This window comes from Sarcophilus harrisii, chromosome 2 (genome assembly GCF_902635505.1).
Source record: "Sarcophilus harrisii chromosome 2, mSarHar1.11, whole genome shotgun sequence".
Classification (NCBI taxonomy): domain Eukaryota; kingdom Metazoa; phylum Chordata; class Mammalia; order Dasyuromorphia; family Dasyuridae; genus Sarcophilus; species Sarcophilus harrisii.
In genome coordinates this window covers 296503113-296575201 of record NC_045427.1, presented here as the reverse complement: position 1 = coordinate 296575201, position 72089 = coordinate 296503113, and the positions used below count along the sequence as shown (strand labels likewise).

The 72089-nt window shown below is 34.1% G+C and overlaps 1 pseudogene; it reads right to left on the bottom strand.

Moving 5' to 3' along the window:
• Positions 1-21530: 21530 nt before the first annotated feature.
• LOC105750283 lies at positions 21531-31040 on the bottom strand (annotated as a pseudogene).
• Between the last annotated feature and the right edge of the window lie 41049 nt (positions 31041-72089).

Sequence of the window (72089 nt, the reverse complement as noted above, 5' to 3'; positions counted from 1 at the left end):
GTAGAGTCTGAATGCAAATTAAAGTATACTATTTTTCACTTTATTTATTTTTTGGTCTGTATCTTCTTTCACAACGTGACTAATATGGAAATATATTTTACATGACTCTACATGTATAATCTATATAAAACTGCTTTCCTTTTCAATTAAGAGGGGAAGGGGAGACAAAAAGGGAGAGAATTTGGAAGTCAAAATTTAAAAAAAAGCTATTTAAAATTGTCTTTACATGTAATTGGGGAAAAAAATAAAAATACTATTTTAAAAATACCTATACTTTCAGTGATGCTATATCAGCTCCAAAGTATGGAAATATGACAGTCTCTGAACAATTAAAGAAATCACAGCTTGCTTAAAGGGTATAGTAGAGACTGATTAACAGATCATAACATGTTCCTAACATGGATAAGTTGTACATGTTTACAAGAGGTAGATAAATTGCTACCTATACTATTAGAAAAAAATTTACATTGATACAACAATCATAAATCTATCAAAATATTCTAGCACATTGGAGAATCCATCATTTACAAGATACAAGCCTTTCCCCAGTCATTAGATAATACAATCACAGATTTAGCTTTCTTAAAGAGTGATCTACAGTTATGTATGTAATATACATTTTGGCTACAACTTTGTGCCTTGTAGGTGACTACTACTAAAACTCCTAAAACAGCCCCATTTGGTTTATTTCCTATTAATATTCAGCCAGTAGACATAATTAGTTCTTAGCAAAATAATTTGTTAAAGTCACACAATAAAAACAGTAATTACAAAATATTTCTCCCATAAATCTGAGCATTGTATCTCATAAATACTGCCTCTGCAGGAAGGAAGACTAGCCACAAATTTTGAGCAAAATGGTAATAAAGCACATATAAGGAGCACATTTAGCCAAAGCTGTTCATTCCTCTGTAACAATCCTTTCTTCCCTCTTGCATTTTGTTGTATATCCTAACTCTCAATGGTCAGGACTATCTCTATTGTGAGTCCATATTAGTTCTTTTTCTCTGATTTTAGGGGGATTCCTGGAGGCTGTGTCCAAACACATGACCTTTTTTTTTTTTTTTTTTTTTTTTATGTTTGTCTTGAGAGAATGTGTTTCTGCTCCTCAATTATGCTCAGATTCTTTTGGACTGATTCGACAATTTTTGGATAAGGTTTCTACTTCTTGCCCAATGTCTCTGCTGCTTGCCACTGCTGGTGTGTGTGTGTGTGTGTGTGTGTGTGTGTGTGGTGAACAGCCCAAGGTATGTTCAATCATAATTCATTCAGTGATTTTGTTCTTCTGACTCAATTATGGAAATGTGTTCATACTTTGTAAGGGATAATAAGATGCTAGCATTTTGTTAACACATTGTTATTCCATTTACAATCAATTAATAGATATTCATATGGTACAGTAAGAACACCCAAAATAAAACAATTCCCCCATAGTCAAAGCAAGACCCAATATCAAACAACTATTGGCTCTAGAAGCACATAACATATGTTTTAGTTAGTCTGGCAAAGAAAACATTGATGTATGTGTATGTTTATGTCAAAAAGATAGAGACAGAGACAAAGATTGGAAATCCACTAAAGACTATTCTATAGGGCAGTTAGATGCTGCCTGGAGTCAGAAAGACTTGAATTCAAATGAGATATTTAGTAGCTGGGTTCCCCTCAGCAAGGAATAATTTTCAGCCTTAGTTTCTACATATGTAAAATGAGGATAAGTACCTGTCTCACAAGGTTGTTTTGAGTATCAAATGGGGATAAATTATATAATTTTTTTTCAAACTTTAAAATGCCTTATATTGCTAACTATTATTCCTGTTTTTGGTAATTCAATTTAAATACTCATTATAAGAAAAACACTATGCTACATGCTAGGAATATAGAGACCCCTAAGCCCCCAAAAATTAAAGGAAGAAAGTAAAGAAAAACCTGCTCTCCAAGCAGATTGTGCTCTGAAAGATCTTATATTCCATTAGGTTTAAAAATAAAGATACCAGTTAATGATAAGATACCTTAAGGCAGAACATAGCACTGACAAGTAGGAGGATCAGGAAAGTGTTCAAAGAGGTTGCAGGACATGAATTGAGTCTTAAAGGAACCTCAAGATTTTATGAGGTATAGGAGAGGTGAAAATGTATCATAAGCATAAAGGTTCCAACTAAATTTAGTTTTTTAAAACCTGTTTACTTCATATCTTTCTCCCTTTAATATCTTGAAGTAAAGATTGACTATTTGAAAAAATTGAACATTTAATGATCTGCTTATGTAATCTAATTTTCTAAGACTTAGGCTCCTCCCATCCTTTCTGTTTTTCAGAAACCAAACATCATTGATTACCTTCTGCTTTGCAACTTTCATGCCAGTGGCTTGTGGGTATCATGCTGTGAGTTGTGCTGTGTTCTCAGACTAGAAGACTCAGAAAACATAATGTTAGGAATAAAGGTCAAAGAGATTCAGAAACTTTCCAAGTGTAACTAGGTCTCTCTCAGATACAGTGCTCAATAAGTGACTTGTTTTGTGAATTTCTCGAAGTATGTTTATTTTTAGGCCAAAACCCTCAGGAGGTCTGATTAACTCTGTCAAATACTCTATCCAAACTACCAAACCATTTACACTTGACCAAGTTCCCAGAACATACAGAAGTTCCTGTTCCCTTGTTAGACCTCACAAGTGTAAGCAGTTAGAGCCAAGTCTGATGTACTTCTTTTGACTATAGCTCTTTCCTGCAATAACTTACACTGACTGATTAAAAAGAATCTTATTGATAATAGAATAAAATAACAATGTTTTAATGCCTTTTCCACTCAATCAATACAATCCAATAAACTTTAAGTATCTACCATGTTTCACTATGCTTAGTGCTGAAGAGCTAACATATATTTCTTATTTTGGATCAGGCACTATGCTAAGAGTTTTTCAATTATTATCTCATTTGATCCTCAAAATAACCTGGGATATAGGTGCTATTGTTATCCCCATTTTAAAGGAAACTCCACCAGAAAAAGATGATTAGTTCAAGATCACACAGCTAATAAGTGTCCTAGGACAGATTTGAACTGGGGTCTTTCTGACTACAGAATTAGCAATCTACTGTACCACATAGCTGCCCTTAAGTTGCTTAACCTGTCACTGCTTTAGTATCCAAAATTAAGTTTTAGAGAAGTTACTGATTTACAAGGAAGGAGTTCCCTATACCAATGAAACTCATACCTTATTATATGTCTAAGATTATACTGGGAAGAATGCAAAGGAAGTGAAAAAAGGAAGGAAGGAAGGAAGAATAAAAGTGTTTAAGTCATTAAGCATCTCCTGCCCTTCAGGGTTTCAGTTTCTGGGAACAAGATACCCCAATTCAGATCAGGCTCATCATATCTAATCTCATTACAATGCTACTAATTGAAGCCTTGCTTGAGTCCACCTCTCTCAGCTTCCTTTCCCCTCTTCTTGAATGGCTGGGAGATAGAGTAACAAATTCCCCCTGATCTCTTCCTTTATAAAGGCCTGAAACTGGACTTCTTAGCCTGGTATTTGCTATCTTACCTACTTTCAACTCCACAGAACAAGATGACCCCATGGTGGGTATGCCCTAGTCTACGCTCCCACCTCTGCTTTTCTGCCTCCTTTTGTTTGTTGTCTCCCCCCACACCCCATTAGATTGTGGTCGTTAATGGTTTATCTTTTTAAAAACATTTGTTGGATTGAATTAAAAGTGCCTAATGTGTGCTAGGCACTATACAAAGCACCTTACAAATATCTCATTTGATTTTCTTCAACCCTGGGAGGTAGATACTTTTGTGAGCCCCATTTTACAGTTGAGAAAAGTGAGGAAGACAGAAAGAATGTGCACTCCTTGAGAGTAGAGAGTATTAATTTTTATTTGTGCCCCTAGGGCTTAGCATAGTTTTCAACACAAAGAAGCTATTTAATACATGTTCAGTTGGATTGAATCAAATCTTTGTGCAGCATAGTCTCCAAGTCTCTCATTATTTTGATTGCTGAACAATTAGTCAATACCCTTTTCAGAATTCCAATTTGTCAATATCCTTAATAAAATGGTGCTCAGAATTATATCTAAAACTCAAAAAGTTATCTTGCTAGAGTAGATAATGGAATTGTCTAGAGGTTCAGACAGATAGATAGATGGATGGAGAGAAGATAAGCAAAAAGATCATATATAGATGCTAGAATATTTATTAAATTTCTTTACATGTCAGACACTGTATTCAGCATTAGAAATACAAGTACAAGCAAAAAGATACTTCTTGACCTCAAAGAGCTGACATTCTAATGGTGGAAGATAACACATAAAGAGAGATAAAAAGGAGAAGTTGAATAGGAAAACAACAGCAAAAACAACTACTCAGTAAGAGAAAAGAGTAGAAATCTGGAAAGTCAGGAGCATAATTAAGGGATGAGCTATGCTGTCTTTGGCACTTATATGGGGATTCTGAAGGGAAAGACTAATCAGAGTGGGGGCCAGAGATGAGAAAGTGTAGGGTGAGAAGATTACATGGTAGAGAAGCTTAGATAGTCAAGAGCGGAGGTTGGAGAAGCATGGAGGACATGCTGAGTCAGCAGAGATCTTGTCCCTGAAACTCTTAGGAAAAGCATTTAACCTTGCTGAATTTCAGTTTGCTTATTTGAACAACGAGGTTACTATGCATACTATGTGTGCCACTCTTTCTATGAGGATCAAATTAGATAATGTATATAGAGCATGTTGTAAGTCTTAAAACGTTATATAAATATCAGCTGTTAGTAATCATTTTATCCTCTTTAGCTAGACAAAAGGTCCACTCCCTCTTCTGCATGCTCAAATGACTAAGCTGTAATGGGTAAGAACATGCAATGATTCATCTCTTTTTAGACCAGCTTTTAAAGAGTACTTAGTACTCAGCACAACATTTTGTGTAGGTGTTACCTTATTTGATTGACTGAAATTTGTATTGAAGGACACATTGAAACCCAGAAAGGAGGAATTATTAGTGTGACCTACTATTTATTCATTTGAAATACATTCTGCCTTTTAAACACATTTTAATAGCAGTGAACATGGGTGTTCTATTATATCTTGTTTATTGACTAAGAAATTCAATCTTGGAGAATGTCACATGCTTATATACAATATGAATCTATTCACTCAGTGTAAAAATGGATCGTAAGAAGAATAAGCTCCCAGGCTTGTCCTGAATCTGTAGATCTGCATTATAATCAAAAGTACTGCTTATAAAACATGTGATCAATTGAAAAAAATCTGACTTCACTAAGTGACTATTTGTTATACCCACCCACATTAATTTCTTCAGCTTTCTCATTCAAGATGCATATCCTTCTTTTCCAGAATGTAGGGATCTTAGTGTCAAGATGTCTACCAATATTTCTATGTATATAGATGCAATCCCCCAATCTATTGTTAGCTATCTTCCCTTCCTTGTTATTGTTATGTTTGAAGAGCAGAGTTGAGATTTCTAGCTTTTTTCAGAAGCTTGCAAATCTCTATCTATGGCAGGACCAGGAGATCATTATATACTTCAACAACAATACTATATGATGACCAGTTCTGATGGACCTGGCCATCCTCAGCAACGAGATCAACCAAATCATTTCCAATGGAGCAGTAATGAACTGAACCATCTATGCCCAGAGAAAGAACTCTGGGAGATGACTAAAAACCATTACATTGAATTCCCAATCCCTATATTTATGCACACCTGCATTTTTTATTTCCTTCACAAGCTAATTGTACAATATTTCAGAGTCTGATTCTTTTTGTACAGCAAAATAACGTTTTGGTCATGTATACTTATTGTGTATCTAATTTATATTTTAATGTACTTAACATCTACTGGTCATCCTGCCATCTGGGGGAGGGGGTGGGGGGGTAAGAGGTGAAAAATTGGAACAAGAGGTTTGGCAATTGTTAATGCTCTAAAGTTACCCATGCATATATCCTGTAAATAAAAGGTTATTAAAAAAAAAATCTCTATCTATGTTCTGAAAGAAAGGTTTTGCCTTTCTGCAAAACTACTGCAAACCATGATTCCTACTAATCACAACAATAAGTCCTAATCAGTGATTTTTTCAAGTTGGCAAAATGACAAAAAACAAAAACAGTGGGGTTGTATCAGATTTTGGAGGAGCTAAAGAGTCAGTAAATTACTTGTTTCTTACTGGCATTGCTTTTTGGCTCATCATACCCATATTAAAATGCATTCACCAAACCTTCTCCAATATGTTATTGTGGCATAAAGATGACTTGGCATTCTCAAAGGTCATTCCAAGGAGGCTCAATACTTAAGAATCATATTAAACTAAATGGGCTTTGTGATGGCCCAGTGATGAATTATACTTTTGATTTAAGGTTCAACTGAGCTTAATTTGCAGAAGTTTATTATTGGAAAGTTGACCATGGATAATAGTTTTCTTTTTTCTGGCCATATGCAGATAATGAAGATAACTGTTAAAGTGAAGAGAGATTGAGACTTTTACTTGAGGAATTATCCATACTCCTTAAAGCATTCATCCTTAAAATAGTGAAATCATTAGCAAAGAAAAAGGGCAACATGTTAAGTTTATTGGATAAGCTTTACATGTTCATATAGGATTTGGGGACTTCTCCCCAGAAGCTGACCCTTAGGAATTTACACCAATAAAACTGAGGCTTGATGGTTCTTGGATAAATAAGAAAAATCTGATAGGATGCTGAAAAACAGGTTGGTCTTTTCTTCACTTTTATCATATACCAGTAGATGGCAGCAAAAGTCCACTTAGAACCTCAAAAATGCCTGCTTAGAGACTGGAGGAAGTGAGACTGGGGGAGGCTGCTTTTTAAATATAATCACATTTTGCACATTCGTTACCTGACACATCCAAGGAACTGATTTTCCAGGTCACACATGTCTTATTACTTCCTAAAATAATCACACAGAGGGGCTTTTCATTTTGTATGCTGCCACATTTCTACACAGTGGAGACTGTCAAAGGAAAAGAAAAACCAGGGAGGGCTGAGAGGAGGATCTGAAGAAAAAGGCAAGCGAATTCAGGAAAGAAGTATGTTCTGTGTTTATTGTTCCATAAGTTCTCACTGCTCCTCCCTCTCAGTGAAGACCCCCTTGTTCATCAGTTATTTATTTGCCCCCTTTGTCTTCAAGAGACATACAGAGAATGGAGGATTGTAGGCTGTGGGGAGAGAGATGAACTACAAACTTAAAGAAATTTCTGTTTAAAAATATAAAGTCTGAAAAAATATACAGAAAAAAACACATTTCTTTAAATGTCTAAGATGTAGCAAGCTTCAATTCTGATGATTATATAACAAAGCTTTTTTTTTTTTTTTCCTCCTCCAATCAGCGTTTTTTTCCCAAAGGAATAACTAATCCTTGGATTTAGGCATTCTGCCCTTGGTGTAATTTGTTTCCCAGCAGTTTCTTTGCTATCTCATTATTCTGTCCAGGCAGTTTATTTGTTGATGGCTCTAATTGGAAGCAGGATTGGTATTGTGGTAAAATGACCCAGCCTGAGAATCAGGACACCCAAGGTTCTGGTCCATGCTCTGTCATTAATTAGCTCTGTGATCTTGGTCAAGTAATTGAACCATCCTAAATTTCAGATTCCTTATTTCTAAACTGAAGTAATTAGATTAGATTATGTAATTCTTAGATTGCTTCTGATTTTAAGGTGTATCAGTGATTCTGGCCTCTAGGGCTTGAAAATCAAGTGTATTACATTTCCCCTCTTCCCCCACCAGGGTTCCCCTTCAAGGGGGGGATATGTTGGCCTGCTGTTTAGTCTCTGCTACTGACTTAAATCTCCACTAATTATCTACCCCCAATTTTAGGGAGTCCTGAGCAACAGTTCCATATAACCACTTAATTTACAGATTAGCATTTACAAAGAAATTTTTTTTTCAAAGTTATAATAAGAACAAGTAAACAAACATTTCTCCTCAACACTTGGTACAGCATAAAATCCCTTTATACTACCTCATTCTTTGAGAATGAAAAAGGGATTAGGTTCTTTGCTTAATTCAGTTATATAAGAGGGATTCACCAAACTCCAAGTTAAGAGGCCTCCAGGCTAGAATATCAACACTTGACTTCTCAGGGGGTCACTTGCTGGGCTGACAGAAATACCTGGCCTGGAAAACTGACTCCAAGATCATGGGTCCAGGCTTTTGCATCCTATGACTTGAATTGAAGAGTATAACTGAAACAGACCAAAATCCCAACTCCATTTCTTGGGATAATAAAGCCTAAAAGAGAAGGGAAAAGTAGATCTTCCTCACCTAGATTCCTGAATGATACTTATTCTATGGATTAACAGACCTTCATCCCCCCTTTCCCTCCCCCCCCCCCAACATCAATGAAAAGACAGAGAGAGACAAAGAGAGAGAGAGAAACTCTCAGTCTAGTTATAAAGATATTGTATATTGTAATTCTTACCTTATCATCAGTTATAGGTAACCATGCTGGAGGTGGGAAAGGAGTACATGTCATGTGTACACATACCTATATCCACATTAGTTTACATATTGATATATTTTGAAGTTTTATGAATATTTTTTAATTTTTTAATAGCATAGTCAGTTCCTAATATTCCTCCCAACTCTCCCTTATAGCAATACAAAACAACTAAGGATAATTGGTCAATTTTACTATTTCACAGTGTATGCAGCCTTTTGCATCTGTAGTTCTTCAAATTTTTGCTGAGAACATGGACATTTGCTTTATCATCCGAGAGAAGAGATCCTTGAATGACTCCAAAACATGGAAATATGTCAGAGAATGCAAGACTAATTCACCAAAAAACGAGAGAGAAGTTTTTGTTTATATTTATAAAAATTGTCCATTTTCAATAAGTGAACTATTTTCAATGCTATGTATTAATAAGAAAAAGGAAAATTAGACATTGAATTATGCCTAATACATTGCACGCGTTACACAATGGAAATAACCACTTGATATGGAATGAAGTCAGGAGATTTCAAAGTAAATCTTAGCTCTTTTACTTATTAATTGTGTGATCTTGGAAAAGTCCTTTAACTTATCTGTTTTTCAGTTTCTTATACATCAGATAAGGTTATTGGACATTATTATCTATATAAAAGATACTTTCCAACTCTTAAGGATATGCTTCTATTTTTTAAAAAATCTGAAGAGACTAAAAATGAAGCCATCCTTATTAGCACTGTTCAATCAAGAAGAAAATCTTTTAGGATGTGGAAAGAAAAGGAAATGGTGATAGTAGTAAAATTTTGATCAAGAACTGGATGTATTGGGACTGCAGCCAGTTCTTGTTTAACCTTGCATATTATAGGATCTTTCACTTTCATCATTTTAATTTGTCCTTCATTTGGAATCAACTTTGGGTAAAAAGCAAAATGAAGTCTTTGCTATGGAAATTTGGATATTTGTATTGAAGGGTTGGTGGCTTACATCTTTGTCATAACAAAATCATTCCTACTGAAAAAGTAATTTGGAGAATAACCCCTATTGCAGATTTGTATAAAAGTCTGAGTGGGTCACTGTGGTTCAACCTTTTTCATTCATAGGGAAATAAAAGGAAGAATTTTAAAAAATGAAAGCTACAGTTGGTTTATAATGGAAATTACAATGTATGTGACTCAAGCTTGTCTTAACATCTTAATCACAGTCCTGAGATATGAATTATTTGCTTTAAAAACAATGATCAGGATTACCTTTTGGAGGCAGGGCAAAATCAATTGATATGCAACAGAAGGTGGGGAATAGAAAACCTGTGATGCAATCTCTAATCTAATAAAAAAAAAATTCTCATTATTGAGTAATAATAAAGAGAAGCAACATTTCTAACACTTTATATATTATATTGTATATCTAAAATGCTTTTCAATGAAGTAAACATGACTATAGAATCTATATTTTTAGGTTACTGAAAAAATATTTAGCAAAAGTCTTTAAAATAAAAGTAATGACCTCTTGAATCTTCACCAATATCAATAACTAACTTTGCAATGCATCCTCTTATTTGTGCCTCATAATAATTCCATTAGATACTATAGGTAATAACATTTAAATGACACTTTTTATTTTATCAGCTTAGAAAGTTCACAATAAAGAACTTTTTTTTTTAACCAATGAAGATTCTCAAATTCTCTGTATCTTCTAATCTTAAAGGGTTGCCTAGATTTATACAGGGTCATGTAGTCATTTTGGGTTAGAAGTGGGATTTAGACCAGTTCTACCCGACACTGAAACCTCTTCAGCTATATTACTGATGCAGGTATGGTCCCTTTAAGATTCCTTTCTTTCTGATTCCCAACCCCTCCTAGTTGATGTAATTATCAATTAAGGACCTTTTGATTCACAAGTCCTGGTCCCTTTGAATTCCAGTAGAAGATCTGGGCCTGTCCCAGCCCCACCCGAATCTGAGCCAATTTGGGATTACACCCATAGGCCCTTCTAGCTAAATTTCCCATTATAAAAGAGCAAGCTGGGACGCCCTCTTTGCAGAGGTTCCAAACATTCCAGCCTTACACCTGGCATGCCAGGACACGCTGTCCACTGAAACCCTGTTTCCGGTGCCCTTCTTATCTCTTCTTTCACCTATTTCCTTAACTATACTTTAACCTTACTTCCAAACCCCATAATAAACCTCTTTTATCAATCTAGCTTTTTGGGCCTATAATTTCTTTTATAGGAAACTCTCACACTGCCACTAGATCTCATTTAACTTGGTATCCTTGCCCCGAAACCAAGGGGGTTGCAGGGGACTCTATCTGAATCCCTGTTCCCCGAACCTGCCACTAGACCTCAATTAAACCCTAATTTTATTTAGGTACCCCATATCTAAACCTCATCATTACCTTATTGCTATGCACATAATTATTCTGATGTTACTGTGGAAAAATTGAAACTGAAAAATTAAATGATTTTCCCAAGGTCACTTGGCTACTAAGTATTAGGAGTAGGAATTTCCCCCAGATCTCCTTGAATCCAGAGACTGCCAACATTCTAGCCACATCATAAAGCCTCTTAAGGGCCTTGTAAAAAGATTGACCTTGTAATATAAATATTACATGAAAAAATCAGAGATCATAAAAACCTTGTATGGAAGGGATTCTTGCCCTAAAGAATTTGTATTAAGTTTTTCTACCTGTTTTTATCTCTGATTTATTTACTTAGATCATTGTATACAATGACTAGGATCTTTGAAATGAAAAAGAGCTTTGTGGACTTGGAAAATATCTTTATGGTATTGATACTACTGGTGAATTTTTTTTAAATATGAGGATGTGCATAGTGTATAGATCCAGATAGGGAGAAAAAACACAAAAATTTTCAGTTTTGCTTAATTTATCCTAATTATTTCCCAAACCCAGTCTAGTGTCTTTTGGATTTATAAGGTACACAAAAAATTACAATATTAGTTCAGGAAAGAAGATGTATCTCTCCCTTCAAAATATGTGTAATTTAAATATTTTAGCAAATTCCTCATTGTATAAATCTACATGACAAGGAGATACTGAAGACAGTTTGACTGCAATGGCTTTTGAGATCTCTGCTATCTCTAGATTTAGGATTCTATGAATTAGCTGATAGATTTACTGTAATGATAATTTACAAGTCTTCACATGACTTTAAAACTCATCTCTACACTCTCTCCCCCTTTGTACTTAGTATTATAATTAGAGATTGTCTCATTATTTCTAAGGTGGCTCCATATTAAGAATAGACTATGATTAAGCCTGTTATTCATGGTGTGTTCCAATGAACAATATTTGTTTAGGTTGGCAAATTTTTATGCTAGTGTGAAATGTTTTTATTTTCCTCCCACTAATTAAGTTATGATTAAGTTCAATAACTACACTCCAGTGGATGTATTGCATTTTATTTTTAATTCATGTGTCTCTAGAAATATGCAACCTGAGCATGGTTGACTAAAGATTTAGTAAAGCCTCTCAGTAAAAAACAAACAAAAAAAAAGTTTCTCTTAGATCCAGAGCCAAGTTAGACAGTGGAGACAAGGTCACCTTCCATTCTTTGCATGTATACTTTAGATTGCCAAAGTCTTATTTAGAAAGAATTTAAAGACTGAAGTTAAGATCCTTTGTGATCTTTTGATAAGTAAGGAACCTAAATATCAATGGAGACCCAAGGAGAGATTCCTACAGTAATATTCACTTCAGTCACTGCTTATCAAAGTCTGCTGAGTACCTGGCCAATTCTATAGTAAATTCTCAAATCAAGAGGAAGAATTTTTTTTTTTTTTAACAATTTAAATTGTTTTTAAGTAGAATATGTCTCACTTCAAAAACCTGTCCTCTTTGAGATTTAACTCTATTCAAAATTTTTGATAGTCCAGGTCAATTAAGCTACCAGGTTAGCCTTGAAAAGCCAGTATAATGGGAATGTGAATCAGAGGGGAGTTTTGAAGTTAGGAGTGGTTTGTTGTAGGAATCCAGCTAAGCTATGAACCTAAACACTTTGGCCCCAGAGATTGAGGTGTAGGGGGAGTGGAAGGGAAGTATATTATGTTTCTCACATGATTGCACATTTGTGATAATCTTTAGAAGTAAATCTATGTTTAAAAATCTATGTAAAAAACAATATTATTTGCTAAATGGAATTGGAATGAAAGATCTCCCTTGACACTTTGGAAAACATCATTGATGGGGACTGGAGCCATTTGCAGAGAGCCTAGACACCCACTAAATCCCTTACAGATCATGGAGAACTTTGGGAAAAGACTAAATATATGATCTACCTGAACTTCAGGCAGTCAGGACCACCAGAGTAGAATGTGCAACATAGATGACTAGGTTCCCTCAGATATTTAAGTTTCTAACTTCTTCAATCTATTCCTGCTTTTTTACATTTCAATTACATTTAGGCATAGACATAGCTTTGATCTTGCCATTACTTACAAGGGTTCTCATTTCATGTTCAAAAACTACAAAATTATTTTGTTTTATAATAATTTTTATCATTTTGTCTTTAGCTATTACTAAAGATTTTCTTCCTCCTTACTATGAGTTCTGATCCCCTTTCTTATCAGCATTTTCCTAGGGCTCTGCTCTAGCTATACTATTTTGCCTTTCCAACCTTGATCTCTTCATGAACTGGTTCAAATCCATATTATTCCATATTCTTGAATCCCCTTCTCTCATACTATTTATTGCCACTTATGTTTTGCCAAAGCCCAGTCTTAGATTGCTCCCGTTCAGGGAAATGCTGGAACCAACTTGAACCTGTTTATGGGAATTGATTGTAGTGAACACATATACCTTGGGAATTGCAAACACTGTAATCAGGGTCTGATTCATTACTTATATCTTCTAGACTTATGGTGATGAAGAAAATATTAATGATGCAAATTAAAATTAAAAGTATGCTGTGCATATACCCTCACCCCAATAATCAGTTGTTAAACATTTATCAGTTCACTCTTGCTCTCATCCCAAGCCCACATCTTTTTGAATTACAACTGGAGGAAGTACTAAGTCAACTGAATATTTATATTATATAACCTTAACAAGACAATCATTCCTTATATTTTATCTCAAGTCTCTTATGGAATTCCCTCCTCTAATGATCTTTTCTAATTATTTCTTCTTCTCCTTTTTCATTGTGGTTAAGTCATTTGCTCAGATCCATACAGATGGTAAATGCTAAGTGTCTGAGAGGGTGGATTTGAATTCAGGTCCCAGGGTCAATCTTCTATCTACTGTACCATCTATCCGTCCCTGATCTTTTCTAATTTCAAAAGTCTATGACTATGATTGAATGGAAGTGATTCAGGTGGGAGATAGCATAATATTTATGATTGAGGAAATTAGAATTTTTTTCTTTTCTATATTATTATTTGTTCTATTTAACTTCTCTGTATTTTAGGTTCTATATCTGTCAAATGAAGGGATTGGCCCAGATGATTACTTACAGCTCTAGATTGCTTTCATTTTAATAATATTTTTCTCATCCTATGAGATTTTTTAATAATCATCTTTAGGAGAATAAAATTCTACTTTAGTACAATCATCTTGGAGGTGAATGAGTATATGTATCCCTAGTGAATTGCAGTAGAATTCCCAAATGCAATGAATCTTTACTAGCATATTCTCATTCTTGTTATTTTGGACCAACAAATGGATCTTGTAATACCTTAATGACAATATACTTGGATGAAAAATGTTTCATCATTATAAAGCACAAAAAGGTAAAAGAGTTTCTGATTCCTCCATATCACCTTTAATTTTTTGTTTTGTTTTTGTTTTTAAGAAAAACAGAATCTAAAAACAAATAAACCAGAAGGGATTTCAAAGATCATCTAATTTATTTCTATAGAATCCTCTTTATCTCTTGTCCTTTCCTACTGGGAGAAATAAATTTACAGATAGAAACCGACCTGGATTTCTCCGGTCTGAACTCAGATCACGTAGGACTTTAATCGTTGAACAAACGAACCTTTAATAGCGGTTGTATCGTTTGGGTGTCCTGATCCAACATCGAGGTAGTAAACCCTAATTTTTGATATGGGCTTTCAAATAGGATTGCGCTGTTATCCCTGGTAACTTGTTCCGTTGATCAAGAGATGGGTCAAATACTGGTATTGTTACACTTAGATTGGTTAATCTAGGTTATATTCATTCAGAGGTTGTTTTATGCTTTGAGGTCACCCCAACCAAAGACTATAACTCAGTAGCCTATACAGTTTGTTCTGATAGGTTGAATGTTAGTATGTGTTGAGTTATGCGACTTAAGCTCCACAAGGTCTTGAGAAACATCCATTCAACCATTACTTGAAGAGTAGGTATTTCTCTCAGGGAAGTTCATTCTGTTTGTGGATATATCCAATTGTTTGGTATTTTTCTAATATCTTGAATTTAAATATGCTTTTGTAACTTTCACTTAGCTCTTCTAGTTCTGTCATCTACAGACAAGCACAGCAAATCAAATTTCTCTTTTTCATGACAGCTATTGAAATATTTGAATTGAGATTTAATTACCCCTCTCTTCCACCAACATCTTTTCTCCATGCTAAATATCCTCAGTTCTCTCACCTGATTCTCATATGACATATTTTCTAGTCACCACACCATTCAGTTCTTTTTCCCTCTTCTTCTCCTTACCTGTTGCTCAGCAAAATTGTCTAACTCATTCTGCTAGTTTTTGTCACTTTTGAGTAATGGCCAAAAAAATATGGAAAATGCTCGTTAAGTTCTTCTGACTAAATTTAGTATACTGAGATACATTTTGAGATGAGATGATGAGGTTAATGAATTAATTCCTTCATGTCACTTTAGGAATATAAATTTATAAACTATTTTATTCTACATCTAATAATGATATATTTAGCTCAAAAGGAGTATAAGACTCAAAGTTAGAAATGTAATCTGAAAGCCTACAGTACCTACAAGACCAGAAAAGAACTCTGGTAAGCAAAGTTAGGACATTTACATTTTAAAAAATATTATTTTTTGAATAATTTTCCCCAGGCTTAGGTTATTCAAATTTTAATTATGCAAGAAATGATAAATGATCTCCCCTATATTTATAAGAATAAAACAGAGAAATGAACCCTAAATTATTATGGACAATTCAGGTTTTTCTCACCAGACATTTATAAGTAATTATTACATACAAGGCTTTGTTCTGCATTAGTATACAATCATAGACAATGTTTCTCTTCAACAAAAGAGTATTTAGCTCCATCTAACCCCCATAATCCACACTGATAATGGCTTATCTTGGTATATCTTGTCACAAGCAATGTGATGTAGTAGAAAGAGTACTGAATTAGGTGTTAAAATAGACATGGGCTTGAATTTCACTTGACATTTAATTGTGTGAATATGAGCAAATCAAATAAATGATTTATTTCCTTTGATACACCATTTCTTCACCTATATAATACCCACAGTGCTTTCCTTACATAGTTGTTGGGAGGATTAAATGAGATAATATGGGTAAAATGCTTTATAAAGCTTTAAGTCCTATATAAAGTCAGCTAATATCTTTCTCCAAAATATATAGTCAAAACTATAATCAGTAAGGAAAGAGATAATTATCTAAATACTCTTTAAAAGACAATTGTATGTCTTATACCCAAACTAGGGAGGGATAAATCAGGGGAAGAAATCAATAACCAAACTCACTAAATAAATATTGGTACAAACATTGTAAATAAAATGTTAGCAAAGAGACCCAGTTTTTCAGTTAAAATTAAAATATTGTTTGTAGCTCTAGCTGTTGAGTGAATATGATCAATCTGTGTCCTTGATCTTTGTGTAATTTTTGATGTTTGAAAGTGCATTGAGATCTTGGATTCATGGATTTTTTCCTTTTCTTCTTCCTTTAGGAGAATGAAAAGTTTCCAATATTTAACGACAAGTTCTAAAATCCATTGGATGCTTTCAAAATTAACTTCATTATCAACTTTTTAAAGGCTATAAGTAGGAAATGACATTTTTGGGGAAACATCCCTTTTTTGTGATTGTCTTAAGCTCTTTAAACTATAACAAAGGAATACTTAGATGATTATGATGGCTTCCTTCAGTATAATCTAAACCTAGATGAAAATTATTCAGAAGAACATAGGGTCACTATTCTATCTGGGAACATGAATCCCAGTTTGAAAATTGAGATGGCTTGTCTATCATAGATCTAAATCTAGAAAGGAGCTTAGTTGTCCCTTTTCTAATGATAAAACTGGAGCCTATACACTAAGAGATTCACCCAAGGTCACAATAAGAAATAAGTGACAGAAGTCGTATTCAAACCCAGAAATTCTGATTCCTAACCTAGTTCTTTTCTTACTATCACCAATATGTTATTAGGGAGTTCTATAAATGGTGGTGGCAAAAAATTCAAGGAAAAGCTCTTTATAAATTAATGCTAGCAATCTCTGTCTCTTTCTGAACACTCTCTCTTCCAGTGAGTTTAAATCAAAAGACATTTATTTAAAATTCCATCTTGACAGAATATCATCATTTTTACATTGGGAAATACAAAAAAAAAAAAAAATGCTTTAAACTGGGTTTACCACAAGCTGAAATTTCTTGTTATAATTGCAAAGGACAAAGCTGGAATAGTGTTTGATAAATGACAAAGTCATCTTGGTTTTTTTTTGGGGGGGGGGGTATTTGAGAGATCAAAAGCTCTTAATATATTTGAGCTTAGCAACACCTATATTTTCCTCTCCTTCAAGAAATGGTGGATTTCTTTTTAACGAAGGTTAATCTTTCAGCCACCTATCCCTTTAATCTGTCAGCTTTCTTTCTTTTCTAGAAAATTTGTTTATTTTGAATACAAATTAATTTATGAATCATGTTGGGAGAGAAAAATCAGAACAAAAGGGGAAAAAAGCATAAGAAAGATTTTTTAAAAACACAGAAAAAAGAAATGAACATAGCATGTGTTAATTTGCATTCAGTCTCCTTAGATCTGTTTCTAGATGGAGATGTCACTTTCTGTCCAGTCTATTGGGATTGCTTTGGATCACTAACCCACTGAGAAGAACCAAGTATTTCATAGTTGATCATCTCACATTTTTGTTGTTATTGTGTACAATGTATTGCTAGTTCTGCTTGTTTTGCTCAGCATCAGTTCATGTAAAACTTCCCAGGTTTTCCTAAAATCAGCTTGTTTATAATTTTTATAGAATAATAATATTCCATTATTTTCATATACCATAGTTTGTTGAGCCATTCCCCAATGGATGGGTCTCTACTCATTTTTCAGTTCTTTGCTTCCACAAAAAAAGAACTACTACAAGCATTTTTGCACATGTGGGCTCTTTTCCCTCTTTTATGATTTCCTTGGAACACAGAGCCAGTAAAGGCACTACTGGGTCAAAGGGCATATACAGCTTTATATGCCTTTAGGTATAGTTCCAAATTGTTCTCTAGAATGGTTGGATTATTTCAAATTCCATCAACAGTGCATTAGTGTCCCAGTTTTCCTACATCCCTTCTAACATTTATTATTACCTTTTCTTGTCATCTTAGTACATTTGATGCAAAAATCTTCAACAAAATCTTAACCAAGAGATTACAGATAATCATTGCCAGGATAGTACACCACAACCCAGTGGTATAAATATACCAGGAATTCAGGGCTGATTCAATATTAGGAAAACTATTAGCATAATTAATTATATCAATAACCAAATTAACAAAAACCATATGGTTATCTCAATAGATGCAGAAAAAGCATTTCATAAAATCCGACACCCATTCCTATTAAAAATACTAGAGAGTATAGGAATAAATGGACTTTTCCTTAAACTAGTGGTATCTATTTAAAACTATCAGCAAATATCATGAAGAAATTGAAAGTATTTGGAGCCACATGAAAAGGTGCTCCAAATCACTATTGATCAGAGAAATGCAAATTAAGACAACTCTGAGATTCCTGTATCCACCTGTCAGTTTGGCTAAGATGACAGGAAAAGTTAATGACAAATGTTGGAGGGGATGTGGGAAAACTGGGACAATGATACACTGTTGGTGGAAATGTGAACAAATCCAACCATTCTGGAGAACAATTTGGAACTATGCTAAAAAAGTTATCAAATTGTGATTCAGCAGTGTTACTACTGGGATTATATCCCAAAGAGATCCTAAAGGAGGGAAAGAACCCCACATGTGCAAAAATGTTTGTGGCAGCCCTCTTTTGGATGCCCATCAATTGGAGAATGGCTGAATAAATTGTGGTATATGAATGTTATGGAATATTATTGTTATGTAAGAAATGACCAGCAGGATGATTTCAGAAAGGCCTGAAAAGACTTACATGAACTGATGCTGAGCGAAATGATCAGGACCAGGAAATCATTATACACTTCAACAACAATACTATATGATGATCATTTCTGATGGACATGGCTCTCTTCAACAATGAGATGAATCAAATCAGCTCCATTTGTTCAATAATGAATAGAACCAGCTATGCCCAGAGAAAGAACTCTGGGAAATGAGTATGTACCACTACATAGCATTCCTAATCCTTCTATTTTTGTCCACCTGAATTTTTGATTTTCTTCACAGACTAATTGTACACTATTTCAAAGTCTGATTCTTTTTGTACAGCAAAATAACCGTTTGGACATGTATACATATATTGTATTTAACATATACTTTAATATATTTAACATGTATTGTTCTACCTGCCTTCTAAGGAAGAGGTGGGGAGAAGAAGGTGAAAAAGTGGAACAAAAGGTTTTGCAATTGTCAGGGCTGAAAAATAACCCATGTATTATAATAAAAAAATAAAATTAAAAAAATAATGGAGAAATGTTTAACAAAATTAAAAGAAATGTAATATAACATGGATAATGTTAATTTATGATTTTTAAGTCAATGTGGCCCACAGGAGTTTATTTCTATTTGAGTTTGACACTACTAATTTGGAACATTATTCCACAAGATAATTAATACCTTGGATTAATACCTGGATGGAGCACCAGCCCTGAAGTTAAGAGGATCTGAGTTCAAATCTGGCCTCAGATACTTAACAATTCCCAGCTATGTGACCCTGGGCAAGTCATAACCCAAATGTGCCTCAACAACAACAACTACAAAAAAGTTTGCAATTCTTCTTTTGATAACTCTTTGTTCATATCCTTTGACCTATACTCTACAAAGAAATGACTTTTGGTCATTTGTTTATTCTTAACAATTGCTGAAAGCATTTTTAAAGTATAAAGTGATTTTAATTTGAAAAGTTACAAAAATTACTACAGAAACTAGGACAGTAAGAAAAGAATTTAGTCAAATAATGAAGAAGAAGGCAGAGAGCTGGAAAATGTATATTAGATTAATATTTGTCTAAATATTAGTTTGCATAGTTTATATTTTACCTTGGATACAATTACTCAGCCACAAAATATTTTTTGAGTAAGAATTCAACATCAGTTAGGTGGCTATTAGTTACGATGAGATATGTACACCACACATGTCATTTAACTACTCTCTCTTTTTATTTCTTCCTTTGTAAGTAAGGGATAATTGCATTTACCTCCAGATTTTTTCAAAAGAATTTTTAAAAGGTGAGAGGAATTTTATGGCTTCCCAGGAAGTAGTGCTTTTTAAAGTAATAGAAATTTCCTACTCTCTAAATTATCCTAAATATTTCCCTTTAAACATTACTTTCACCCTCAGCATAACAAAAACTAGTACTCAGAATCTAATTGGTTAATTTTGTCAACAGAATGTAGACAAGACATATATATATATATATATATATATATATATAAAAGAAAAATTTATACAGAATAAAAATTCTGGTTTTTAACCTGATTCTGATGCTTGTTACCTTTTTTTCTGTATTTATTTGTAAACATTTTTAATATTTTCTAAGTTTTCTTTCTGCCCTAAAATGCTTATTTATAATTTATTGAAAATATTATATGATCATTTTCCTCTCTAAATACTATGACTCATTTTTAAAGTAGATAAATAGAAAAAAATTATAAAATGATCTGTATGGGGCAGCTAGGTGGTGCAGTGGTTAGAACACCAACCCTTAAGTTAGGAGGACCTGAGTTTAAATCTGTTCTCAGACACTTAACCCTTCCTAACTGTGTGATTCTGGGTAAACCTCTTAACCCCAATTGCCCCAGCCAAAAAAAGAAAAAAGAAAAAAGAAAAGAAAAGGAAGAAAAGATGATCTGTAGATGCTATACCATTAACTAGCAATACCAAAAAAAAAAAAACAAAAAAACACACACACACACACAGGAAACCTCATTTTTAGTTTACATAATGATTTTAGGATTTATGATTCTGTATTAAATCAATAGGAAGGACCACAAGAGTCCTAAATGATCCTTGCTAGTATTGATTTGAGCTCTTTAAAAGCCAGAAATCAGATTTAGCAACACTATAAAAACCATGCACAAGGCAATGCAAATTCATGTCTTCATAAGACACTGGCTCATGTTCAATTTCCTCTTCTCTCCTAGGTAAATAAGAAGTTAATATCCCCTTCTTCAAGTTATCTTCAGTCCATATTTCCCTTTGTGAGGGATGTAGAAGACCCTTACCCAAAATGACTACTCAGAGATCACTCAGTAGAAAGCAGAAAAGTTATTTATTAATAAATTCTCATGAGAATGAGCAATTCCACTGTGAGGAGGGAAAGAGAGAAAGCTGGCAGTAGAAGGGCTAAAGATTTAGGAAAGATATACAGTTTTTATAGGTTTGATTGCAAAGGATTACATTATAGGTTGGGGAGCATTGAGAAATAGATGCCCTCTCCCCTTATTGAATGTTAAACATTGGTGCCAAAGCCAGATTAGAACGGAATACTTTGTTTCCCTAATTCCGAGAGGAATCACCAGTCAGACTTCAAACTTCAGATTACTGAGCTGATGGCATTTAATAATCTAAATATTGATAACATTGAACAAGGATAAATGTCATCATTTCTGGTTAAGTAAATAGATCTAAAGTTTTAAGTAAATATTGGCTTGTACACACCATACTTATGCAGGTCACAGAGACATAGAAATAATAAAAAATACAGAAAAAGAATTTAAACATTCCTGTAAGTTCTTCACTTTATCTGTCCATTCCACACACCTTCTAGTGCAAATGCAACTCACACATGTCCAGGGTCTGGGCTCTGGGAAGATCCACTAGGAGGGGACAACTTCTTCTCATATGCAACCTATTTATGGTCTGTGGGAATATACCCACTATCTCTCTCAGGGGGCTGTTCTGGGGTCAGGTTATCAAGTGAGATCACCATCTAACCTGACTTTTGAAGGTCATGAGAGGATAATTCCCCACAGTTTGGAGGACTGAATACAGGGATCAAGGGCCTTCTGGGAGAGTTCTTTTAGGCACTGCAGAGGACACCCCAAAAGTAAGACATTGTCCAAAGCATTTTCACCAGAATACATTGAACTCCTAAAAGGACAGAGGAAATCTATTCTTGGTAGCTTTTCAACTTGATCCAGTTGCAAGATTCCTAAGATTTTAAGGCACCCGATGTTGTTTTGGTAGACTGGCAACCAGCTTCCTGTATTCTCAAACTGAGTAGACATCCAAGAAGTGATGGTCTTGTGGTCTATTGGTTTGACCTGCTCATGTTGTGCTAGTTGTGGGGATCTGTAGGGCCGTCCTTTTCGGAATGCTAGTTGTAATTTCTGAGACTAACTTTAGTGTTTCTTCCTGGAAAGCATCAATAATACGGAAGGAAAAGAAATAGCCTCATGTTGCCTAAGGTAAGACTGGGGAAACAGTCAATGATCCTTACCTATGCACTAGATGGGTGCAGTGCCTTCAGTGAAGAAAGCATCTGGAAAAGTAGAGCAGGAAAAGAATGGGATCTCAGAGAGAGGGATTCAGACACCTGGTGCTGCCTGTCCTTGTCCCTGCCCCTTCTGCCTGCCTGGGAAATCCTCCCCAGCCCCCTCCTAGCTACCTGGTTTAGCTGTGGCCAGCCCCCTCTCACATCTGCTCCCCTCTGCCCTCCTTTCTCACCTCTACTTGTTATCTTTTTTATGTTAACCTCGGATTTCTTTTTTGTAAAATGTGAGTATTATTGGGATAGATGCTTGGTAAAGTCTTTCCTGTCTCCAAATGTGATGTTTCACTTTCTTTTAAGATCTGATCATACAGTTCTGATCTGTATGTGCAAAAATGTTTGTGGCAGCCCTCTTTGTAGTGGACAAAAACTGGAAACTGAGTGGATGCCCATCAATTGGATTTTGGCTGAATAAATTATGGTATATGAATGTTATGGAATATTATTGTTCTGTAAAAAATGACCAGCAGGATGAATACAGAGAGGCTTGGAGAGACTTAAATGAACTGATGCTGAGTGAAATGAGAGGGACCAGGAGATCATTATATACTTCAATACTTCAACAACAATACTATATATATATAAATTCTGATGGATGTGGCCCTCTTCAACAATGAGATGAACCAAATAATGTTCAGTAATGAATAGAACCAGCTATACCCAGCAAAAGAACTCTGGGAAATGAGTATGAATCATTACATAGCATTTCCAATCCTTCTATTTTTGTCCACCTGCATTTTTTGATTTCCTTCAGGTTAAGTGTACATTATTTCAACGTCTGATCCTTCTTGTACAGCAAAATAATTGTATGGATATGTATACATATATCAGATTTAACATATACTTTAACATATTTAACAGGTATTGGTCTGCCATCTGGGGGAGGGGGTGGGAGGAAGTTGGGGAAAAAATTGAATCAAAAAGTTTTGCAACTGTCAATGCTGAAAAATTACCCATGCATATATCTTGTAAATAAAAAGCTAGAATTAAAAAAAAAAAGATAGAGTTCCGATTTTTTTCATATCTATTAGGCAAAAAATATCCTATAACTATATATGTCAATTTCCACTTGTCACTAACTTAAAATTTTCACCATAATGAAACAAATAATGAGTTTTAGTTGATGTGCTGATGAGAGAAATCACAAGCAATGCATCAGTAATTAGCATAAACAAAATAATTGTTTTTCTTTATACTATAGTAAATCTCAGAAATTTAAGAGACCCACCTGCAACCCACCCATTAAAAACCTTTGCTAACCCTCTCTGCATTTTCCCCTCCCCCAAAAAATGTTAGTAAAAGTAGAAGTTTCTTCCCTTTAGACCCAAACTAAACCAAAGCTTTAGTGCGGTGTAGTATTAGAAATTTCTTGGGCTATTGAATGGGAAAATATTTTTGACTGTTTGATGGAGTGAATTTTGAAGTCACATATATATGACTAGGAAATCATTTATATCCTATCTTAAACATCTTAAATGTTAAAATATTCTAGTATATCACATTGTTTTTAAAATAAAATCTAGGTATTGTTTTACCCTTTTCAATATGTGCACAGTGGCATAATTTGGAGAATAATTTGTTATTTAGAAAGCTGCTTATTAGCTAGGGGCATCAATTAAATTCAACAAACATTTAATAAATGCTTTCTATTCACAAGTCATTGATCTAGGTGATGACAATGAAAAAAAATAAGCTAAGAAGTCCTTTGCCTTAAGCAGTTTATCTTCTACCAATAGGATACTGATATTTAGAAAACTAAAAACCTATGTTTGTAGGAGATAGCATTAAAATGTAATGGTGGGGATGGAAGACTTAATAGAAGAAATGGTACTAGAGGTGAAATAGGGATTCTGAAACATTAGATGAGGTGAAAATTCATTTTAGGGATGGGGAGTAGGAGGAGTAGGAAGTAGAATGCTGACTTCAGAATTCAATGAGGCTACTAAGTCAGGTTAGTGAGTTGGCAACAAACAATTATTAAGCATCTACTATATGAAAGGCTCTCTTTAGCTGGTATATAGTGTTCATAAAATGGGAAAAGAAAATTGGAGCCATTTTAATGGAAGCCCTTCAATACCATTTGGGAAATTTATATTTCCTACAAGTAACTAGGTGGTCAAAAAATATTTGTAAATGAGTGTGATGTACTTAGATCTTTTGCATCTATATTGTTGTGACATGGGAGCCACCTGCCAGTGGCTGCTGCAGGTCTAACTCAGACCTGTAGAATGGATCTCTTCATGTGAGAGGATGATGATGATACAAGGAGACTGAGAGACAGTTGAGTTCTCTGACCTTTCCACTCCTCTTTCCTCTTGCCTCTGGTTTATATCATTCCCAATCCACAAGGAACATTTGTGAAGGCTGTTTTGCAATTACTTCAAGTATTATGATTCACAGCTAAGGAGGCTCTCGGGTAATTGACCTGCCCCTTCACTTAGGTGTGGTCCTTAACACAATATGATCCTTTTGACAGCTGTAAGAAGAATTACAGAAGAAAGCCAATGGAGGAAGTATGATAAGTTAGAAGGTTATTAGTCTATGTGAGTGATGATGAATATCTGACTTGTAATGGTGATTATGTCACTGGAGAGGAGAAAATGGATCTCAGAAATGTTACATAAATTGTTTTGACAATTGACTAGATACTGGATGTAAAAAAGAGAGGGAAGAGTTATGAATTATTCTAAGGTTGTGAACCTAGATGACAATTCTGAGACAGGTTTCTAATCCATAAAAGGGAGATGTTAATACTTGTACTTTCCACTTTAAAGGATTGTTTCAAGGCTCTTATGAAATAATCTATGTGATTTGCAAGCATTAATGAACTATAAATGTCAATAATTATTATTTTTTTTTCACTGTAGTAGTGACTTTATTTTGAATTCTGGTTTGACTTATAGCAAGGATATGAATTTTGACATAATTCATTCCTATAGTTCACTAGTTGATCATTGGAAGAGAATTTAACATTCATTATACCAATTAAGCCAATCTCATAAACAGTCTTAAAACTATGACTCTTAGCACCCTTCACTATCTTTTTTTTTTTTTTCTTTTTTGCCTGTCATAGTCACTGAAGGCTAATAATATTGTTACTAAATGTTACTAAATGCATTACTCTAATGCCCCATTTTTTTATGGAATTAACTAACCATGACCTCTCAAAAGCTATGACAGAAAAGTGAAAGGCTTCAAGCACAGTCAAGACTAATTAGTTAATTAACAAATGTCTGTTAAGCATATACATACATACATGGAGGTAGGTAGATAATTTTCTTTAGCAATCTAGGAAACAGAGAAAAATACAAAATGGTCCTTAGTTCTGTGGGGTCACCTTCCATGACTTTAGTAAAAAGGCTTTAGATACTTTATGTTTTCATCTGTATTTTAGCAAACCCAAAGTATTTTCAGTAGACAAGCTGAGAAACACTAATTTTGTAATTAGAAAGGACTTTAGAGATATTTAGCATAATTGTTATTTTATAAGAGAAGAAATTGAGACCCTAGAACTTAAGTGATTTTTTTTTCAAATCACAGTGAGCTGGTGGTCACATGATTCTCAGTTTAATGTTCCATTCATGTAGATGTGTCTCTTGAATGTATTTTTTGGGGCAAAATGTGACCAAACTGGGAAAAAAAGCTCTTCAAAACATTTATGACACCACTGAGATTAGTTTAAGTGGAAACTAGCCAAAGGATACAAAACATAGAAAGTAGTACCATTTGCAAGTTATGAATGATCCTCTGAAATCATATGGGCAATATTTGAGTTGGCCTGCAGGAGAAAAAAGCAAACAAAGGTCCCAGAATGTAGCTTTAAGAATGAAGTGTCTTAACAGACATTGTGTATGTTATGCATCCAGAGACTTCATTCATAATACCACAAGCTATTCTGGTCAGTCTATTAGAAAAAAGCTAATAAAAATAAATTTTAAAAAAGTTTCCATAACAATTTAGCACATGTAGTTCTTTGTACTTGATCAATTAAATGAGGAGAGATTCTTTAGTGATGTATCTAATATTTTTAGATGATTGAAGAGTTCTATCAGTCAAAGACTATAAAAAAGAAGACAAACTAATAAACAATTTAAACAAACATTTTGACTCTGGAAAATAGGATCTGATTCCCCAGCTGATTATTGGACCAAGGGTTTAGCACAGTGACTTGCACACAGAAGGTAACTAATAATTGCATCTTGACTTTCATGAATTACTCAAGCTTTTTTCTACTTTTTCTGGCTAGGTTGTTTGTGTTTTGTCCTTCATTCTTGAAGAGGACCATGATATTATGCTGGTGATGCCATGACACCCAAGTGACTTGGATTTAAGTGAGTGGGCCATGCAGTCACCACCTCACTTTTTTCCTGCAGAGCCATCTGGATCCAGACACCATATATAGATCAGGACAATTGGAGATGGCCCTAGATGTAGTGGAAGAACTTAGCCTTGTTAAGCTAAAATCTTTAACAGGTTTTAGTATGATGGAGGCAATGCCCATTCAGTGATTAAAGCTAGATAAGATTTGAGGCAAAGAATGGCATCTTTTACCTAATCCCCCCCAAAAAAAATCAATTTGGGAGGGGAACTCCCTTAAGGTTTCTGACTAAAACAGAAACAATTACTACTTACATCCAACCTTCACTTTCACAAGGTTATTCTCTCAACTTTTCCAAGTATAGACATCCACCTCTGTCAGTTCTCAGGCTACTGAGTCATATGGCATGTACTTTGAATGGTGAAACAGCAACCTTATGCAAGTTCAAGACACTTATACCTGAACCCAAGACTTAAAATAGCAGCAAACTGAAGTCCCAAGAAACTGTTCCTTAAACAGTAAAATTTCATTTTATGGGTTGATATTTCTGGGTAGGAGCACATGAAACAATAGCTATATGAAAGGACTTCTTTACTGGGAACCCATTAATAATAGACTTCTATCTCTAAAAGATTCATCTGATAACAGAATCTGCCTAAACTATTTTATTGTCACTTTTCAACTTTGCTGGGAACCCCTGTCATCAATAACAATAGTTAGATTGATACTTTCAAGAATGTATAAACTCAACAAGGTTATTGTTTCTTGTATATCTTCTTAGTTTGTGAATTTTTGCCTATGCCCCCCTATTGAGTTTCCATAGATCAATGATAGAACAATATGGAGGCCCAGCCCTAGTTCTGTTATGATTTTGTGGATACCAGTGCTATACTTGGATGATTTATTTTATACAACACTTTGTATAGTCATGATTGGTAATATGCCATAGCTTGCTTATATCATAAATATTTGCAAGTTCCTTTGGGTCACTTTTAATTTTAATTCTTTAGAGATCAGAGTCCTTCAAAAATTACAGTTTGTAACATTAACAGGAGGATAATTTGTGTTAAAGAGATGGGATTTATGTCAGAAAGCAGCTTTGGATCATTAAATATTCTGCACAATTTCTCATATGAAAAAATGGCATTACTCTTGGGTTATTAGTATTCTTGCATTTTGGTGTTCTCTGATAGATAAATGTAAATTTATTTCTCAATCAGAAACACACTGTATATTCACTAGAACACTGGGAGCTAAATCAAGGAATGATTATTATTATTATTATTATTTATTTCCTTTGGCTCAGGAGGTATTAAAGTGGTTTTGGCTCTTTCCCTAGAAGATTATCTTCCACAAATATCAAATTATGTAACAATTTGATCATGCATTTCACTGGTATGGATTAAACAGAGAACACCCTACAGAATGAGTAACTTGATAAAATGGCTTGCTTTTTGTCAGTTTCCTTTTTGTTCATAGAGACATCCTGAAGTTTACAAAAGGTGCTCCTCATTGAGGGTTTGGGGATTAGAAATAGCCTCATGAAGATTACTTAGTTGAGTAAAGATTCTGTGTGTGCTGTTTTGTCAAAGTTGTTGGACTTGAGCATTTGTAAGGGAGCCTGGAAATTGTTGAATTCAACTAGCTCATTTTACATGTGAGAATACTTAGAGCCAGAAAAGTTTATGCAACTTTACTAAGGTCAAATGCCTGGTTAGAAGAGCAAAGACTTAGGTCTCCTGATTTGCAGGCCAGTGGTCTTTCTATGACATTAGTTTAGCTTTTTCAAGAATTATTGTAAGCCTAATACAAATACAGAACTAATGTCTGAAAAATTTCTTTAAAAATTGTACTCAGAACTTAATTATTTTTTGCTTCTATGCTCTCAGAGTGAGCACAGCACAGATATTAGTATTTAAAGCAGTATTATATATATAGTATATATATATATATATAAGCAATATATAATTGCTTACTGCAATATATATAATAATAATATATAATAAATAAGCAATAATATATATAATATATAGTATATAGTATATATATAAGCAATATAAGCAATATTTTGCTTAAGGCAAAATCAAGCAAAATTCTGAAGATATAAACAATAAAAAATGCATCTGGGTGATTTCAATTCTCTTTCCCCATAAAGTGCAGAGATAGTATTTCATTCAGGTTTTTATAGGGTGCCAAAAATGCATATTGGTATTGTGCAAATTCATGTATTTTATGATATAAAAAACTTTTGACAAAATTAATGCATGTCCAGTAGTTCACTGGGGAGAACTGTACTATTTTTGGAAATTGAAATGATTTCTTAATAGCTTTATCTAGCTTAGCACCAGGTGCATGAGTGCTCTTAATAATGTCTTATAGTGAGCCTCTCTCCATTTGAACAACCCTCCAACTGATTTCTAAATCCCAACTTGGGAACCCTTTTGAGAAGTTCTTGTCTATTTGCCAAAGGAAAAAAAAAGCTGCCAATAAAGTGAAAGAGTAATTTTAAGGAAAGACAGAGAGCTAGTCTAGCATCCAGGTTTCTCTTATGCCACATTAGTACAATAAAGGTTAATAGTTATTTTACCTAATTGAAATGCTAGTGCAGCTGAGCATTACTGAATTGATTGATCTTTGACCCAAAGTACTATATCTGCAATCAAGATGACCTGGATTCAAATCTTCCCTGTGACATTTACAGCTTTACTTCATGTTAAATTCTATAACTCTCAATGTCTTCATTTGTGTATCTTGGGGAATTGGATTCAGTGATCTATAAAGTCCCTCTCAGCTCTAAATCTATGAACCTATGATCCTTTCCCAAAGTAAGGTCTATCTTCAAAAAGCAAAAATGAGATTTTCCTCCCTGTTCTATCAGACTAGCCTAGTAAGCAGGATTGAATGATGATCGTGATTAGGAAAACTTTTAATTTCTTGGTGATTTTCTCAGGCAGACTTGCTAAACTATATTTGTCACCTTTAACTTTTTACATTCTTTATCTATCAGGTCATAAGTCTTTCCCTTGATATAACAATAAAGAGCTTACAGAAATATCCTTTCTGTACAATAGCTAGAAAAAACATATTTTGTGTGAATATCTTCTTTAAAACTGAATATTGATCTTAAAACCCTATGTTTTCTTTGTTTATGATTTCTGAGGCTATGGGAATGAGCAGTTTCTAGTATAAATCATGAATGTTAATAATTTTGATAGTGTGCAATAATGCTAATCATGCAAATTATAATTAAAATAAGAAAATAACATTTGGTCTACCCAAAGGTTATATTCTTCATTAATTTTATGTGTCTAATATGATTTTAGACTTTTGATCTTTCATAGATGCTTGCTATTTTCCTTATGTACTTATTATATAACTACATTATTGTTCATCACTTCATGTTCATTTGATTTGGTTATACTTAAACATTCTAATTGTATTTTAGAAGAGACTAAAGCTTATTTTAAAAGCCAGCGAGAGGTGTTTGAATGAGAGTATTTTCAACTTAATGAATTATCTCATCCACTATTTTTATAATTTTAGAATTACTACAGCATCTGGAACCTGTAAGTGGTGGTGGTGGGGAACATAGCTAGTTTGGTGATCACTTAATTTCTCTTCACCTTTACAATTCTATTCTACATAATTGCAAGAATTATTATAATTTTTGCAAAATTTTTTCACCAGGACATGGAAGTAGATGGAAGCTTCTTTTGATCAGATCCTGCTTGTTGGTTTCCAACTCCCTCTACAGAGAATATTCAACTAAATGGATGGGGAATGGATTTATACCGTCATTTCACACCAAATAGTTCAATGAATTCTAAGTGGATAACAGACAAACATTTTAAAAATCTATAAATGTGGAGGATGGAATAATGGGTTCATAACAATTGTGAGAAAAATAGCTTCCAAGAAAAATAACAGAAGAAATAATTAAGGAAATGAGAGATGTATTTAAAATCTGGGCACTTCTTCCTTGATAAGGCCAATTCCTCTACTTGTGTTCTTAAACATAGTCATTACTATGTACACTAGCAACTTGCCAGAAATGTTAGCTTTATAGAAATGTTGCTATCATCATTAATATTTCCCTAATATTTCATGCCTTTCAATTGACTGGCTCTTTCCTCACTGCCTACAGATGATCCTTTGTTTTTCCATCCTCAATTAATATTCAACTGAATTTGCCATCTGCTAACGCATTCATCTATATTTCTTTCACATCCAAGTTTCTATTAGAAAGTCTCTAAAACTATTGTCTTCATTTCCTGTCTTCCAACTTTTAAATCTTTTACAATTGACTTTCAAATTTATTATCCAATTGAAACTTACTAATGACTCTAAAACTAACATCTTTCTCTGTTTTCATCCTTTTTGATATCTTTATCACATTTAACATTGTTGTAGTCTCTTCTCCTTGGTTTTTGTGACATCTTTCTTGGTTCTCTACCAAGAAAGATTTTTCTATTACTTTGAATTCTTCTTATTTATATTATCATCTATTTCCTCCTACCCACTAAGAATGGGTGTCCTACAAGGTATTGTCTTTCTTTGTTTATGGTTTCAGAGCTGTGGGAATGGGCAGTTTGTAGTATAAATTATGAATATAAAATTTTTGATTGTGTGCAATACTAATAATAATGCAAAATATAGTTAAAATACAGAAAATAACATTTGGTCTACTCCAAGGCCATATTTCTGACTAATTTTATGTGTGTGTTCTGGATTTTTTTTCCCCTATACTGTCTTACTGATCTTACCAGGTCCCATGAATTCAATTATTATATGATTCCACCAGGGTATATTCACACTCACACACACACCACCACCATCCAAATTTCTCTGAGGGATAAGTGCTAGTTGGATATCTGCACTTAAAATGTCAGATGTATCTAAAACTTTACTTCTCCAAAAGAGAACTCATTAATTTTTCCCTGAAATCCTTCTCTATCCTAAAGTTTCTCATTTTTATTTAGAATATCACTCTCTTTCCAGTTATTCAAACTGAAAACTCCAGTATTATACTTGACTTCTGTCTACTCACCTCTACCATGTACTTGAATTGTCAAACATTCTTAATATTATCTCTGCAATATCTCTTATTTTTCCACCCCAATAACCTTCATCTTAGTTCAGACTGCCTAACTTTTCATATGGACTATTGTACTATTTTCCTAATTGAACTCTTAGGTTTCAGTCTCTATTCTATTCTTTATTTTGTCTATTCTGTACACAGCAACAAACACCATCTTTTTAATATATAAGACTGACAACACCACTGCTCTGCTCCAAAACTTTGATTGCCCCCAATTGTCTGTAAGATAAATTATACATTCTTTAACTTGGTATTAAAAGTTCTTAGTAATTTTTCTTCAGTTTTCTTTTTTGTATTGTTGTATCTTGCTCTTCACATATTACATCTTCTAGTTAAGTGAATTCCTTGATATTTCCTATATGTGATATTTCATCCCCCAGGTTTCAGTTTTGCAGATTCTCCCCTTCATTAGGCTTTCCTGATAGATATTCATCTATGCTTGTTAAAAAATCACTCTTTAAAATTCATTTCATGTGGTATTTTTAACAGGAAGGCTTTTCTGATCTATTAATTGTTAATATGTTCTTTCTCCATAATTATCATGTATATGCTTATTTTTTTACATGCTATATTCCCTTCCATCAGATTTAGGCAAACTCTTTGAAGGCAGGGATTATTTTTATATTTTCTTTACATTCCCTGCACCCAGCACAGTTCAACAGGTTATTTTTAAGATTTAATTAGGCTGGACCAAAAAAAAAAAAATCTACCAAAAAGTTAAATACCTAGAAGTAGCAAAAATCACCAGATAATGTTTTATCATGTATATGTTATATATATATATATATGCTATAACATGGAATTTAAGAATTGTTGCAATTTTAAAAAGCTAATTGCTCATCCAAAGTGTATAAATAGCCCAGGAACATGAATAGACAATTTTGAAGAGAGAAAATATGAATTTCTAATAATTGCTTGAAAAAATCAAAACTTAATAATAACAAAAGAGATACAAATTAGAGCAACCTTGAGGTACCATCTTGCATTCATAAAATAGATGAAGATAATTAAAAGTATTGTTGACATCCACATATAGTACTCATTGCTAGTGTAATTAAAATCTTTGTGGAATGAAATGCATTGGAATACACTAGAACCTACAAAAGTAATCTTACTTCTTGACCCAATAATGATATTTTGCATCATATACAACAAAGAGGTACAATGAAAATAAACAAGATTTTTCTGTTTAAAGATTTTCATAATATAATTTAGTAGAAATGGGAAAAAAAACAGAGAACCACTTGAATGTCAACAATTTGGGAAATAAATTGTGATACATTGATTTTATAGAGTACTATAATGCAATTAACATCAACAAATATGAGGAATATAAATACATCTAAAAATCCTTATAAAATAATTCAAAGTAAAAAAATGAGAATCAAAAGAAAAGAGGAGAAAATAGTATTGCTCTATTACGAAAAATGGAAATGAATGAATACATAAAGAATTTTGTTGGAATCCCTGAAAATAACTGAAAATCTGTAATACTTTATGTGCTAAAAGGCTACAATACACATATAAACAGCTGTATTGATGATTAATATTAAGTCCAAAATGAAATACTAAAAAATTACTTAACTGAGAGGAAGTATCCTATAATGGAAGGAGAGTCAAGGTTGGATGCAGGAAGATATGAATTTAATGTTTCTTCTTACCCATTCATACTGGCTGCATAATTCTAGGCATAACTTATCTAAACTCTCAGTGCTTTAGATAAGTTTCTAAGACCACAAATTTCAAAGAAGTTAACACCCTTCATTGATAGAGGCTATTTCCTTACTGTTACCACTGAAATTCTAGTTTCAGTCTCCATCTCAATCTTTCCCCTTTTCTTCCTTTATTTATCTAGTTGTTTGCCCTTTGTTTTCAAAGAGAAGCAATAACATCACAGAGTACTGTCTTGACTTGCATGAAAATTGGATTTAAGTGAGTCAAGGTTTCAGAAATTCAACAGTTTCACCCTCTCTTCTGGTCATTGAAGTCCAGTGGCAAAACAAAAGTTAAGCTAACCAGTGATGGTCCAGTATGCAGTGGATGACCTTGGGGCCTTCGGTGTCTGATCAAGCCCTAAGATTTCCACAAGGATATCGGAACAAATTATTCTCATCTACCCATTCTGCCTAAAGTCTTAATATGCAATGGATTTGAAATTTGTGGATTACCCTCAACCTAATTTAGCTTGTCTGCCAAAATGGTTTACTGGGGTATGACTGCTATGTGTGCCAATGTTAATATAAAGTTTCAAATCTAGAAATATGGTGGGGAAATGAGCAAACAACAAAAGGGTTGGAGAATTTTTATTTCTCAAGCTTTAGGCTTTTTCACATCGTTTTCTTTTTTCAGAGCTAATTCAGGGGATTTGGAAGTTTTCTGTGCTTCCAAGTGTGATCAGGGGACAAATGCAGTCACTGTTCTTTGGTTTGCAATCTGATCCTTAACCAGCAAGGGCTTCTCTAGTTTTGGGATTAGATGTGATACTGCCATTCATGACTTCCAGTCCTTCTTGGTGAAAAAGGTTCCACTCTGCCTAGAGGTGAAACTTGGGTGACAGATGGACTTAGGAGGAAAATGAGCAGCTCTGAAAAGGGCTTGAAATGTCCTCAAAGATGCTATTTCTCCCTGAATACCTCATGCACCTCATACACCTAATAATAAGCGAAGGTGTCAAGGCATCAAGATTTCTTTGTGTATTTTTGAGAAAGGATCCCTAAACTCCCAATACTAAAACATTCCTTAACAGTTGTAGAAAGCCATCCATTCCATGTGATGGACCAAAAAAAAAAAAAGTCAAGGAACTAAACTCACAGTAAAAAAAAGATTACTCTCAAATCTTAAATAGAACACATTTTATATAGGGAAGGGCAAAGAGTACTTGAGACTCTAGGTGAAGTGGATACAGATTGGAAAAAGATACAACAAGGAATTCTGGGGATCAAGGGTCAAGGACTTCTTCCTTCCATTTGGCCAAATCTGATTTTAAGGAGTTGTTTTCATCAATGAATTCTTGTACCTCTTTTCCCATTTGTCCAATTTTGATTTTTAAGCTATTATTTTCTTTTGTATTATTTTTGCCTCTTGTACTAGGCTGTTGATAGCTTTTTCATAATTTTCTTCCTTTGTTTTCATTTCTTTATCTATTTTTCCTCTACCATTCTTATTTGATTTTGAAAATAATTTTGAACTCACTCAGGAATTCTTATTGGGTTTGTGTCCATTTTATGGGTCCCCTCCAATTTTGAGGTTTTGCTTATAGTTGTTTTAATTTCATTATCTTCTTTTAAATTAGTGTCTGGATCTTTCCTGTCCATAGTAGCTTTTTTATGGTGAGGTTCTCTTTTATTGTTTACTCATTTCCCAACCCTACTTCTAGATTTGAAACTTTATATTAATGTTGGGCTCTGTGTTGGCATGGGTTGGGGAAGCTCACTGTCTCAAGTTTGAGACTTTTTTGCACTGTTGCTTTCAGACCTAGTTCTGGAGATTTGGAAGTTTGCACTGCTTCCAAGTGTGATCTGGGGACAGGTATGATCACTGTTCTTTTGGTTTGTACTCTGGTTCTTAACCAGTTAGGACCCTTCTTCCTCTGGGACTAGAAGTGATATTACCTTTCTCAACTTTGATTTCTTCTTGTTGGAAAATATTCCTCTCTGCCTTGAACTATGATACAGAAGAAGGAATAGGCAATGGAAATACCAAACAGGACCTGATTCTGAATCCAGTGGTAGCATAAGTGGTATCCTGAAATCTCTTTCTGAACAGTTGTCAGATCTCCTCACTATTTCTGGATTAAGAACTTCCAAAGCTGCTGCTGCTTCTGTCAGTACCATTTAATACCACTACTGGGGACATGTGACTTCTGATCCAGCTCTTTCCCCATGCCACAAATCTCTCTGATCTTTTATGCTGTCTTGGACTGGAAGGATGTTTCACTCTAATCTTTTGTTGACTCTGCCACTGCAGAATTCAACTTAAGTTGTTATTTTAAAGTTGTTTTCAGGGAAATGTTAAATGAACTCAATTTAGTGCTTTCTCTACCATATTGGCTTTGCCCCCAGAAATTTTTCAATAGTAAAGTCTCAATAACAAATTTATTTCTTTATTTCTCAATTTGGTTTAAGCAAAAGGTTCTATTAGATTTAGGAAATAGTTCATGATCCTCTGGGAAGAAAAGATTGAATCATTTCTGTTCTGGCATCAAAGATTCTTATTGAAACTAATTTAGGATATAAATTTGATTGTGAACTTCTTGAAGATATCATACACAGTAGGTGTTTAGTAAATGTTTAATTGAATAAACCATTATAAGGTATGTGGGTCTGCTGTTCATTATTTTTTTATGGTTTTATTTTTTTTCTTTCCCTCAACCACCACATAGTTAATTTTGAGGTCCCAAATTACCTACTTCTGATGTCCACTGAATGCTTGGGAACAACAGGAAGATATAAATGGGCACTATCTTAAAAAGATGAGTCATATATAGGATAACAGTACAAGAAACTGTGCTACAATTGTATGTGAAGCAATAAATAGAAACTCAGAAAAGAAAAAAAATTTTGAGAATGTTAAATAAGCATGTATTCCTGAACATTGATTCCTTGAGGTCAGTGTTTGGTCTGAATACAATTTTATGAGGTAAGATATGCAATTGCAAAGCTGTTGATTATTAGGGGAAAAATCATGTATAATACATCTTTGACAAAACTAAGATTTCTTGGATAAATCTGAACTTGGCATAAGTATAAGAGTCATTAACTTACTGATAAATGCCTAAAACATTAAAGGATTTTGCAATCATAGTATCATAGATCAAATACTGTAGGGGACCTCAGGTACTATCTAGGCCAATTCCCTCATTACAGATGAGGAAAGACATAAATAGTTGTCAAATTAAAGACCAATTATGTAAAATCTTTTAAATCAGACATGTCAAACTCCCAGGCAGCTGGTAAAACACCAAAGTTCAGGTCAAAGTAACTTAAAAACTAATTGTGAAATAGTTAACAAAACAAATAAAATATGATACAACATAGATAATGTTAATCTATGGTTTTCTATGTCAAAATGTGACCCATAGGGATTTGTTTCTATTTGAGTTTTACCTTATTGCCATCCATTATTGAAAATTATTATCAGTAATGATGAGAGATTTCTCATCAGTAATGAGAAATTAAAATTAAAATAACACTGAGGTTTTACCTCACATCAAACAAATTTTTCAAAGATTAAAAAAAGAGAGTGTTATAATAACTGCAAAAAGGTAGACTTTTGGTTTGGCTGTGAATTGGTTTATTGTTTATTCTTGCTGTACTTTTGCCATAATCCCTGTTTAGTCAAGGAACCCCTAACCAAAAGACTACTGCTTACGTTTGCTCTCATGTTTAGGGCTACCTGGTTTCCTGCTGGACATAGATTGATCCCCAGAAGGAATTTTTGTACCATATGGTTATAGTGAACTGAATGATTATGAATGATTTATGTGTGAATTAACAAAATCTTTCAAAATATAGACCCTCTCCATAGTATCTCATGCCTTACTCTCTCATCACCAATTTCTTCTCTTCCATTAGTTTGTATGGCCTGGAAACAAAAGGCAAAACCACTTGCTGACACTACTATACTGTCTGGGATAGTATATAGGAAGCCCAAAGAGTCTATACAGCTAGTCTCAAGTAGAATTACATCCAGCTTTCCTGAGATTTATTTCTGTTTATTCTCCATCAAAAATCTCCTTTTTTGAGTCATGTTAATTTAAGCCAATCTATTCCTTCCCTTAAGAACTTTTCTTTTGAGTTTTTGTCTGACTGTCCAGATTTTCTTTACATGTCACAATAGTCTCCTCACCTGGAAATTAATTGCCAACAAGGCTCCTTCCTCTGATTAGTCTGCCTTTCTCCAAACCTCCATTTTCAGAAAAATTATGAGGCCAGTCATGTTTTCTTCCTCAACTCTTGACTTTCTACATTATATACTCAAAATGGTACCTTTTCATTTATGCCCTTTTTTTTTTAAAGCTTCTATTCAGGAATTTTTTTTCCTCCCATTAGAATGTAAACTTCTTGAAGATGGGGGTAGTTTTTCTGCTTTTTTTATTTGAATTCTTAGATTTTAGTACAGTTCCTAACATAGTAAGTGTTAAATAATCACATTATTTATACTGCATAGCACATAGGAGATATTTAAAATATTCATTGGTTAATTGATTAATCATATAATAGAAGTTTAGAAATATATATATTTCAAGCCTTGTTTTACAAACTCACCTTATGTACAGACTGTTTACATAGATTATTTTAGATTCAGAACCAGAACTCGCAATTCCTCCTCTGTAGTCTATGTTGACTCACTATTTAATTATTCATATTGAGAGAGGGAAACAAAAGTATAGATGTCATGCAGTTATAACAAAAATCACATATATTGAGCTTTCAAATGCATTTTGTACATTTAAATATAGTTGCACCTGATTTTGGATTTTTGAAGTATTTTGAAGAAATAATGAAATTATTCCATGAATTCTAAATGCAGAAGGAGCTGGGAAACTGTCCAGGTTTTCCACACTGAAAACACCTCACTTGTCCTCACTTTGTACTAGAGAGTCAGCATTATTCCCTTTTATCATTACAAAACATTTCACTAATATTAATCTCCTTTTCTATCTTGATGTTTTTCTAGTTCACACTTTCCAGTAAGGGAATGGAAATTTTATGTTTTGGTCTGAAAAAGCTGCTGATGGGCTTTATACTTCATAGGAAAGTAAAAGTAAATAAAGAATAGTGAAAAGTTTAAAGAACATTTTCTTTGGTGTACAGGGATCAGTTTTAAGGAACAGGGAAGGTTTAGTTCAGAAAATAAGAAAAGTTACTAAGGACATAATAGCTCTTCTCATTCATTTGAAGGACTGTCTTGTGGAAGAGCTTTTGATTTGTGCTGCTTGTTCAGAGACAACAGAACTGAGTAATAAACAGATAATGCAAACAGGAAGATTTTATCTTGATATAAGTAAAATTTGCTTGTAATTAATTGTAAGTACCAATTATAGTTATTTACTACTTTAGATAATTTTGTGCTTTCCATGAATAGAAGTCTCCAAGTAAAGAAAGATCTAGAAAAGAGACCTCTTGCACTGTCCCTAAATGGGACAGTATATTATGACACTGGAAGCTGTGAAGAAATGGCAGCAGTCCAAATTGACTCATATGCTGTCTTCCTTAAGTATATCAGATGTAGTGCAATGTGTGAATTCACTACCAACTGATGTTTCCCCTTGGGGCACCAATCCAATAATCACCTCAAATCCTTTCTGGCAATTTCTGGGATCACCTCAAAAATATCTACAGTATCTTCTATGTCCATCATATAGCATAGTCTGCAAATACCTACATTTTTGCTAAATTGCCACTGTACATGGATCTCCAAGTATCAGTACATTATCTACATTGTCTGGGTTCAAGATGATTTAACTAAGTGGTTACATGGTACATTGCTCAAAATTTACATACACACATATATTTTCATTTTTTCATGAAAGTCTTATTCAATTACTTCCTACTTCTCACTTATTGCATGGCAACCCAGAAGACCAACTTTCAAAATTAGCTACTTATGCATGTCAGCAAATCTGGTTCGAATGACAAATGAATTCATAGGATCATTCCAGGTCTGGAAAGAACCATAGGGGACCTTTTATAGATGAGAATATTGAAGTCCATGGAGGTAAATGATTTACCCATAACTAGAAAATTTGAATCCCGGGTCTGGCATTCTATTCATTATGACATATTATTTCTCAAATTTCCTGAATATGGAACATGAAATCCAGATCTCAAAGGCCATGTGATTGATGAAATCCTGTGTGCTGGTGAGCTCATTTCATATTGTAATCCTATAGCCTACTATGTGGCTTTTTTTAAATCTTTATTTGTGTACACTTTTTAAGATTCCTTATAAGAAAAAATGGTGGCCATCATAAATGACTTCTAATCTCTTTTTTATTCCAAATCATCATCATCACCCTGCAAATAATTCAAATAGATCAGAAGATACCATTTGACTACATTTTACACAGATGAAGAAAGGTGTGAAATAAGATCATTTTTATTCAATGATACCAACACCTCATTTTTCTATAGTTGTCTTTTTAATAATTTCCTACACAATAACTCTGTGTAATAATAAATTAAAATATCCCATTTTGTTTACATTTTGCTGATGAAGAAACTGAGGTTCATTGTGATTAAATTACCTTCCTAGAGTGCCAAAGCCAAGACAAAAACATGAGATCCCCTAATTCTTGTCTAGTACTCTTGTCACTGTACTATGACTGTTTTCCAAAGAGTTTTAGTTCCAGAGGTAGTTTATTATGGGAATCCTTGTTAGCAAAAATAGAACATAGGAGTCAAAGAAATATTTATTAAACATATTCTGTCCCAAGTGCATTTTAGTTTCTTTTCTTACATTCTTGGCTTTCTGACCCTCTCTGACTGAATTGGAACTGGTCCTTATACCTGGTGAGCATGGGTCCCCTCTTGGTGATTCAGAAGCTTCATCCAGCTCTGGTTAACTTCTCCCCCATGTATAACCTATTTAACAAATGGTCATCTAGCTCTTGCTCAGAGATTTCTGGTGATGAAAGCTCCAGCTAACTTCACAAACTAGAATAGATCTAATTGTTAGGAATATATCTGGCCAAAATGTATCTCTTGGTAATTTCTTTTTCTTTAAGTGTGATCAGGGAATCCAAGAAGCATAAGGCTAAACTTTTTGTCATATGATAACCTTTTAAATGATTGAAGACAAAAATTATGTCCTCATCCCCCCTCAATTTTTTCTAGGATACATTTCTCTATTTCTCTTAAATGATTTTCATATGATCTAAAGACTTTTTTTTTTTTGCCACCTTGGTTATCCTCAAACTTATCAATGTTTTCATTTCTGTTGTTTTGTTTTAAGATGTGACAACATTTAAAAATATTTATTTACTTAAAGTTAAATACAAAATAAGAAAAAAAACAAAATAAAAAAAGAAAGACAGAAAAAGGAAAAAGAAACACATTGCCTTGGGCCAGCAGAACATAGGAGTGGATTCAATATATGCAGCAATAAACTTTCATTTCAAGAAAGCATATATAATAATAGAAAACATTACTTTCATGACTGGCCATCTATTCTTTGCTTCCTTATAGGTTATTCTTTTGTTCTCTGCTGTGCACATTTCACTTTATTATTCTTTTCCTTTTTTTATCTCCCCTACCTTACCCAAATAGGCCACAGTTAAGCACAAATATATTTATACACTCTCACACATATACATACATACAAATTTATACATACATAGATATGTGTCCGAACCAATATTCATATAGCTGACATATAACATATTTTTCTCTTGAATGAATCTTTAGGTTTGACTTTGTCTGAGATCAATGATTACTAACCCTACTTGTTTTATCAAATAAATTCTACTCCTGATCTTTGTTGTGTTTATATTTATCTTATTTCCTATCCCTGCCAACTCTTCTACTTTAGTTCTACTCCTTAACTTCCCTTGCTATTACTTGCTCCCCCACATATCCATGGATCTCTCCTCATCTTCTCCCCCACCTTCTCCATTCCTCTTAATCCTATTAATCAACACAACTTATCCCATTCTCATCCTTTCCTGTGGTACCTTTTCCCTCTGAGTTTAAACTTTCCCTACATACCCTTTTCCCATTACTGTAATGCTATATCCCCTTCTATACCCTACCTTATCTTATTCCCTCCCATCTTATTTTTTTTTTATATAGATTTTGGAGAGTATTATACCCTCCATGGTATATGTAGTATTTCCTACCCCTTCTTTAAACCAACTAATGCCCCAATTTTTCTTTTGAACTACCCAGTTCCTCTTGTCAGTCTTAGATGTATGGTCTATGTTTCAATGTATAAAACACAGATAGTTTCCAGACTTAGATTCCCCCATCTCCCCACACTGTCAGGAGGTGAAAGTTGGTATGGTTTTGGCTATCTCCAGATAGCCATAGAGCTTCTATCCAGATATAATTTTTATATTCATGAAGTTGACAGAAACAAAAAAAAAATTTCCTTTATGATCACCTCTCTATTTATCTTCCTATCTTCTCCCTTTCTCCTCATCATATTCTTTGGAAGAATGTTGCAAAATTTCATATATAGCAAAATATAATTTTTTGAAACCTCATTCATGTTATGTAGTGATTGTCACACCACTCTGAACATAAAAGATGCTTAATAAATGCTCATTGAATTGGATTTCACACACACAGCTGGAGTTGCATAAATGTTAATGAAGATTTATTAAAATTTCCATTTGAAAGTTGAGCAATATGCTTTTGTATAAATAATTTAAAATACTGTACAGCAGACTAGTAGTAGAGTAAAAAAATATGTCAGAAGAGATTCTTACAACTTAAAAAAAATTGTCAACTAAAGAAAGTGGGTAATGTTTATTGCCTATGAAAATGCTATTGCAACATTTCATTTAACAACAGTATACAGCCACCTGGCAGAAGGAAGTATTGTGGTTAATGGTTTTTGATTCTGGCCCAGAGCCAGAAAATAACTCCTAACAGTTCCAGAGATCCAAAAGTGGAATTGATTGCCTGAGAAGGTAGTATGTTTCTCCTCACTGGAACTAGAAATGGCACCAAAAATGACCACCTAGCAGTGATTGTGCATGCACAGTGTAATGTGTGAATTTTGTGTCTTCAGAACCAAAGCTTTGGTGAAGTTTGGTGATGCAATATGGGCAAGCACTGCCAGAAATATCTTGGATTCATCATGCATTTGATTTTGAATTATTTTTTGGACATTGTGTTCAAAACCTTTTATAGTTGCCAACTTTTTTGTGAGCCCCAAATTCAGTTATGTGATTCCATATGCGGTCAAGACTCACAGTTTAAGAAGCTTTGCCTTATATCACATTATGAATTAAAAACTAATAGTGTAATGCCAGAGAAAGTGAGCAAGATAGAGATTAGAGAACAATTTAATAATTTATTAAATGGAAGAGATTTACTGGGACCAAATGGATCCATGGTTTGGTTCTAGGGCTCAATGAGACTATTGTCTCAAAGAATCTAGCAGTGAATGTAAGCTACAAGATTCTTTTATAGGGTAACAAGAACAATGACTTAATGGGGGAAGTACATGGATGGGGGTGATCTAATGGGGGGAGGCACCTAGGATGAGGCTGACATAATGAAGGCAGGCACCTAGGATGACATAATGGAAGGAGGTAGCAGAGAGGCTCCTGATATTCCAATGATGTCTAAAATGGATAAAGACCTTTATCCCATCACACATTAAGAGGGAATCCATTATAGCCTAAGGTCTAAGATATAAGACCTTTATCCTAACATTAAAAGAGAATGGTTATAACCTGAGGCAGAGTAATTGAATAGGACAATTAGGGAAACTGGGTCAGGACATTAAGAGAATTGCGGCACAACAAAGAAAGTCAATCCTGGATGTCTATTTATTGGGTATCATTTTCTTTTTTCTCTCTTTTAAGATGAAGTCAGATTGTAAAATGACTGGTAAAGCAAGAAGGATTAGAAAGTAGATCAAAAGACTTTTGCTTTTATTCTTTCTTATTTCTTCAATAACATTTGTTTTCTTTCCCTTCCACTACCCTTTCCACTTCCTCATGTAAAAGAGGAAAAAATTAAAAATCTTGTAATAACTATTCCTAGCTAAACAAAAGAAATTACTATGTTATCCATGCACAAAAACATATTTTTCATTCTATTTTATTCCTGAATTCATCACCTCTCTAATAGGATATAGTTAGAATCATTCATTAAGGCTCCTTTGAAATTATAGTTGGACATCTGAAGTCTTGTAAAATTGTTTGTTTTTATGGTATTATTTTATAAATTGTTCTCCTATTTATATTCTCTTTATTCTGAATCAGTCAGCTCATGTAAATCTTCCCAAGTTCTTTGAAATTATCCCTTTCATGATTTAAAAAAAATATTTTACTTGTTTATTTATGAATTAAAAAGCATTTCTATAACATTGGAGAATTAAAAATAAGATATTTGCACATGAAACTTCAAATCTACTAACTCCAACATGCTATTTGTTTTAAATACATAATAAAGTTATTATGTAACTTTATTTTTATTGTTTTTTCCTTTTCCCTTCCTCACTGTAGAGATGGCTTCCTTAAGGCACAAATATGTAGATGTGTAAAATCATTTAATACATACTTCTATTTATCAGTTCTTTCTTTCTCTGGATGCAGATTGTGTTTTACTTTATAGATAATGTAGTTATTTGGTATTTCTAATAGTCAAAATAACTTTGCCTCTCAAAGTTGTTTTTAAAAACAATATTGTTATTACTATACACAATATCCTTTCTGATCCTTTTACTCTTCATTTTTTATTCAAGTCTATTCATTTTTTTACAGTCAATAAGCTCATCATTTCTTATAGCACAGTATTCCATCATAATCGTTTACATAGAATGTAATAGTATTCTCTTTCTTTGATCTTTGTAGGATGTACAGGGATTCTTGGTCAAAGGATAAGCATAGTTTAGTGATTTGGGGGATGATTTGGGGAGATGAAAGTATTTAGATGTGAAAATAACAAAAAATTATTTTTTAGTCTCATTTATAGATTAGAAAACTCAGCTTCAGGGAGACAAAATTACTTCTCTAAGTTCATGTGCAGGTCCTTTCACTCTAGATTCACTATTCTTTTAATCACTCCAAGTATAATTCTATACTTAATGATTCCATGATAATAAGGATTTGATTATAGTTAAAAGCATGGATCTTATTGTAATATTGTTCAAACACCTTTTTTTCACACAAAATTTACATTTTGAAAGCATTTTTGTCATATTTCATTTTATTTTAGAGTTAAATGCATTAGCTGCAACCAGCCATGAACTGGTAAATGTTTAACAACTGACTTTCTGGGGGCGGGGGGGGGGGGGGGGGGGGGGGGGGAGAGAAGGCATACAATCCATTTTAAAGTTTGATCAGTACAATTAACATTTTTCTTTATCATTTTCCTAAGTCTAGATAATTAGCAAGATAATAAATCAAGCCCTGATTTATGGCATTTGCTGATTACTCCCAATGGAAATTTGATAATTGGCTTTCCTGAGCTAATATGAATTGCTTCCAGTGAATCCTGAGTGATAGTGTGAAATGAAGTTGCCCCTCATTTGGTGGGGTGTGGGAAGAAGGGCTTTAGTTCTCCCTTTTGTTGCCTAAACTTTATAAAATATAATCTAGTGCATTCATCTCATTTTTCAGATGAGGTAACTGTGGCCCAAGGAAATTAAGTGAAATGTTTAAGGTCACATTTCTATTAAGTCATGGAGTCAATATGCAAACTTAAGTTCTCAGATTTCAAATCCAGTGCTGGTGCAGTGGAGAGAGTTCTGGGCTTAGACTCGGGAATACCTGAGTTCAAATGTGGCCTCAGACACTTGATAGCTGTGTGATTCTGGACAAGTAATTTAAGACTGTTTACCTCAGTTTTCTCATCAACAAAATGAACTGTAGAAGGAAATGGCAAACCTTTCTTTCCATCTTTGCCAAAACAAAACAAAAAGCCAAATGGGGCCACAAAGAACTGGACACAATTAAAACAACTGAAGAACAACAAATGAAATCAGTAAATTAATGATGATTTAATAAGTTCCTGTGTTATATCAAGCATTTGAGAGACACAGAGGGTACAGAAATAAAAATGAAAATAGTCCTTGCCCTTAGGGATTCATGTCTTTTAAAAATTTAATTTAATTTTTGTAAAAAGCAAGGTAATAAATCCTATCTTATCTGCTTTACCCAGTTGTGAAAACCTAATCAGATAACCTATGCAAAATACATTGTAATTCCAAAGTACCATATATATTTACTCTATTAATATCTGGATTTTTCCCTACTAAAATTTTTTTTGTTCCTTCTCTACCATCTATTGAATGGTTTCATGCTCCATCGTGGGGATCAGAGTTGTGGAAATAGCCACATAGTCCAGTTTCTATTCCTTTGTCCTTAACTCAGAGAATCCTTGAAGGTAGAAAAATTATCCATCTTTTTTTCAAATATGATGTGCACATATTCCCTGGTTCAAGAACTCTTGTAGAATTTGCACATCGATGAAGTTGAGTTTCTATTTGAATGCTGTAGGGTTACCAGATTAGGGTCGGTTCTTAATGTAATTCATTAGAGCATGAAACCAAAGTGTCACAATAATTATTTTCAATTGGCTAAATATCATGCAGATAGCTAAAGAAATAGGTATTAGGTTAAAGATCATAGCTTCAGCTAAGTTCAGTTTGACAAATGAGTTAGCATGATATCCTGGAAAGCTCACTTGATCTGGTTCAGAGGAGCTGTTTTGAAGCCTAGTTCTGTTGCTTATTATCATTGTAATTGTACTCAAACAAGCCTCCTAAACTTTCTGGGTCATAAGTTTCCTCCTCTGTTAAAAAAAAACTAGGTTATTTGTTAGTCCCTTTTAACTCTAGACTTTATGATCTGCTTCTTTGGAAAAGCAGGGTGGCAAAGGGAGACAGACTAATTAGAAGTTATCAAAATAGTACAGACCAGAAGTAAACTGTATAAATTGTATGCTTAAGTTAGGGAATTAGTGACTTTGCTATGCAGACCCTGACATGTGTCTTTGTTTTAAAAACAAAGAAAAGTTTTGGCTTCTTTGAACCAAAGCCGTACCTTGTTTTCTAACCTGGAAATTTCTATTGAATATTTTATCATACCTACTACCACAGATAATTGATTTGCATACTCTTATACCATTGTCTATTTAAAATCGAACCTAAAGATAGGACAAAGAATCCTGGGCAAGAAAAAAATGGGAGGTCCAAATTCTACAATATACTCTCCTGTTGCCTTCTTTAATTTTTACCTTTTTTTGAGGGGAGTATAATTTTTAAACTTCTCTACATCAGAAATGTCAAACTGAAGCCATCACATTGAAGAGAGGAATCAGAAGCATATTAAAAAATAATCTGGAAATATTTACACATTAAAAAATACTATTGATAATTATAATTAATAATGTTATTACTTGATTTTCTAAGTGAATCTACAGTCAGCAGGGATTCTTATGTATACTTTATGTGTGGCTTTCTACTTGATTTAACACTATTGCTTTTGAACACTGACATTCTTCACCCCTCGAATTTCATTTTTGGTGAGATGGTGAGTATATGTTTTTCCGTTTACAGAGATATGAAGAGATTCTCCCTAACCCCTCCATATAGAACATATTCCTAGTGCTTAATATGATGTCTGGCACATAGTAGTGTGGTGCCACAGTTCCTTTTTAATGTCCTGACCTAGTTTCTCCATTGTCCTATTTACTCTACCTCAGGTTATAACCTTTCCCTCCTTATGTTTAATGAGATAAAGGTTTTATATCTTTAGGCTATAATCATTTCTTCTTAATGTTTGACAGGATAAAAGTCTATCCATTTTAGACATCATTAGAATATCAGTAACCTCTCCAGTACCTCCGTCCATTGTGTCATCCTAGGTGCTTTCCCCCATCAGGTCATCCCCATCCAGGTACCTCCCCTGTTATGTCATTGTTCTTGTTATCCTATAAAATTGTATCTGATACTCATTGCTGGATTCTTTGAGACGATAGTCTCATTCAGCCCTGGGACCAACCATGGATCCATTTGGATCCAGAAAATCTCTCCATTTAATAAACTATTAAAATTGTTCTTGAATCTCTGTCTTGCTCAGTTTCTCCAGCATTACATTTTGGAGCTCCTCACTGACATAACAGAAACTGAGAACGGGACTAGGGATTACAGAAATTTCAAGTCTCCACTTTGGTCCTGGAAACAGTTGGGGATCTGGGTACCAGCTGGGGCCACACCTGACAGTGAATACGTTCGATTGGGCCAGGGGAGAGTAAGACACAATCTTAGCACCTGCATTCTAAGAATAATAGAATGCTGATGGAATGACGGGCATTGAATTCTGAGAAGGTTATTATTCAGGACACTGGATAATACCCTCTGGTTTTGTGTCTCCTAGATCTGTTTTTGTCTATCTGTCTGTCTGTGTTTTGGCTTTGGTTTTGATTAGTGTCAAACTGGACGCAGTTGACACTACTTGAGGATCTCCTAAGACACATCTGGTTCTGTGTGCCAGTTGGCACAACTCTGGGCATTACAGAGTATAAATCTGGGTGTTTTTTTTTTTAAGACACCATCTGGCAAAAAAATACAAAAACCGGCAGGCTCCGTTTGGATTATGGGAAGGGAGGGCAGACCTGGAGCTGACTTTGACTGCTGAACAGTCTTACTGTGCTCTGTGTTCTGTGAGAGTTTTTTTGTCTGTGTGCCCCTGGTCTGTATTACTTTGACTGCTGGACAGTCTATGTGTATTCTGTATAATTTGTTTGTTTTGTTAATTTTAAGAGCTCTGTTAAATTTAAGAACAATGATCAAATTTGGGAATTAGTTATTTCAATACTGAACTCCAGCTGGAGAAAACATTTGATTAGGAATTTTAAGATAATTCTAAATTTGGGAAATGAATTTTACTGTTGCCTATGCAGGCTAGAATTAGTTATCTTTAAGTATAAGATCTTAAAAGAACAATAGCTTGTTAAAGAAGTTCTGTTAACTTCCCTGAAAGGGGTCATGTGCCTCTAATTAGGTAAAGTACGCAGCAAAAAGGATCTGACTTTTCTGAAAGCTTCAGCTCTGGCCAAGTTGGAGTTTAGGAGGAGTCCATTGGGAATAATGGCCACATGGGGCCAGAGAAAGAGAAAGAAAAACTATGCTGTTTCATTATTTGAAATATGATAGGAAAAGCAGCTTTATATTATTGGGAATTTAAAGCTGTATTTTGGTTCAGAGTTTGTTACCTATATTATAATATTGTAAGTTATGCTTTAAATCCAGTTGTGTTGGACATGTGGGTTTTAATGGAATCTTCCCCACCCATTCCCCCCACTGATTTCTTCTACTTTAAATGTTGGGTGGGGTAGGGATCTTTTGTCTTCAAAGGTAAAGATTTAAACTCACCCCCCCACTGCTGTTACTTCAGCTATTGGAGCATCTAGTTAGCCTGGAGTGAAGTTTAGTTCTACTTCCCTCCCTTCTCTTCCCCTGGTCTTTTGGGAGGTGGAGTGGGGGGAAAGGCAGTCTCATGGAATCCTCTCCTCCCTCCTCCCTCTAAACTGTTTCAGACAGTTTTTTTTTTTTTTTTTATCAAGTTGTAGCTACATGGTTCTTGGCTAAAAGCAGCAAACTGATTTGTATAAATATAAAGTTATGGTAAATATCTGTTTAGGATTTATTATTGGAGGTAACATTTCTTGGGTTTGTAGTTAATATGTCGCTGCAATTTTTTCATCCTATAACTGATTTCTATAATCAGAGCAATGGTCAATAAGAAATTGTTAATGCAATTCAATTATGTCATATCTTGCTGTTTCCAATCTGGTCATCTGTAATCATTATTTCCTAAATACTTGAGGAAATAAGTATTTAGTCTGGTCATCTCTATTGGTTACTAGATATTGTGTCTGGATATTCACGTTTTTTTTAAGGTTTATAACTAATGAGAGGCTACATCTTGTAGTAGTCCTTGTGGACCAGTCTTTCTATCTCAGACTGTTCTAACCTTTCTTTGTTAGATTTGTTTTTGTTTCTAGATTTGATCAAATTAGATCAAGCTTTGATTGTCAGCATGCCATAGCACACTCATCCCCTTCTCTGGACTGAGAATCTCCGCCCATCTTCAGCAGGAAGCAGGTTTTGAGAAAACCATCGCCCCCTCTCCTAATGTAATTTGGACTGATGTGGGGAAGTGGGAAAGTAGTTGAATTGTTAGAATTTTACCTGTATTACTGTGTGTTTAAGACTTGGGATGGAAATTGTTAAACTTGTGCTGTTATGTTTGAGGGATTTTTAGTCTGTTAGGTGCATGGTTATTTGATAATTCCTTTCCCCCCCCCCCAAAAAAAAAAATGAGGAAGAAATAGGAAATTGGGGAAACTGGTATATTTTCTTAAGGCACTTCTGCCCCACCCTCTATCTTACTAGTGTAGATTTAATTAGAAGTCCTTTAAACAGTCCTTCTCATTTTTACTCTTTGCTTAAATTTAATGGACTATGAATTGCTGGTTTTGAAATCCCTTATTCTACAGGAATTGCCCTGGAAGACTCAGTTTTTGGGATTATTTTTTAGAAACAACCAGAAATCGGATACCTGTTTTGGGACTGGCAGTCTCTCTGACCTGTTTTTCCACTCCTGTTACCCCAGGTCCTTAATTAGTATTTCAGTATATTTAAAAGGACCTTGTAGTTGATATCAGGCCTCTAAAAGTTTGGGGTTAGCCTGCCTTTGTCTAACTGTGCATAATCTGCTCAGAAATCTGATCCTTTCCGTAGCCCTGTTTGTTCCTCTGGGTAGGACAGGTGGAGATACTCCAAGACTCGCCCTTCTCTCCTGGAGCGGGTTGCCCCTCTGAAAGGGCAGCACAACAGAGCCCTGCTGCTCTGTAAGCAGAGGCCAAGTCATGCACAAATGATCACAGACCTAACTCACAGTGATGCTCCCCAACTGCAGAGGATCTGACATAATTGAAATAAGGAACTTTGTGTATTGCTGATTAACTCTGGGGTTATCAGGGAGAGGCTTGACCTTGCCATAAGTATTTGCATTGTTTTAACTTTATTTTGATTTTTATTTGGTCTATTTACTTCATATAGGGTTGGTGCTAAGACCTTCTAGAGGAAGGTAATTCAAAGATTTGGTTAGAAGAGAGAGAGTGTGGAATGTTGTGCCACAGTTCCCTTTTAATGTCCTGACCTAGTTTCTCCATTGTCCTATCTGCCTCGGGTTATAACCTTTCCTGCTTAATGTTTGATAAGATAAAGATTTTATATTGTTAGGCTATAATCATTCCTTTTTAGTGTTTGACAGGATAAAGGTCTATTCATTTTAGACATCATTAGAATATCCTTTCCAGTACCTCCCTCCATTGTGTCATCCTAGGTGCCTCCTCCCCTCATTAGGCTATACCCATCCAGGTACCTCTCCCATTGTGCCATTGTTCTTGTTATCCTATAAAAATCTTCCTGTCCCAATACTCAGGCTGGATTCTTTGAGACAATAGTCTCATTCAGCCCTGGGACCAACCATAGATCCATTTGGTCCCAGTATCTCTCCATTTAATAAACTATTAAATTGTTCTCTAATCTGTCTTGCTAAGTTTCTGCACCATTACAGTAGGTATTTAATAAATGTGTATTAACTGAATGACTTGCCCTAGGACCCAGCTTAGTGCATTCAATAAATCCTAGGTGATAATTTAATTCAATTCAACAAGCATTTGATAAGCTTCTATATTTTGTAAGGAATTTTGCTAATCATACATTCAATGAATTTAAATTCTGCTGGGCATGGTATAACATGCAACTTGAAAATTAAAAAATAGGGAATGAAAAAGATAGGAACAAATTTAAAGTACTTTAGGAATGCTTGAGGAAGAAGAGAACACTCGAAATTTAGGGAAAAAGTAAAATCTTAATGGCAGGGTGATCCTTGGGTTGAATCTTGAAGGAAGATGAGGATTCTGAAAGATGGAGATAAGGAAAGATCACATAAAAGGGATGACTTGTGTGAATGTAAGGATGGTTGATGAAATTTTGAGTATAGGAAACAACTAACCATCTGGTTTCACTAGAATGTAAAATATTTGAAGGGGAGTGATATGAAATAAAGTTGTTTGAAGCCACACAATTGAAGGCTTTAAATTCTAGGATATGAAATTTGTGTTTATACTACTACCTTCAGAGAGTTACTGAAGATTTTTGAAGAGGGAAGTTCATGTATATATTAAGAAAATTATTTGGGGAGCTCTGTGGAAGATTAAATTGAGCCAGAGAGGGAGACTGTTTAGGAGACTATTGTAGTAATCCAGGAAAAAGCTTAATTAAAATGGTGGCAATCTGAGAGAAATAGATACTCACAATTTGTGGGATATAAAACTCACAGGATTTGACATCTAATCAGATGCCAAGGGTGAGGAAAGAAGAGAATCAAAAATGGTTATGGTTTTGATTATGTGTAACTGTTTTTTTTATAATGTTATTTGGAAAGTTATTTTTAAGGGAGAAGAAGTAAGCATAAGGAAAGAAGGAATTACGTTCTGTTTTTGAGTTCCAAATTCTTTCCCTCCCCTTTCCTCTCAAGCAATTTGATATTATTCATACATGTGAAGTCATGCAAAACATATTTCCATATTGCCCATGTTGCAAAATAAAACAAGAATAAAAAGAAAAATGAAGGCAGTAGAAAAAGTATGTTTAATCTGTCTTCAGATTTCATCTGTTCTCTCTAGGAAGGGGATAGAATTTTTCATCATGTATCATTTGGAATTGTCTAGGATCAATATCTTGATCAGAGTAGCTTAATTCTTTCACAGTTGATTATCCTCACAGTATTGCACAATGTTCTCCTGATTCTGCTCACTTCATTCTTCATGAGTTCATTTAAGTTTTCCTGGGTTTTTCTGAAATGATTCTGCTTGTAATTTCTCATAACCCAATAATATTCCATTACAATCATTTACTACAACTTGTTTAGTCATTCCCCAATTGATAGATATCCCCTAGATTTCCAATTGTTTGCCACTACAAAAAGAGCTGCTATAAATATTTTTATACAAATAGATTTTCCTTTTTATTTCTTCCTTTTTCTTTGAGGGTATAGACCCAGTAGCAGTATTGTTAGGTCATAGTTTGCACAATTTTATAACTCTTTGGGTATAGTTGCAAATTATTCTCTAGAATATTTGGATTAGTTTACAATTCCACCAACAGTTCAGTACTGTCCCAATTTTCTCATACCCTCTCCAGCATTGTATTTTTTTTTCTTTTCTGTTATGTTAGCCACTCTGATAAATGTGAAATGGTACCTCAGAGTTGTATTAATTTGAAATAAAGATTTTGGACTGGTGTTGAGAAGAGAAAAGAGACTGGACATATACATCTGAGTATTATCTGTTTAAAGGTCTTACTTAGAACTATGGAATTGGAGAAGGTCACCAAAGGAAAGAGCATAGGCAAATAGAAGAGAGCTCAGGGAAAAGTATTTGAAGGAACCTATATTTAGCATACAGGCAATAGATTCAGCATAAGATTTTTTCCCTTAAATTACAGTCATGTCCATCTTGTTTAGTAAAAGTTTATTGATTTGAAATTAGTTATCTCAAAGCTTACTGAAAATCTACAACTGCTTAGCATTATATTAGATAAAATTATCCTTAATGTACATTGAATAATGAATGTATTCTGAATCCAGGTTTATTGGACCTGGGTAATGACTAAAGGAGATAGTCAAGAAGGGAAGAAATGAATTCTTCAGTTTGTTTAAAATAAGAAAAATGAAACAAAATCTGATGCTCATATGGATAATTTAGCTTATAATCACAACCCCCCATTTTCCTCTATTGCTTCTTTATCCCACTAGGTCATTTATCTGTGCAAAGGTAAAAGAGTTGGCATCACTACTTCTGTAAAGGAAAACTTCCTTTGTTTTTGAAGGTTATTCTTGATGTTCCTTTAAATATACTTTTATTAGCATAATAAAAGAGTAAGGATTATATAATATGATTTGCCTCCCCTAGTACTATTCTACCAAGATTTTCATAAGTGATATATAGTGCAGACATGCGTATACATACATATATTTATATCAGATTAATATGTAATTAAACTCATGTCTTCATGGAACTTATAGTCTTTTGGGGAAGATGTTGCTGCTACTGATAACTAACATTTATATAGCATTTTACGATTTACAGATCACTTTACAAATATTATCCCATTTTTATCTTCACTGCAGCTTTGGGAGAGAAGTGCAATGATTATTCTTATTTTGTAGATGGGGAAACTAAGGCATACAGAGATCAAGTAACTTGCTCAGTGTCATAAAGTTAGTCAGTACATGAGATCAGATCATTATGTTCTCATAAGTGCTCTATCCATTGTGCTACAGTTAAAACAACATACAAGAAATAGAGAGCTGCTACATATGGCAGTATAAAAAAATCCAAAAAGCATGGCAAAAATAGTTAAATTCTATAGTACATCCAAGAAATCAGCACAGATAGGACATGAATAATTTTGGGAATAGTTTGGACTTAAATTGGGCCATAGTAAATGAGTAGATTTTGGAGAACTGGCAAAGAGACCAGGTAGCACAGAGATTAAAAAAGAAAGAAAGAAAGAAAGAATGATAGAAGAAAAAGAACCTGTTGGGGATTAAGTATAGTCTAGAAAAAAAAAAGAACATTATATTAGAAAAACCATTAATAACTGGAGGAAAGGTCAAAGATGGTAGATGGTAGGAATGAAAGTAAGTAGGAAATGTGCAACAAATTTAAGGGACTGGACACCTAAGTGTCTGAGTCCCTGTTCCTGTCTTGTTCACAATTTTTATCAGTAACCTGGATCATACTCTATCAAATTTAAACATGACATAAAGCTTGGGAGGTTAAGTAATACTTCTAGTGATAGAATCAGGATTCAGAAATATTCCAACAGGCTCAAAAGAGAAGATAAATATGATAGGATAAAAATGTAACAGGAATAAAAGAAAAGTATTTGCTGAACACGTTCAAGATGAAGCAGTTATGGCTTAGCTCTTTACAATTCATATGATTTGAGGATTGTAGTTGTCTTCCCACACAAAATAATTCAACGATGTAATATATCTATTAAAAAAAAGTTATGGTAAATTTAGCGCAGAGGTGTGAGTGTGAGTGTGTGTGTGTTTGTTTATGTCCTAGGTGATTTTTCCAGAGAAACTTTTAAGTTCTCCAGTAGTAACAGTAGCTAAACTATTTTGCCCCTAAGAATTAAGAAACCAGGTTGTTGATCGATTTGCTAATCAGAACGATTGTAATCTATCCATAGAGTGGCACTTTTCTTCAATCTCCATCATTTGAGTTTCTGCATATTTATAACATGTTTTACAGGCCTCTTTGGGGCAGATTGATAGTCTTCCTAAAGACTCAGTATTCCTTCTGCTCACCAGAGGTCATTCAATTCACAAATTCCTAACTTACTTCCTTATGCTCTAATTCAGTGAAGCTACTAGTAAATTGTGGATTTTGCCCTGACTCAATATTTAACTGAGAAATATGATCAGAACAGCTAGGTGGCACAAGGGTAGAGAGCACTAAGCCAGAAATTAAGCCTGTTTGCCTCATTTTACCTATCTGGAAAATGAGCTGGAGAAGGAAATGGCAAGCACTCCAGTTTCTTTGCCAAGAAAACCATTTTTGGCGTCATAAAGCCTCAGACCAGACTGAACAGACTGAGCAGCCCCAGCATCATCATCAGCATTACCACCACCACCACAACAGGGAATATGATAATAACAACCTATTCCATCTACCTGAAAGCCAGAGTATCTTCAGGAGGGACTATGGAACAGTAGATATGGCATTTACTGACTGACAATTCCAGGAAAAATTCCAGGAGCAGAACAGAGGTCTGTATTCAACATTTATAGATCTGACCAAGGCTTTTGATAACTGTCAGTTGTGAGAACTTATATCAAAATATGGGGGCAGCTAGATGGCACAGTGGATAGAGCACCAGCCTTGAAGTTGGGAGGACCTGAGTTCAAATCTGACCTCAGACATTTAATGCTTCCTAGCTGTGTGACCCTGGGTAAGTCACTTAACCCCAATTGCCTCAGGGGGAAAAACTGGTTGCCCAGAGAAGTTCATCAGTGTAGTACATCAATTTAATGATGGAATATTTGCCTGGGTTCTGGATAATGGTCAATGCTCTTGAACTTTCCCAGTCACCAATGGAGTGAAACAAGGATGTGTGCTTGTTCCCATGCTTTGTAGCATGATGTTTTCAGTCATGTTGTCAAATGTCTTCAATGAGGATAAATATGGACTCAATGTCATCTACCACATTTATGGTAAATTCTTCAACTTGAGAAGGCTATGAGCCAAAAGTAAAGTGGAGGGAGTATTGGTGCATATTTTTTTTTGTTTGTAGATGATTGTGCACTCAATGCAGCCTCCAAAGCTAAGATGCAACAAAGTGTGGGGTGCTCTTATCAGAGAAGATGCTGTGCTCTATGAGCAAAGCAAAATGTGAGATGCACAAAATTAGAGAAGCTACCCCAAATGTTTATGAAATTATTTATGTCTAATTTGTGGCAGAGTACTCTGAGCTATATTGGTCTGATCAGCCACAGCTGGACATATTGCAGCTTGACTCTGACATAGTAATGTCATTTTGGTCCTCTTTGAAAAGAAAGAATGATAGCCAACCAACCATCCCAAATTATTGAGAAAACTCCACCAACTTTCCAAATATAAATTTTTTTTTTTAGGATTCTGGATCACTCAGCCCACTCTACTGTTTTTGCTTAATATCCCTGAAGAACCTGGGGGAAAATTCACAGTACCATTGACAATGCTGGAAGAGACCTTAAAAGATTGTCTACTCCAACCTTCTCATTTTACAGTTAAAACTTAAATTTAATTTCCTCAAGGTCACACAGGAACTGGATTCCAACCTAAGTCCTTGAGTCTTTACCAAGGTTCTTTATACTGCACTATCCAAATCCACTCATACATAGACTATAGAAGGACTCAAGACAAAGATTACACTTCATTGGGCTCATATGAGGCCTCTACTCCCAGAAAAGGATTGGGGAAAATACAGAAAATTCTCATTCTCCATCATATTCTCCAGTGACAGTTTCCTAAGCTACCAAGTCAGTCTCATTCCAGTCTGGTCTCTTTCATAATGCTCCTCCAAATCCTAGGGTAATGGCTCAGGCCATGTTAACACTAATGGAGGTCAGTGTGATGTGATTTACTCTCTTCCCCAGCAAGAAGAAACTCTTATCAGATAATTTTATTATTAGATAATTCCCAGATTATCTAGGAACTCTTTATCAACTTACATTGTGCATTCCTCAACTTCTGGGTATCTTTAAACAACTTAAGAAATTGATTAGCATATCTTTAAACAGGTCTGCGACCAGGTCTGCCAGGTCCATTCCATCTAATGCCTAACCCCAACTCTGAGATCTTGCTTAGATCTCTAGTGTATCTAGTATATATATTTTTAGTCAGGCTTTGAGAGATAAGTAACTTCTCTAGGGTCACACAGCTGTAAGTAACTCAGCTATTCCTAACTCCATGCTCAGTGTCTATCCATCAGCTGCTTCTGTGAAGTCAAGAAGACCTGAGTTCAAATCCAACCTTGTATACTTATTAGCTGTGCAATCCTGGACAAATCACTTGACCTCTGTTTGCCTTAATTCACTGAAAAAGGAAATGACAAAACACTCTGGTATTTTTGCCAAAAAATATTCTATGGACAGCATTAGTATGTTATGCTCCATGGAGCTATGAAGGATTAGACTCAATTGAATAACAACAAAACTAATAAGCATCTGATTTGCACTCTCCTCAGCCTATATCTAGCACTTCATCTACTGTGCCATCTAACTACCTTAGGGATACAATCTCAGGCTTCATTAATAGAAGCCTAATATCTAAAATTAGAATAGTACTTCTAATCCTTCTATAATCTGCACTGCCCAGATGCCATATAAAATAGTATTCATTTTCCATTTCAACAAACATTCAATAAGTTATTCTATGTTGAAGATATTTATTAGGACTTGGGATATGCAGAAAAAAATAAGACAATCTTTGCCTCCAAGGAGCTTGCATTCTATCGGATGGTGGGGATAAGGGGTGGAGGGTGGACAATAATTCTAGACTTCACATTTTAAGGACATTTGTGATTTAATGAAGTATATCTCATAAAAAGTATGGCTTAGCTTGTGAAGAGATGTCATGCCATAGGAAGATAACTTGAGAGACTCTAAAAAAACAAAGGATGGGAAAATATTATATCTATTTTCAAATACTGGGATACGGAAGTTCTAGGTTAATTTTGTATGATTTCAGAGGACAAAATTCAGACAAATAAAAGTTAGAGAGGCATATTATAGCTCTTTAGTTCTATCAGAACTGTTCAAAAGCAATGGATTGTGATGTGAGGTTGTAAATTTCCCATCATTGAAGATATTTATATTAAAGTTGATTGGCCACATGTCAGAATTTTCATAGTGGAAATTTTTGTTCCAGGTGGGAATCCGATTAAATGGCATCTAAGGTGTATTCTTATTCTCTAATTCTTTGTAAAATGAAATCTTAGGCTCCATTTTCCTAAGAGTCCAAGAAGAGGTTCTCCTTATATCTGTTTGTTTCCCAATAAATCATTTTACTACCGATGGAAGTGTGATAGGGAACACCATACAGTATATCAGTATCACTTTTATACTTTGCTAGACCTGTTCTGCCTGCACTATTTTTATGTACTTTTGAGACACAGATTTAGGAACTTTCCTGAATAGGACTATACAACTAAGTTTGGAAAATTCAAAGAAACAAAGTTAAACATTGTCCTGTCTCTGGTATCAGAATGCATACCTCTCTCTCCTCCTGTACTTTGTAGCTCTGCCATGGAAAATCTCTTAGTCCTCATTCACACTGCAAGAACTGAGGAAGTGAAGGGAGACTGTGAGAATTCATCTTTGCATACCATTTAGATCATTGACTACCTAATGGGACATGTAATATGATGAAATTGCCACCTGGTGGCTGCGATATGGGACAATTCTCAAGGGTATAATTATATAGACTGTTACTTAATATTTTAACTGTATCTACTCCAAAGACATGTGTCTGAAGTTAGTTAATATTATGACAAGTTATAGAATGCAGATAAGTTATTTTTTAAATCATTCTTAGAAAAGGAAAACATGCTTGACTAAATCTGGGGGGAAAGTGTCAAAACTTAGACCCATTTAGATTCATAATTAGCCATAAATATGAGCTCTTGACACAAGCTTAAAAGTAGGCATAGGGTTATAATTGAAAGACAATGAAAAACAAGAATAAACTGAATTTGAGTAAGTTTTGAGGAAAGTCACAGGCATCAGTACTAGATTCAGTCTCATTTAGCTTCCCATATATAACAGCATAAAAGCAAAGTCAATGGCACAAACAAGTCGATGTTTGCAGATCAAAAATATTTTAGAAATGAATTAGTTCAGTACTCCTTCCTAATGCAATAATCATTTCAGTATGAAATCATAGAGCCTTTTCAGAAATACATCAAGTGATGGAGAACTCACTATTATGGCTGCCCATGTCATAGGACTTAGAATAATGAAGGTCTCAGAGTTTAAAACCATGCATTCATGGGAGAACAAATATTTGTCATATGAGAACACTATGTGAAAGTAGATGTAAAATGTGATAATATAATGAAGACATTTCCAAAGAAAACCCAGGATGAATTGAGCTTATTAATGCAGGCTTACTTTGCCAGTGAACAGAGGTAGAGAGGTTCATTTTCTAGGGACAATGGCCCCAATATTGCATTTCTTTAGGGTGGCTTTAAATAGGGATTTCAGAAATAATTACTAGTCTGTAACCTCTTTACTGACCCTATCCCCAGTTACTAATTTTTATCAGAAGTGGTAGATACTTAAACTTGAACTTCTCAAAGAGAATATGCAACCTTCTTCACATCTTCTGCTCCTGCTTTATTTCTTGGATTTTGGGGACTTATTTTTTGCCTTGTGTTATCTCTTTTAAAAAAGTTAAGTACCTAGTGAGTAGGCTTTTTTGAATTCTCAAGAACTCAAACATTTGTTGCACAGAATAGAAGAAAACTACAAATATGCTAGCAATATTACAGCATAGTTAATTTTAAAATGTATTTGATATAGAGTAGACATCAACACACTATCAGAAATACAACTATTTCTGGAAAATCCTGGCCATAATATTGTTGGCTTGTAACATGGACACTAGCTCATCTCTCTATATCATTGTTAAGGGATCCTATTGGATAGGATTTGTGTTGTAGTTTATTAGACAACCATTTAGAATATTCTGGAGTAGGGAAAATACTACCAATAGGATTAAGCTAAACTAGACGGAATGACTTGAATGTGCTTTGGGGAAATTCCTTATAATTTAAACTATTCAAAAGTGAAATGAGCTGTCTCATTAACTAGTAAGTTCCTTGTCATTACAGTGTTCAAGCAAAGATTAGGTGATCACCAGCTCAAGATTCTAGAAAAATGTTTCTTTTATTGAATAGGAATTTGGATTAGTGGTTTTTAGACATCCCTAACATTTTATGGTGTTTTTGAAGCATGTCCTCTAGCTAGATGAGATAACCTAATGAGGATTTTCTGTTTTTAGTTACTGATTCCAGGAATCTGCTCCATTATAAACTGCTATCCTCCAACTTTCTCCTCCATAATTGATTTCAAAACCTGAATTCTTAGGGAATAATTATGTCAGCAATTTTTTTAAAGCTCTCTGCAGATCTGAGTACCACTTTTCTCCTTTAAGTGTTCTCCTTTCTGTGCAGAGAATGAAAGCAGTAAAGTGAGGACTGGAGGCTGGTTAGCATGCATTGTGGATAGACAAATGAATCAGTCTTGTGTTGGTGTCTTAATCAGAGGCATGTGGTTCAGTGCAGTGGTTAAGTGCGATCTCTCTGACAATGGTATCTCCTGTATAAAGCTACTATCGATTGCTTCTCTTCCCTACTCTTGTGAAGAGAATTTCTGGCTTCATCAACAGTGTCAAGAAAAGGGCAGGAAAAGAGGTGTTCTGTTATAGCCATTTGGGATTTGGATCAAGAGTCTAATTTCTTAGGCAGTAGGCATAATGGTACTTCATGAAGATTTCTTAGATGGAAGAAAGTAAGGAAATTTAGAAAGGGGAAAATGAATGAAAAGATGGCAGTCTGAAAAGGAAAGTATTAATCTAACTAAACCAGTAGGTGTTCAAAATGAGCATGATTCATGCATTATGGTATAGCAATGGCTTAAATTAATCAAACAATAAATATTTATACACCTATTACATGCTAGGCACTGAGGATACAAAGAAAATATTAAAACAGTTCATGTTTTTAAAAACCTTACATTTTTTATGGGAAGACAAAAATGCACTAAAAGAATAAGCTAAACATATAAAATAAGTGCAAAGCAATTGAGGAGGAGAGATTAGCAGCTGGGATGGTCAAAGAAGATCTCTTGCAGAAAATAGTGCTTGAGCTAAATCTTAAATTTGTGACATGTAAAAAGTTTGAGACATGTAATTACTGAATAATTCACACAGATAAGCTAAAATAAGAGACTAATACCTAACACAACAGAGAAATGAACCATTTTATGGACAGGTAAAATTGGCTAATTAAAGAGAAACTATCAAACTTAAATATTCATATTTATATATCTTGCATTTTTGAATTTCTGAGATTAGTGAGAGGCTGAATAATTGAAGATAATCAAGTACTTGTTTAAGTGCTAAAAGTAACTTTAGGGAGTGGCTGTGGGAGACCCAAACCAAATTTGTATTATAAATGAGCAGATAATAAAAGTAACTTGATATAGGAAATGAAGTGATTGTAAGACTGAAAGAAATCAGGCTTTTGATTATCCATTTGACAATTTTTAAAGAAATTGGAGGTGGATACAGGTGAGTGGATAAAGAAACCTTGACTATATATATAGTGTGGTATGAAGCAGTTTCATGCTGGGAGAAGAAAGTTTAGAGATAATATATCATTATAATCTGTGATTCTCAGACACAGTCTGAGTTTTAGAAAAGCAAAAATTTAATCTTTAAAGCTCTGTTTTTTAATTCTTTTGATGAATCATTTGCAATTCACGAAATGTCTTTTTTTCCTATTTCACACTGATCTAACGATAGAGAAACCTTTAGATACTGTTGCATAATTATATTATTCAAGACACTTAGGTAATTCACAGTGGGAAAAAAATTCTCAGATAACCTCTTATTGTAGTGTTTTGTAAGATTGTTTTAAAAATTCTAAGATTAATGGATAAATTTGATTCTATTCAATAGATATATTCCTGGAAAGGTATATAAATCAAAATTGTATCCTAAAATTCATATTTTCTACTAACTTCACAATTTCAGAAATGCATTCCCATAGACAATGTTGTTCCTCTCTTTTAGGACATGATTAAAAAATAATCACTGAGAATCTGGCAAAACCTTTAAAATAACAAAACAATACAGAAAAATAGAAAGCAGATCATAAAATAAATTATTAGCAGTAATTTTAAATTATATATTATAGTGCAAATCCATCACCATCCAGATTAGAAATGAATGATTTCCATTAGTAAATAGGAGAAAAAAATGTTCATCTTATTGGTGGATCATCTTGTCCATTTTAAAAATTATCTTAAATATACTGATTTGACTAAATTTTCTTTCTATTGACTATCATTGTCAGGCATCTAAAGTACAAATAGTGAATCCCAACAATAATAACCCTGACAAAGTAGAAGATTTTTGAGGACCAGGATTATCATTTTTTTTTTTTTTTTTGTCTTTGAAGCCTAGATATTAGCACATTTCTAAACACATGATAGGCAACAGATAGATGATTGCTATTTCATTGAACATATTGCATTAGAACATTTGATTCCAGAAGTGTCTTTCAGAACTGGAACTGTGTGATTTTTACCAAATCTAATCTTGTACTCAAAATAAAGATGATATGACTCCTGTCATACTGGAAAAAGAAATACTGAAAAATAGGCTAACAGCTATGTAATCTTATGTTCTAAATAAATATAAAACACTTCTAACAGAAAAAAAAAAATATAGAAAGCCTTGACTACCTATTTTGAAAGTCATTTGGGATAGTTATCTTATAGGGTATATAAAAGAACTCGTTAAAGTTTTCGTTGTGAATACACAATTATAGAAACCAAAAAATCATAGTTTTATTGTTTTGTCAATTTTCTAAACTCAATAAAATGATGAGAAAATATTAAGAATACAGATTAAACTAAATGTGTATCCTGCTTAATATTTTTTTTTTTTTTGGGCAGGGGGGAATCCCATTATTAAACTTTGCTGTCATATCCTGTATTTAGCCATCTCTCTATTAGTCGTACCCAAAATTTCCAGGCAAGTGCCAAAGGTTAATCTGATATTTGAAAAGAATGGAAAGACTGGGCATCTTGTGGAGTTATTTTATGATTCATGATCCTTAACTATATGTTTTGTGCTTAGAGACTTCTTCAAAAATTACAGCAACCATAAAATTAAAGTTTGAGTTCTTCACCTATTTTTTTAAATTTATGTATACGTGGTAATATTTAATCAATACTTAAGAAAGTATTGTACTTTAGAAACTGCTCATCATTTCATCCATATCTTGATAGGAACTATATTCTTTACAGCAACAGAACTTGGTTAAACACCACTGCTGGATAGAACTTAAGACACAAATTTTCTCTTATCAATTTTTAAAATATCCATTCCTATTTGACTTCTTCCTAAGTTATATTTATTTAATAGTGTTCATCCATTGCATGGGAGTCTTAATAATTAGAATATGTGTTAATTTTTAAAATTTTTTATTGTTAAATTAATAAATGAGATTTTATAATTCTGATATTTTTAGAATATATTAGAAACTTGTTTTATGCAAAGAAAAACAATGCAGATAAAATAATTGAAAAAAATCTCTCTCTTTCTCTCTCTCTATTTCTCCCTCTCATATACTTTCCTCTCATATATGACCCTCTCATATGAAAAGGAGGGTCACAGTTGCTGTGGGATTCATGAAGAATTAAAAATTATATGGTAAGTGAAATTATGAATCAAATAGGGAAGGATAAAAGAATCAACTTGTCACAGTGGGGGCCCAGTTCTATTTAATTAACAATGTGTAGTGGATGAAATCAGTAAGATTTTATGATTTTCTTCAGTTTCTTTTAACAGTACATGAATAAGAGTGAAGGAGGTATATAGTAGTGATAAGTCAAGGCTGGGATTTACTAATTCATGATCAGTGAAAATAGAAAGGGGCAAGAGATTTGAGTACAGGGCAGGGTGAGAATGATTCATCAAATGACTGAAATATATGGCCTGGGTAAGAACTGAATGGGGGAGGAATTGGAGGTCACAGTAAGGATAAAGAATATAAGAAGGTGTCATAAAGCATAGGGAAAGATGGAATCCCAAGATAGTATGCTCAGACAAATGAATTTTAGAGTTCACAAACATATAATTAGAATACTTATGGATAATGGCAATATTGAGGTTATCATCATTTCTGTGTGTAGTTGAAGTGGAGCATAGGAAAAAATTATGGTGGATGTAGAGGTTGAGATACTGAGAAATTTAAATAGTTGAGAGGTTAAGAATATATTTCCAGTAATTCCCTCATGTATGGGCAGAATAGTGAGTTAGACACTAAACCCATTAAGAAAAGAATGAGTATGTTTTGCAGATCAATAGATAATGACAACAAAATCTGATTTGTGTGATTATTTTGATGATATGAACATCAAAATGATTCAAGTTACTGAGTGATGAGTATACTGAGTATAAAGAGAGTTATGAAGTATTAATGTGGAGAAAGGAATAATTTGATTCATCTAGATTGATCAGAGAGTATCAGGCTATGAAAAAAATAGTGTTAGTAAGAAAATATTAAGAATATAGATTAAACTAAATGTGTATCCTGCTTAATTTTTTTTTGGGGGGGAAGGGGGAATCCCATTATTAAACTTTGCTGTCATATCCTGTATTTAGCCATCTCTCTATTAGTCTTACCCAAAATTTCCTAAATTTCCTAAAAATAGTAAGCTGTGTGGTCAAGAAGAAATTAAATTTCAGTGAAGATCAGAAGTTATAAAGTATGAGAAAGGAAAAGTCTTATGATTAAAGAAAAATTGTTAATTATGGATCAGAAGTCAATAAAACACAGTGAAAGGACACATCTGAAGTGTGACATTGCCAAGTTTGAATTAAGGGAGATGAAATTAAGAGAGCATGAATTTGCGGAGGGGAAACAGAATTTTTATATGATCACCAAGGGATTGAGATCAAGAAAGGATAAGGGGTATGATAATCATTGAGGATTGAATTTAGTATAAGAATCAGTGGTTAGAGAGAATTCTTTTGAGGAAAGACAGTGATTAGACTGTTCACATTTCTCCCTTAATGTATAACCACTTGGTAACTGGTGGTATTGGGTGCTGGGAAACCTTGCTTTACTGTAGGAAGGAATAAGTAGATGTAGGGCTTCTAAGAGTCTCATGGTGAGGAGGTAAGTTTTCTCAGTACAAGATGAATCACCTTAAAGAGTTTGAAAATATGTGGGGATGGGGATTGAGTCTAATCATGGTGATGACCTCTCGAGTATTGGAGAAGGCCTTGGGGTAGAGATATAGACAAATATGAAATGGGATCTTGAGCTGACAAAAGAAGCTAGGAGGATAAAAATAGAGGTATAGGGGACAAGAAGGATCCTAATACTCAGAGATTTGGAACTAATCTGCATGTGCCTCATCCTCTGACATTTTGGAATAACTCTATGGATCCTGAACCAAATATAAATCAGTCTATTCCTCAGGTACCCAGTTATCATTGCAGTCATCTGCCCCTATTTGGGATCTTAGAATTCAATTGGGTTCTCAAGCCTCAGGAAACCAAAAACATTTGAAGGATTATATTTAGAGTTTGATCCTGAGCCACAGAGAACCAAAAATATGAGTTTTTCTTTATTTCTCTATCTTCTAAGTAGGTTTTATTCTTCACCCTCTTGGTATGACATTGTGGCACTATGCATGACTTATGTAGTATGATTTCAATTTACCTCAGGGACTTTAATAATAGTTATTTGCTGACCCTCACAAAATTTTCTTCTGATTCTGCCTGCCACTTAGATGGCAAATTAACCTGTTTTTGAAGTGACTGGCTATGGAAGGAGATACCATTTCCCTTGATTGATGCTATACTCAGTTATCATAGGATGTTGAAAATATAAGCTCCACAGAATATAACTGTGTTTTTTGCTGTTCCTTGATATATAAAATCCCAGATTCTGCTTCCTTGTTTCTGTCTGATAATGTAAAAACCTACCCCATCACTCCTCTAACTCATTCCAAATTCATCCACCCCTGTCCCCTTTTTACACAGCAAATATTATTCACTTCCATGCTAGCCCTATTTCTCCACAGCATATATTTTCCTCTGCCTTCCCATTCCATTGTTCCATATGGAACCTCTAATCTAATGTTAAAAACAAAAACAAAAACAAAATAAAACAAAAATCCTTCATAGTAGATTAAGGAACTGAGGCTAAATTGATTATTGCTCAAAGTTGCAATGATCAATATCCAATGTAGATACATAAATATAAAACAAAATTTGAATTTGTATTGGAAAAAATATTTCTGCTCTCTTTCTTTATTCAAGAGGTTTACTCATATATACACTATAAAATCTCACCTTTTTTTTTTTTTTTTTTTTTTTGAGGAGGAAGGATCTCAACCCATGATTTCATTGGTGAAAGAAACTTGTAGTGTGATAATGACCTCAAAAAAATATAGATTGGCAATTCATCTGTAAATTACACTTTTAATTTTTCAGGGTGCTATGACTGGAGTTATACATAATCACTATAGTCACATAGCTTGTATGTGTCAGAAGTTGTCTAGTTTTTTGAACCTTAAGGCTGACTCTTGATCTATTCATCATGCTACTCCTCTTCTTTCATTTGTAAGGAACATATTCTAGAAACCTATGAGAATAGATAAAATCTAGAATGTGGCTCATTAATATCTACTCATTGTCAAGTAACAAAAAAGTCTGAATAACACAAGTATAAGTGGTATGAGAAACTGAGACTGAATTGTGACGATTTCTTGTCTATTATGATGAAAGGTCTTGTAGACAGTTATTTTATTTTATTTTATTTTTTGTTTTATGATCTTGTATTCTTGAATCCTGTGTCATTTGTACTCCAGATCCTTAGGCCAATGCTAAATTTCATTGTAGTATCTCATGGTTAGAATAGAAGCACAGGTTTATTAATATTGAAATATGCCTCCAGGGACTGAGAGAGCAATATGATCTGGATGACCCTGGTCATATTGAGATAGCTGTGTTTTATATATATATATTTTTTTTAATTTAATAGCCTTTTATTTACAGGATATATGCATGGGTAACTTTACAGCATTAACAATTGCCAAACCTTGAGATAGCTTTGTAATGAGAGACATCTCTCTCTCTCTCTCTCTCTCTCTGACTGTGTATGTGACCTCACAGACCCTAGTTAAGCTTGGTGCAGGAAGAGGTTAGCCTTTTTTTCCTGGAGTAGCCTAGAGGATGGATAGCTGAAGCAGGTAGAAGCATGTGGGTCTCTTGTGTCACAGTTCCCTCTTTTGATGTCCTGACCTAGTTTCCCTAATTGTCCTATTTAGTTACTCTGCCTCAGGTTATAACCTTTCCCTCTTAATGTTTGATGAGATAAAAGTCTACCTCAGTTGCTCTGCCCCAAAATCCCAGGCTATAATCATTCCCTCTTAAATGGTTGATGACATAAAGATTTTATATAGGTTATAATCATTTCTTCTTAATGTTTGACAGGATAAAGGTTTATCCATTTTAGATGTTATTAGAATATCAGTAGTCTCTCCAGTACCTCCCTCATTGTGTTATCCCAGGCACCTCCCCCATTATGTCATTGTTCTTTTAATCCTATAAAAAAGCTTGCTTTGTGATACTTAGGGCTGGACTCTTTGAGATGATAGTCTCATCCAGCCCTGGGACTAAACACAGATCCATTAGTCCCAGTATATCTCTCCATTTAATAAACTATTGACTTGGTCTTTAATCTCTGTCTTGCTCAGTTTCTCCGGCCTTACACTCTCACAGACCTGGTGTCCATGTGGGAGTCAACAAAGGGTCAGGGCAATATGTGAGCAAGTAAAATAAAGACTTTAAGTTTGCATGTGGCTCTTTTTGAGCTCACTACCAGTTTTAAACTATGGTTTATGAAACTGTAGCCAGAGACCTCTGAAGATCTCAGAACGAGGTAAACTGGGTTAAAGTTGGTTTATACTGCAAAAGTTAGTGGCCAGAGGATTCTCTGAAGCCCTAGGATTTAGGGGAGACTGGCAATGTAAAGGAATGCAGATAGGACTAGGGCATTTGCAAATGAAGTGACTGCCCAGGGTTAAGCATTTTTTTTTTTCCTTTACATGTGGCACCAACATAGGTGTACAGTAGATTGTCAGAGCCTCACAGATTAATATTTGGAAAGAACTGGTAGAAATCCTGCCTAGGATGGAAGGCAGAGAAGCAATATGGATCTAGGTATCCCTATGATCAAGCTCAAGGATATGGCTGTGCATGCAGCTCATATTAATAGGATAAAGAGCCAGATGAATGATTTCTTAACAAAGATCACCTCTGAAGAACAGCTGGAAGCTTGTAATCAAGCTCCAAGACAGCTACTCCCAAACCCATTAAGTATATCTCAGCAGGGGAAAAATCTAGAGCTAATAGAGATGATTGAGAGTATGAAGTATAAAATACAGCAGTTAAAAATTGAGTTAGAGGTAGAAAGAAAAATCACATTACAAATAATAATATAATTGTTGAATTATAGGGTGAGATAGAGAAAGGAGAGAAAATTAGGGTACAACAGTTAGAACATAAAGAATTCAGCCTAGAGACTGAAGCTGAGGAGGGAAAAAACAAGAAAAAACTCTGATCAGCAAGTCAAGTGGAAATCAGTTGGAGAAATTCTCCTTAGTCTTCTGTTGGTTTACCTCATGTATTATTGCCTTAGGGAATTTATTGGCTACTCTGCCATTGAGAAAAGGTTTGGTTCTTTTCATGTACAAAACTTGGGTTTGGATCTTAATTTGGCCGAATATTCCAATTTCTGACCCTCCTCCCTCAACTCCACCTTGAGTGGGGAGGGGCCGAAGGAGGAGAAATAGGAGGGATGATAATATCATCAACACTGCCCATTAATTGGTTCCAACCCCCTATGTCATCATTTTAAAAGGCGGTTATAGATTTCATGGTCTGAGGTAAAAGAAATTCCTGGTGTCCTGAGGACAGCGATTGGTATTGTGTTTAGAAAGTCTTTAAAAAATACAACTCATTTAGTTTCTAAGCAACCTTACCAGGGTAAGACATTGCAGTTAGACAGAGTGGAGTTCTATACTTATAAAACTGAAAGGATAGTCTCTGGAGAGTTGGAATTCCCCTTTGTTCACCTTGTGGACTTTTCACTTCCACAGGTTGGCTTGATTGCCCAACTTCCTTCGAGTATTTATAAAACAGTGTCTATAGAATGATTTGGGAAACTGAGAAATATATAGCTATTGTCCCAATCACTATTTAGTTAGACAGTGTGTGATTTGTGACCCAGGAGAAGTAACATCAGATTTATTGATTCACATTCCTGAAATACAATTTAGTGAAAGTTAATCAAACTTTGACTTCTGGAAGCAGAATTCAGAGATATTATGGCCGGAAGCTTTCACAGCTGAGTATCCTTTGCTCATTATCTGTATGAATGACAGACCATTGAAAAGGAAGGTTGGTAGACAGATCTAGATAATACAGTTATTAGAAGTGCCAGCTGGTGTAGTAATTGGTTAAAGGTTACAGCAAATACCTATATGTCTGGCATAAAAGGATCTATAGTAGCTAAAATTAGTGCTACCTCTTTGAGATAGGAATTTAAATATGACAGAAATCTTTATTTTATAGTTGAAAGGTTCCCCATTAATCAGTGGGGAAGAGTCATCTTACAAAGTGAAAAAATTCATTAGCCATAGGATAGGTACACTTTTACCAAGGACATTTATAAGCTTTTCTAAGTCCTTGGAATTCCTCTGAATTTGGGGAATGGAGAATGTTTATTGATCTGAGAAAAGTAAATGGACAGATGGAGACAATGGAAGCTCTTATGGGCTTGGGCTTATGAAGGAATTTATTTTTTCAGTGCCCAGCATTAATCTAGCTAAGCCTTATAAAGGATTTGAATGGACAGCTTTGCCATAGGGTATAAAGAACAGTCCTACTTTGTGTCAAAGGCACATGGCTGCTGATCTTGCTCCTGTGAGAAAAATATCTCCAAAAGTTATGGTGGTACCACCTTTAAGAGGAGACTCACCATGACCACTGACAAAAATTTCATGATCTCTATGCTAATTTATGTTTTTAAACTTGAAAATTCAGCTTCAAACAATAAATATATGCTTCAACAAATTCAAACTTTAAAAAAAAATTTCTTTCAGGTAATCATTATCTAAAATTCTATTAGCAATGGGTTAGTACACAACTAAAATCCTACTCTGATGACTTATAATGGAATGCTTCATTTTGCCTAAGAAGTAACTTTGGTTTCTTCAAAACTATGTCAGTAGAATAGAAACACTGAAAAATCCTACCAAGCTAGAAAGATTTTGATAAAGGAGCTAATGTTGTACTATCACCAGATCCAAATTTATCATGTGAGAAATGACCAACCTAAGATTGTGCATCTCATTTTTAATTCATTTGGAGAAACCGTTATTAACGTGGGGGTCTTGAATGCATTTTTTAAAGAATTTTTTTGATAATTGTATTTTAACAAAATCGATTTCCTTCATAACTTCATATATTTTATTTTATGTAGTTAAAAAATATTATTCTGAAAAAGGGTCTATAAGCTTTTCCAGATAACTAAAGGCATTTATGAAACAAAGAAAGTTAAGAACCTCTTGTTTATAATGAATATACACACCACACATACACACATTTGCTATTCTCTCCAAGATCCATTTACTAAGTCATAAAGAAGCTGAGATCTATAACAGCAAAGGAAATATTCTTATGAATGAAATGATGGAGTTGTGAAATGAGCAGGTTCAAATCAATAAACAGTAAAGTTCAGCAATATTAGGATGTCTTTCATACTTAACATTATTTTATTTGTTTTATAGTTATAATTCAATGTAACCCATTATGAGTGATAAAATAATACAGATTTTCTTGTCTTCCTGAGCTCTTGCAGTAGCAAATAAATGCTTTTCAAAACTGTCCATAGATGTTTCTACATGTCTTTATTTCATTTCATTTATTTTTTTTACAATAAAGTACTGGCAAAAGTACTGCCATTTTTTTGGGAAACAAAGTCTTTGCTATTGTTATTAGTATTATTATTATAATTAATGAATGATATTCATTGTACATAAGAAAGAAGGAAAAAGTAACCTAACATGGAATCAGATCACTAGGATTCTGATCATGGAAAATAAATGATAATTTTTACTTACTTTGATTTAATGTAAGGAATCCTGTACTGAGTAACTTGGTGCACTTGGAAGAATGCTGGTCTTGTAATAAGGAAGACTTCAGTTCAAATTCTATCTCAAATCCTTCCTAGCAATGTGGGTCTTAAATTTTTCAATCTGTTTTGTGATCTATAAAATGAGGATAATAATAATAATAATGATAAATAATAACAATAATAATATCTCACATGGTTAATGTTAGGAACATATCATATAGCATATATAAGTGCTTTGCAAACCTAAAAGCAATGTATGAGTACTTACATTTATTATTATTGTTGTTATTGTTATAATTATTGCCATCCAGTGACATATTTATATTTGGATTCCCAATGAATATTTTTTATATTCTCTCTTCCAGCCTCCTAACAAAGTTTTGTACTTCTCATCTACATAGCCCACCCATTGTTTCAACCCCTTTGAAATTCCCTTTTAAATTCAGTATGTCCTAAGTGAGGTATTGTTTCCTTTTTCAGTTTCACCAGTTCCTCTTTTAATAATTTCTACACTCATTCTATGCTCTCCTCCTATCCCATTCCTCCTCACATCTACTATGGACTTTTTGTGGTATTTAGCATAGCAAAATATAAGTGCAAAGGGAAACCTAGAGACCTAGATAAGGGTAAAGGTGACCTCATTGATGATTCTATTCAATTTCTCTACATTTGCTATCCTTACCCTAGAGATAACAACTAAGTTTATATCATGAATTTGTTTTGTATCATTAAGAATAAATGTCCCTAGAATTTTGACACAATAATATTTCTAATGACCTGTATTTTGTGTATTCCTGTGGGGTAGTAGCTATTTTTCTGAGCCTTCCCAGGTGTAAAGCTTCTATGAATATATGAATGGAAAAGTTTTCATTAAAAAAAAGGGGGAAAAGTAGATGCAAAGAGGAAAAAAAAATCAGACTGCCTCAGGTAGAAAAGCAGAATTCATTGTTAAAAAAAACTCAGCTATTTAAATTAGAGCTAATTATAACTTCAATTTATATAGTGGTTTGTGTTCCATAAGTACTTCCATTATTACAGTCCAATACAATTACTACTATTAATTCCTGAAGAGCAGATTGTGGATTGAAACCCAGGCCTTCTGACTCCTAGACCAGTACTCTGTTCATTC